The sequence below is a fragment of the Periplaneta americana genome, chromosome 14, assembly GCF_040183065.1.
Source record: "Periplaneta americana isolate PAMFEO1 chromosome 14, P.americana_PAMFEO1_priV1, whole genome shotgun sequence".
Lineage (NCBI taxonomy): Eukaryota > Metazoa > Arthropoda > Insecta > Blattodea > Blattidae > Periplaneta > Periplaneta americana.
In genome coordinates, this window is record NC_091130.1 from 76,349,660 (window position 1) to 76,405,931 (window position 56,272).

The 56,272-nt window shown below is 35.5% G+C and overlaps 1 protein-coding gene across 1 annotated transcript; it reads right to left on the bottom strand.

Annotated features, from left to right (window-relative positions):
* Positions 1-19,326: 19,326 nt before the first annotated feature.
* On the bottom strand, positions 19,327-53,047 carry LOC138713467 (chymotrypsin-2-like). The gene is made up of 7 exons (XM_069845592.1): positions 52,889-53,047; positions 46,779-46,858; positions 42,820-42,911; positions 27,326-27,467; positions 25,574-25,687; positions 23,491-23,634; positions 19,327-19,613 (listed from the first exon to the last, which is right to left on the bottom strand). Exons 1-7 carry the CDS (start codon positions 52,953-52,955, stop codon positions 19,461-19,463), a joined length of 792 nt encoding a protein of 263 aa, XP_069701693.1. The 5' UTR covers positions 52,956-53,047; the 3' UTR covers positions 19,327-19,460.
* Between the last annotated feature and the right edge of the window lie 3,225 nt (positions 53,048-56,272).

The window sequence follows — 56,272 nt, forward strand, 5'->3', positions numbered from 1 at the left end:
GAAGTATGTAGTGATATTTGAAAAATTGATGACGTCACGTGTATCTTGCCATAATATAGTTACATGCATCAAATCTCTACATTCATGTTAGTCCCTCGTTCTGACTAACTCTCAAAAACAAAAGTTCCAATACCTATCAAAACAAAAAGTTATAATATGTGCACAAGATAAAAGGGAGAGGAACTTGCAAATCTTTTAAACGTGACATAAACCCCTTCCTGCTATCAAATAGTAAACCGCTCATAAATTGAAGTCTTTTCTTCGTAAACTTCTGTTGCTCGTTTTTTAATCTCTCTCATAATAATTCACCATTAAAATGGGACCCACTCACGGACAGGAAAACGCTAATTCGATTAAGCGCAATGTTAAAAAAGTACAGAGGTGAGCCTGCCTGGAGAGAAAAAAAAATAGGTTGCAGCCGCCAAATTACTCTTCAAGGAACGACCATTCATATAAATTGAGAGAAAGAAGACAGAGGAGTCGATCTGGTTGGCGAGTTGGTATAGCGCTGGCCTTCTACACCAAGGGTTGCGGGTTCGATCCCGGGCCAAGTCGATGGCATTTAAGTGTGCTTAAATGCGACAGGCTTATGTCAGTAGATTTACTGACATGTAAAAGAACTCCTGCGGTACAAAATTCCGGCACATCCGGCGACGCTGATATAACGTCTGCAGTTGCGAGAGTCGTTAAATAAAACATAACATTTAAAGACAGAGGACGGACACTGAAAAGTTTTCTTTTCTCAGTCGTACTATCAGGGACTAGAATGCTTTACCTGCAGACTTACTAAAGTCTTTACCAATAACCAAAAATGTATTTAAAAATAGGCTTAAGGACTTCACTAATAGACGGTAGTATATTATACACACTATTCAAAGGTGTATAGCTCGACAAACTACAAAAAGATCTTCGACTTTTCCAATACTCATGTGGCCATGGAGGGGGAGACGTCATTACTATACGAGCAGCCCGCTAGGCGGGTTACACTAGTCGGACTCCAGCTGTGGTAGACATTGACACTGCCTCTTCCTTTAAAACGTTTTTTAACAAGCTGGCCGAAACTCCCGTAGCTTTCTTGTTGTTGTGACAACACTATATTTCAACTTAAATTCATTTTTTTTCTCTTTTAAGGGGTTAGGTACATCTTACAGCAGTAAAATTTTGGAAATATTCAACATTTTTTCCCCCCTTCATTACTGTATCTTCTTCAATAATGAAAATTGGTATGTGTAAAACACTGTCCTTCTGCTATATAAACAAATATTTTTACGATAAAAAAATTATTTATGTTTTCTTTTTCTTTTTTTTTTTTTTTTTCAAAATTCATTTCGCTGTGCAGTGATGAACCATTTCCCACATAACTAAAAAACTGTTCAACATTCTGTGATGATTTTTTTTGTATTTATGTATGTTATATCTACAATATGATGTAAGATCGCTTCTCTGCCTTTGATAGATTGTCTGATAAAAAATAAATTCATTTTAAAAAATGGTCAAGTATCAGCACTTTCTTTTAAAACAAAATAAAAAAAATATTATTTATTAAGGAATGTAGTTGAAAGAGCATGATATTGTAAACATCAGTTTCAGTAATAAAATAAAAGAGAGAGAACATGAAAAATTTAACAAGTGTATGAATTATGAGGGAAACGCTTTATCACTGCACAGCGAACTGCAACCATTTTGAATTTGTAAAAAAAATATAAATAATTTTTTAAATCGTAAAAATATATTTTTTAATAAAGCAGAAGGACAGTGTTTTACACAAACCAATTTTCATTATTGTACAAGATACAGTAATGGAGGAAAAAATGTTGAATATTTCCAAAAAATGTATTGCTGTAAGCTGTACCTAACTCCTTAAATACTTCGCAACGTTATAAATAATTTTACGCGCGTCACTTTTCAAAAGCCTGCCGCGCACAACTTCTACCGTCAAGGGATAATAAATCTCGATGAAAGGTGGCTCAAGACTGCAGAACTTAATGGGTTTTACTTTGAAGAATTGGATTCATTTCTTGACAAAACACATTCTAACTAAATTTTTGTTCCAAACCCGACATTACTTACGAGTAGGGAACGAAGTCTGGACACCATAATATTGCCTAGAGGCGACCATATGTTTAAGAAACACTGTATTTGTTTACTTTACTGATGTGCTTTGAGTATGCAAAATTAAAGACGTCGCGTGAAATGAGCTCTATTCACTGCATTTTAGCAGGCCATTTTAGGCACAACATTCTTATTAGCTGTTTCAAAAGTAGAATTTCTCGTCGAGAGTTCAGTTGTGATCTAATGCTGCGAATAAAATCTGCAACTTTGGCTGTGCTTGTAACAGAGTTCGGAGATGACTATTTCTGAGTCAAAAAACTTAATAATCGTCATGATTTACAAAAACATTGTGATTCTAAAAGACACATTGAACATTTGAAATTGTTTAGTGATTTGATTTCCGATCAGTTCGCTTTTTATTATGACTTGCGCCTTGCATTGATATGTGCGAATATTCCATTCCTTAAACGTGGGAATGCACATTTTAAACACTTCATTGAAAAGTAAAAGATAACGCATAGAAAATTGCCGACTCTAAGAGCCATGCGTACACAATACTTACCCTCATGTTATGAGTTAATTAGAGGGTTTAAAATGGCGCGTCAGCTACTGTGGCTATTTGCGCCCTTATCTAAAATCCTTCACAAAATCTTGTTATTAAATAATATTAAATTCTATCCAATCACCTCTTGGTAACAATAAAAAGTTTAAACTAAACTAACCAAAATCCTGCATATTCGAAACTCTGTGAAGTGTAATAGCCCATGAACTAAACGGTGAATAGTGTTCAAAGGAAATTTTCTTCTTTGAGTGAAAATCGAAATAGCTCTTTATATTTGACAATTTACGATTGCACACAGTTGCAAATTGCAACAAAATTAGTGACATTTAGACTACGCCATTCATTTTTATTTATAATTTATTACCATTTTTTACAAACAGGAGAATGAGATAAGTCGCTTTCGTAAATATGTGTTATAACCTATTTGTTTTAGTCACCTGACTATACCGAACATTGTTCTGATTCAAGCATAGCAGTGCTCTACAAGCGCCTGTACCACCCCGAGTTGATGTAAACAACACGACTTGTATAACACGTAACGTAGTTAATTTCATAAGTTCGGTGTCCTAATTTCCATCCCTAGTTATGAGACAATGTCTGCAATATGTTGTACGCCAACACTAAGTTTACATTTTGCTAACAGTATCATGACCACCTCGATCGCCAGACCTACTGTGGATTTCCTTATGTGGGGGATATGAAATATCTGGTTTACGAGATCCAGATTAATATGACTGAAGAGCTGGTTGATCGCTTTGTTGAGCTGCAGCGAATATTGAACAAACTCTCGACATTTTCTAGCGTAGCCTATCAGACTGTTCGTAATGAGTAGAAATCAATTGTGCATTCGGTTAAAAGGATTGCAGTTTCAACCTTTGAACAACCTTTTTTCAATAATTTCGAGGGAAAAATTGTTCCGGGGCCGGGCATCGAACCCGGGACCTTTCGTTTAACGTACCAACGCTCTACCAACTGAGCTACCCGGGAACTCTACCCGACACCGATCCAATTTTTTCCTCTCTGTATCCACAGACCTCAAAGTGGACTGACAATCGTCAAGCAACCAACTTTGAGTGCACACTAACTCCGTGTGACTTAAATTGTGGTTTTTCTGTTAACGAACAGTGACGTGTATTATGCAAATCGAGATTTCAGGTATAACTCCCTGTAAAGTTGATTTGAATAATTTCGAGGGAAAAATTGTACCGGGGCCGGTAGGGATCTGCATAATACACGTCACTGTTCGTTAACAGAAAACCACAATTTAAGTCACACGGAGTTAGTGTGCACTCAAAGTTGGTTGCTTGACGATTGTCAGCCCACTTTGAGGTCTGTGGATACAGAGAGGAAAAAATTGGATCGGTGTCGGGTAGACTTCCCGGGTAGCTCAGTTGGTAGAGCGTTGGTACGTTTAACCAAAGGTCCCGGGTTCGATGCCCGGCCCCGGAACAATTCTTCCCTCGAAATTATTCAAATCAACTTTACAAGGAGTTGTACCTGAAATCTTGATTTGAACATTTTTTCACATCACTGAATTCAGGTAACAGTGTGAACACAGTCTCTTCACACCACTTATTAACTGGTAGCTCCGAAAAGACAAGTAGAAAATGTTTTTGTCACATAAAAGAGATGTTTGTTTTTACATCTTCTGTCATTCCTGAAAAACGAGCTGGCCCGAGTTTAAATCCTGGTTGGCAAAAGTTACCTGGTTAAGGTTTATTTCGGGGTTTTCCCTCATCCTAATAACAGTAAATGTTGGGTAACTTTCGGCGTTGGTCTCTGGACTCATTTCGCCAGCATTATCACCTTCATTTCATTCAGACACTAGATAACCACAGCAGTTGTTAAAGCGTCGTAAAATAACCCATGTAAAAATCATCCCTGAAACGTTGTAAATGCACTTTTTTGACAATCTCTTTGACAAAACCTACTTATTTCCTAATTTTTATTGACATGTAGGCTACTATCATTGAACACAAGCAGCGAAAAAAATTAAGTTTCTCTATTTGAGTGTCATCCGGAAGTTGAGGGCATATCAGTTATTCTTATTTGACTTAATGTTGCCATTCTGCCTTGTTATTAATTGCCACTTTTTTTTCTGTTTTCGTTTTTCATTTTTGTTTTTCCTTTGTTTTACTTATACTAATACAAACACAACACCCATGCCCGAGGCGGGACTCGAACCCACAACCCTTCGGACCAAACGGTAGGGACATAAGACCACTTAATACTCACTGCAATATGGCTTGATGATACTTCACACAGACAACCAGGTATTCTTCCACACTGCCTTCAAAGTATTTCACGTCTCCATTGTTGCCGGTGTCTTCCACATTAGAAGCAACATTTCCGATAACTGATTCTGAAAAACCTTCAGATTTATCGTCTGGGAATATCACATCAATGTCCTGAATCGACGAAACTAATATCTTGAAGTGCGTAGTTGTGTGATATATCAGAGAAAATTTTATCAAGGTCGAAGCTGTGAAATGAATACTAACCCCAAATAAGATCAGAACTTGAAAAAGGTAGTATATTTCGTATATTGGAAACTGTATAGCATTTTCTGGCCGCCAAATAACGAAGCAGAAATATTTATTAGTGTCTGCGGTAGCATTGAACTCTCCACTCAATATCGATGTGTATTTTATAATCATAGGACTCATTCCCCATCCAAACATCACAAATAACCCCAAAGCTAGCATTGTATACGTGACTTGTTTAGCCCACTTCGTGGCATTTGCAACAATCTCTCGTTTATTGCCAAGTATAAGAACGTCATCCGCATTTTCCATTACTGTTTTTTCCAATACGTGCAATATATTTTTCAAACTATCCTGCTTCGCTGTAAAGTATGCTGAAGATACATTGCAGTAGATCACCACTGCCCACTGTAACATAATCTCTGATAAGATGCTCACATTTTCCAAGTTCTCGTAGAAAGAAACGGCAAATCCAATGTATAAAAGGATGTAGAAAAAGAAACGTACTATGTACACAAATATCTGCAACTTATATTGCCATGTATTGCTTTCTGGGTAGAGCAGACCAAGATATCGTATTACTTTTCGTTGGAGACTTAGCAGATCGTAAGTGAAATGGTTTCCCATTTGAGCACTCCGTGCTTTCTTGGTCTGCAGATTCTTGTCTGTGGTCTGCATCCCTAATACAAATATTGTCAGATAGAATAATGTATTTAGCAATTATTTATTGTCGTGTAGTTCTTCAAAAAATTAATCCCCACATGAAAGTCCGTAATGAATACTTTTAGCAGAATTTAAATAGAAATTGTTTTCTTCCTTGACTAAATATTTTGTTCCTTTTACTACCTGTGATAAAAAGAGCTGCTTACAGGTCTTGTAGTTAACTTTGTCTTCACGAAGTAAATAGGTAACTGTTGTCGAAATAATATGAATCATAAGTTTGGTCATATCGTTTGCGTGTAATACTCGTTCAACTTAGTAGTAAATAACTAACATGCTATAAATATTATATAGGTACGTGATTACAGACAATGCTACGTAGGGTCTTGTCCAAACATCGCAACGTGTCGGTTTCAATCATTCGTCAATGAATTTTTTTTGTCCTTATCCCATGTATGCTTCTAGGCCTTCATTTCAGTTAATTTCGGTTAAATTGTTGTTTATTATATGAATATTTTTGATTGGAATACGTCCATAAGTTCTGTCCAGTTTTAAAGGGCCATCTCAGAAAGTCGATCGACATATTTTCTGGTGAATGTCTTCGCGCCTGTAATTTCTAAACTACATGATATATTCCAATGAAGCAAATGGTGATCGACAGACGAAGCATCAATTTATCTATCGCCACCTTGAGTTCCAGCGAGCGAAGTCATCTAGCGATACCCACGCACGGGGGGAAAGCTGGTCGCGAGTCAGCGGAGGAAGTGTAACTCAATAATGCGACGCGATAGAACGTTCACAATATTGTCAAACGATTCGTAACGAACCAGGCTCTAATCTCAATTGGACAACAATCAGCAGCCGGTAAGAAAAATTGGAATAATTCGCGAGTGAATTTCATTGAAGAGAGAAAATTAACTATGCGGAAACATGGCAGGCTTATGTTAGGGCGGCAATGATCGTGCGGGTTCCTTAAAAGTCACTTGTAAATAAGTAAGTAAGCAAGTATATCAACTACTAGTTTATTTAGCGTCTATTGGCTTGGTGACAGCGAGATGGTATTTGGAAAGATGAGGCCCAGTATTTGTCATAGATTACCTGACATTCGTCGTACGATTGGGGAAAACCTCTAAAAAATCCAACTATGTAATCAGCCCAAGCGGTAATCGAGCACAATACTGGATCGGCATCCAATCGCCTCAGCCGACTGAGCTACGCCTGTGGTTCGTAGTGCTGTTTACGGACGGGATTTTTTGAAGACACTAGAGTATATATGCGTTTCTAAAATATTAATATCGTGTTTATAACATTTTGTCCCACTTTTTATGTTATGTTTTATCAATACAAAGATGTCACGCTATCACTGTTTTTCTTTTACATAAGGCTGCTATTGTCCTTGGCGTTTTAATAATAAACGTTCTTTTGCCGTCATATTTCCTCCATCTTACTATAATTAATTAATGTTTATTACAAAGCGTTATAAAATATGACAGTACAGTATTTTCTTATTGAGTTTTCAATTCAGTTTCTCTTCTTAAATTATTTTTCCAGTAAGTATTTCAAGAACAGTTTTAAAATTTTTTACTGTGACTAACTTAGTGTGTCCCAAAAGATCTTTCATCTGTAAGAGATTTGGTAAAATTTACTTAATTCATTGTTCTTCTAGAGTTGTGGTAAAAATCTGTGTTAAATTTACTGGATTGTCTCAGAAATATAGTGTATAATGATGATGAAGAAGATGATGATGATAGTAACAATAATAATAATAATAATAATAATAATAATAATAATAATAATAATGATGATGATGATGATGATGATGATGATGCACGAACATCCTCGAAAGTACATTATCTACCAAAAAGTAATTGGGCACTGTTTTTCCCCTTCAGAACCTCGTGGTACCACCTCTTGTTGCTATAACAGCAGCCACCCTGTCAGGCATGCTATCCACTAGTTTGTGTAGGATATCCACTGGAATGCGTCGCCATTCCTCTTGCAGCATGGCATTCAGTTGGAGAATGGAAGTTTTCCCCATGTTTCGGCGGCTACTATGCAGTGGTATGCAGACAATAATATTCACCGGTTGGACTGGCCTGCACAGAGTCCTGATCTCAATCCCATTGAGCACCTTTGGGCCGAATTGGATCGGCGATTGAGGTATCGGCAGATGCGGCCAACTTCCATTATTACATTTCGGAGTAACTCAGTCCTTTGCTGGTTTTCATGGTTGTGAGGTGGTTAATAGAGTTACATGTAGAGTGACAACGGTCTTCGGTTTTGGATAAGTTGCTTTTTCGTATTCCTTATCCCAAATGACTGTTACATGAAGAGATACAACTGTCTTCCCTTGTTAATGTCTATTCATCTCGTATTGAGTGTTTAAAAGCAGTGTTACATGTTGAGATGTAACGGTCTTCGAGTAATTAAATCTCACTTTGCCTTCATTGCAGTCTTCTTAAGTTTGGTTATATACAGGGTTATCATTTTATTTTTACTAACATTTTTAATATTAACCTGACTATACCTTTGGATCAACACCGTTCGCTAACCTCCTTCCACGACTAGAGTTCGATGATACTGGCGTAAAATACAAACAAATCACTTTACTAGGTATAGGAGGGAAGAAAAGTAGTTCATCCATTTACGTAAACTAGGAAATATCGCGCTTCTGAGTTTGATAATTTTCATTAGGTTTTTGTTTAATCAAAATACAGTACAGTATTAACAATAAGTGTTTTTACTCACGAATTGAGATATCCATGTGGACGTATTCATTATGCAGTGTATATTATACTGTCTTTAGCACATTAGCGTACAGTATAGAGAATGAAGTTAAATTGAAAAGTAATCATAATATGGATATTTAAACACTTTTTGAAAATGGTGGCCGTTCATTTCGATACAGCCTTCAGTTCTAATGTCCATATTTACGCACTATAGACTATTGTACCTAATCCCAATTACCAGTTTCGTCCTTCGTACTAGTAACTCATGTTGAAATAATTCTGTATCTACTCTATAAAAGAGTACCTTACGTACTATAAATTCAATCTTCACTTCTGCCCAATCCGAAAAGATAAAATTACTCCGTCCAAGTGGTTATGTCGTAGGGTCATAGAAAGGGGGGAAATCACATGACGTTAATTACTTAACGAGGCCCTTTTATTTAAGTTATTTTAAACATTTGTATAATATTAGGTAGACGTCCAATTCCTAACAGAAATTAATGTTCTCAGAAAAGAACTAAGACAGTCCACCCACTAGCTGGCGAATAAAAGCTGGTGGGGGAAACCGGGATACGACGTAGGCAAATGAACGACAGTACCTGTGCGAAAATGATTCAATATTGAAAGCTCTTTCGTCACTGGAAAACCCGAACATATTTTTGGAACGTACTGTTACTGTGGCCGTAAGGCTACTATGTAGTACTAGTAGTACTACTACTAGTAAAAGGGGTGGGAGTGAAGTACATTCAAAAACTCAGGTACAATAAAAATTGAAGTGAAACTAAAATGATGTCCCTGTATAAACTGTAACTGTCATCACTTATATAGTATGTATATTTTTGTAGTTGTAACAGCATAATCATATTTAATTATACATAAGCAATATTATAACCGTTTGCCTCTTCATTTTACTTTCTAAAGATAAATATTTCTTAGTCTTACTCCCATGTACGATACCGCTGATAGAAAGCTCCTGAAATTTCAATTTCATAATTTTGGAATGCTATATTCTTTTTATTTAAATACTTGTATTAATTAAATATATACTCTGAAATCATATTTCATACTAATTAATTACTTTAAACTCATGTTCAGAGAATGGAAAGAGGTAAGCGGTTAGTAAAATGGTCATCAATGGAACCATCAACAATCAGAATAGCGAAAACTTAAACTATAAGCTTATATGCAAAATGAATGATGAAAACAAAAATGAGGAACCTAAAGTTTGTCGCAGAAGAATATTGGAAACCACTGCATTCGATTATGACTCTTATCTCCCATTTGTTGATAACCGTATTTTGAAAGACATGTTGAATAATTTTTTCTTCTTTAGATTTCCTAGGTAAAAAGAGTTATTCGGAATCGCTTTCCAGCAAGGAAAATCACCCCTGTAGAATCTTTCCGAAAGCTATTCAAAATCAATCGTACGATTTCATTTCTGTTCGATAGAAGCAAGATTTTAGACTCTTTTGAGCTGTGAAAGCATTCAACAGGTTTATTAAAGTTTTTACGCCTCTTTGTAAAGTAGTATGATATAGAGTGAAATAATATTTATTTAACTGTTTGCTTCATTTTCTTAATTTATGTTAATATAGTCAATTGCTCATAGATAAGCATCAGTATTTATATAATTTGTATCAAATTGTATAAGAAAAAAGAATAAATTTACCATGGTATCTCAGGGACTATGAACATGAAGAATGGTATTAACTTGATGATAAATAATCTAATGAAATAATTATTACTGTAATGAATTACTTTTATTATAAAATAGCCGTACTCGTGCGCTCCGCTGCATTTGTTAGAAATAAATATAAAGTAATTACATAATTAAAATAGGACATCTGGTCCAGGGAACATTCGTGTTTGATAGAAGGATAAATCGTTTAATATGTTACTTAATTTAAATTGTATTTAAGTAATTAAAATACGATCATTTTGGTCCAGAGACCACTCATTTCGTGCAATAATAAATCCTTTAACATGTTTCTTAATTGTTATTACATGCAAATAATTAAAATATGATCATTTGATTCAAAGAACATCCGTTTTTGGTGCATGGATAATGTGGGTAGTCCGTTTTTACTCTTGTCGAGTTCCTGTTTCTATTGTGTGTTAGATGGCTTGTGTTCATGTAACTGATTATAGACTTTGAGTAATGCTTTTGGTATTGGTAATTGAGGCGGTGATGAATCATGGCATGTATCTTTCCAATCCGGCATTTGCTTTTTATGACCGAGGGAAATCATGAAAAACCCCAGTCAGATTGGTCGGCCACGGAGTTTGTACTCGGGACCTCCCGAATGGGTATCTGAAACTCTACCGTCTGAACTAACTCGCTCGGTTGTATATCATTGTTTATGCAAATAAAAAAATAAGTACCTACATAAATAGACTATTATTTTAAGAAACACAGGAAACGAATATGCGTAAATTATGAGCGCAGGATCGCCATTTCGTGACACCTTTTAAAATAACTCAGCTCCATGGTGAAATGCTTATTTATTGTGGGCTGTATGGTCCAATAAAAATGCTCATCTTTACGACAAAACTCATAACTATTATGTTCTGTGAACAAAAAGAAATTTAAGTGTATAAAATTAGAGTATTTTATGTGGATCAAATAAAGTTGTAATAATCAAGTTATATAATATTTCGACAGAATGTTACGTTTTCTGTGCGTAAAGACTTACTTTCATCTTACCTCAGTCCTCAAATGTAATATTACAACCATCTAGAGAAACTACAAATTTCAAATAGTGAAGGAACTATCCAAATTAGCTTCTGAGATTACTTCATACAAGCACACAAATATTGATAAACGTCAAGGCCGCCTTAAATAGACGGAGTCATTTGTGTTTATTTCATTGTAGGCATCGACGTCGTTCCTGCAATATCTGTGTGACATATCGATTTTCAGATTATTGCTCTATTAAATAACTTAAAATAGTTATACAGCAAATAATACAATCTCCTGCATGTAATTATATTTCTTTTTCTCGAAAATGTAAGAATTCACGATCTCCTATGCACCACTGCCATAGAATGAATACATCTGTTTTTTCTTCCTACTCAAAAATTTTATATTTTGCACATATGAGTTACGGAACAACGACGCTATAATCTGAGGTGGTGGTGAAAATGTATTGTATTGTTATTTTAAAACTCTTGTATATCCTTAAATATAAGTCCTATCAAAATTTATCCTGGAATAAACTTATCGGAAATCATTTTTTAAGAAACATTTGTTATGTGATATTTTTCACAAAAGTCAGTAATAAGCGAGGTATTTGGATTTATTTAATTCAGGCCCCCTTATAACCCTCCTTTTAAATAAAGTATTTTGAATGTCATATAGCCTAAAATCTAAGTTACAACGAACTTAATTTACATTCCAATTTCATCGAAATCCGTTCAGCCATTATCGCGTGAAAAGGTAACAAACATACAGACAGACAGACAGACAGACAGACAGACAGACAGACATATAAACAAAAATTTCAAAAAGGCGATTTTCGGTTTCAGGATGATTAATTGAACATGTTAACACCAATTATTTTTGGAAAAGCGAAAATTACCAGAAAAATTTCGGTTACAGATTTATTATTAGTAGAGATAATTGTAATGCATAACTGTGATAAATGCCATTTCGGATGATAAATAATTATAATAGATCTACCTATATAACTACACACACTTCAGTGCTTCCTTTTTCTGAGAAAATAACTCAAAGTTCATAGAAAAAGTTTGTTTTGCATTATTATTTCCTTCAGTAATTCCTTAAATCATTATAAAGAAATAAATATTTTCAATAATATAAATGGAAAATAATTATTTTAAAATACCATTAATGGTATTAACGTTACATCTCACTAAAATGCGAAGAAAGCCTTTCTCGCATATGGTTACATCGTCTGAAATTATATTTAAAAAAATGTTTAAAATCAGCATTCCTTCAAAAGAGTCAATTACTGTTAAGATTTAACTCCCTTGTTGTGAGGAAGTTACAAATCATTGTCCACAGTAGTCACCAGCGCGACTCCAATACTGACTAAATTTCAATCTCCATTTGTTGAAAGTAAGATATTTTGAGATGTAACACTCTGGTGGGGGTGCGATGTTATCATTAGTGAAATTCTTTGACTTTAATAATGATAAAATAAAAGGAAATGCATGCAATAATGATGCAGATACGGTAAGTTAACTTATTTACGTAAACAACGTTAACGAAAACGAATTCAACTATCGATTCATTAGATACTAGTAAATTGCAGTTAGCGATGTGGACTATATTCGATAGTGGCCATCGCTACTTTTGTTTGTTTCTTTGTTTTTTCTTTCGGTTATCACCAGAGCTCGGAACTTGGGGACTTGTGTGTCGTGCGCATGAGTAAGGTTACAGGTACAACGTATACAAAGCTCACCCTGCAAGTGCTCAGGGACAGTCGTGTGTACTAAGAAAGTGGTCACATCGTATGGCAAGAAGACGAACGAATAAACTATGTGATGTCGAAGCAAATGACATTCAGAGAATTACAGGTAAACGGTCTGTTAGAGGAATGAGAAAGTACGTGGTATTCGAATGGGTATTATTGAAGTTTGAAAATATATTTCTTAAATTTTAGGTACAGAATTTCTTGGAGGAATTCTGAGGAGATACATTATTTTCTTCGAATGAAGAGTTTATATTTTGTAAGTTGTGCCACACATAAACTAGAGACTGAAAACGGGCATTAATTGAAAGACATTGCAGTCTCTTAAATCGGTGGAACATTTGTCCATAGCCAGGGATCAAGTCGTAGTGGGACCTTCCCTAGTAGTGACATAGAAATTGAAAACTATTTTCGAGAAAAATTTAGAATACTTATCTTTCTCAGATACGAGATTAGCTAGCAACTGCTGAAAATCGAACAGGAAACAGTGACAGTGAAAACATTCAGTATTTTAAGTTTGCTCCCGCCACTTCATGTGACGTGGAAATAAGTTTCTTTCGTTTCAAATCTTGTTTAACTAACAGACGAAGAAGTTATGGATTCGAAAATCTTCGAATCCATGTAGTCATATACTGTAATAAAATGTACAGAGCAGAACTGTAAATTTGATATATTTTGCATGTTTATATATATATTCTTTAAAATTACGTGTTTCAAGCTACCATAATATTATCAATATGTTGTTCCGGTCAGGAACCACCTTTATAGCAGACCTGACAGTACCTATGTGCTGGAAGCGGGAGTTTGTTGACATTGAAGTTCGATCGCTTAGCCACGTTCAAAGACACAAGTCCCCAAGTTCCGAGCTTTGGTTATCACAGGAACGACACTTTGTCCCAGCGTGGACGGATTTTAGTTGGTTGTTGCTTGCCTATATTGACGTCACGGAGGCCATGGGTTCGAAGGTACTGCACTGTGACAGGAAAGGGCAACCTGTGTGTGCTGCACTGGAGAACGAACGTACGTACGTTTGATTTGTTTAGGATTCGAACCTATGCTGCTCTCTGCCGCTGCCTGCCTGTTTTTCAGTGTAGTGGCTTACCTACAGTTCCTAAGGCAGAGAGCCCACTAATATGATAGTGATACGACAAAAACACTGATCCAACACGAACTATGATAGCAACATGACAGCAAAGTGGCCTGGTACTTACTGGACTGATTCATTGATACAACATGTCGTCGGAGGATGAGGACGTTCTCAATCTAGTTAATTTAGCTAATATCAAATTACAGTGACAGAAAACACAGGAGACGATTCTGGGTGCATCCTTTTTGGCATGATAATTTAGAACAACGCGGTGCTTTTAATCTGTTCAAAGAATTAAATATATACCCAGAAAGATTTAAAATATTCTACTGAATGAGTAGAGAAACATTTAATCTGTTGGTACAGAAAGTTGGATCTGCAATTTCTAAAAATAACAATAACTTCAGGATTTCAGTCAATGCTGAAGACCGCATTCTGATAACTATGAAGTAAATAGGCCTATATGTTTATACATCAGATAAATAATAAATGTTCGTTTCTCGTCGACATCAAAGTAAACATGTATTTACAATATGTTTATAGGGTAGAGGGGCCAATTACCGGACAGGTCCTATTTACGAACACTCCTAACATTTTGCCATTTTGTGCTTATACAGAATTCTTTATATATTCCTTTAGCTAGTCAATGGAAAGCAGTAATATTCTAGAGCTGATTGCTACACATGGGAGTGAGCTAGTGTGTGAAATCCGAGCTCCAGATAGCGGAAAGTGAGCAAAGGTTATTACAATATCTTTATATTTCGCCCTGTTATAATATTGAGCGGTAAATTATTCTGTGTAAATAAGATAGAATGATTTTGCAATAGGTTTATTATGTTTTCAATCCGAAAAATATATTAGTATCAAAAAGACATGGCAAATCTTTAATAAGTTCAATAAGGGCTATATTGAAATTAGGATCGTCTCTCATCTCAACCCTTGTATTACCAACTCACAACTGATACAACAAAAAGTGGAGCATGCAGCACTGTGAGCGACACAACACAACACAGATAGTGTCGAGTTGTTGTCTGATCAGATCAGGGGCGTATTTTGCGGACTACCGGCGGTAGCCCAAGGAAATTAAAAAAGAAAAAGTTTATAATATAACATAATGTAATAATTTTGTATTACAGTATTAGTTTTACCACAGTAATTAAAATTAAAGTAATTGTTAGATTTATATGCGCTCTCTGCTCTCGAAAAGAAACAAGTTGTCAAGGCGGCATCACTGGAGAAACCGCTGCTACGAAGGGTAGCCTGTGACCGTTCCGCTCACGTCGCACAACTGCCCGTCCCCCACTCCCTTCAGTTTCTATCGTGCAATGTAGGCGGGTGAGTTGCCGCTCTCGTGATCGGTTTCTTGGAAGGCGCGAAGCAACAATATGCTTAGTACGCTAGCTCATTAATGTGATTGTGTTCTTGCAGTGCAGTATTTTAAATTTGTGATTTGTTCGAGTGTCTAAGAGTTATATTAATTGTGAATTATTAAGTTTTTAATTTCCCAATTAAGTGATATTGTGAAAAATATGGCAGAACACGTTTCTGGAGAGGTTTGTGTTGAAAATGAATGTGTAATAGAAGGTTTATTAAAAGTGCCTTTTAACCGTCGTACATACAACGAGAAAGTTGAAATTGTGAAAATGGAAAGACCAACTCCTGAGTTAAATTTGTCCATGGACGTAAAAGAAAAACAGCCTGAGTACATACTCCATTTCATTTCAACATCATATGGTAAGTGGAATTGGTTGTGTGGTAGTTCTAAACTGTCTAAACTATTTTGCTAGCTATGTTTGTTATTTAGCCGCGAAACTAATGTGTGGTCAAAAAAGGGGTTTTCTAATATGAACTCCCTTCGAACGGCAGTCCTAAAACACGACAAATCAAAAGCTCATATTTATAGTAGCATGAACTTTGCAAACTTTGGGAAGACAAGAATTGATTTACAGCTAGATAAGCAAAAAGTTCTACACATCAACCAACACAATGCTCTTGTGAAAAAAAATCGGGAGATTTTACTGCGTCTTATTAACGCAGTCTGCTTTCTAGGAAAACAAGAATTGGCTTTTCGGGGTCATAATGAGAGTGTGGAATCAGACAATAGAGGAAATTATATTGAATATTTAAGTTCCTTAAGTGAATTTGACCATTTACTTGCCAATCATCTTGAGAGTTCAACAGTATTCCGTGGTACTTCTCCCGCAATTCAGAATGACTTAATATTTGCTATAAGTGGGGTTATGATAAAGAACATAAAATCTGAAATAGAAGAAGCACCTTTTGCGGCCATTGTTGTTGATGAAACAAGTGACTGCTCTAATCAGAGTCAATTATCCACTGTTTTAAGATACGTCGACAGTACTGCCAATGTTCAAGAACGGTTTATAGGATTCTCAAATGTCAGTTCGGGCAAAACTGCTGCTGCTTTGTTTCAGCATGTGGAAGGTGTTATAGCAGAATACAATGTCGGCAATAAGTTAATTGCACAGACATACGATGGTGCTTCAGTTATGGCGGGAAATATTAATGGCTTAAAAACAAAAGTTCAAGAAAAGTATCCTCAAGCACTATTTGTCCATTGTTACAGCCATGTTCTCAATTTAGTTTTGCAACAAACTACTTTATCCATTCCAGAATGCCGCATTTTTTTCAAAACACTGTCGGGTTTAGCTGCATTTTTCTCATCATCTCCTAAAAGATCAGAAAAACTCAAGGAATTTATGAAAAAGAAACTCCCAAAAGTAGCACCAACTAGATGGAATTTTACATCTCGGCTTGTAAATATAGTAAAGGAATACAGAGAACAACTGACTGCATTCTTTGAAAATATCATTTGTAATGACTCTGAAGAAAACTGGGATGATGATGTAATTGTGCAGGCTCAAGGATATTTATATTTTTTCACGCAGTTTCAGAATATATTTCTTCTTGAAGTCCATGCTAGAGTGTTCGCACATACAGATGTGCTCTACAATATTCTTCAGACAAAAAGTCTAGACATAGCATACTGCTTGCAGGAGGTATCAAAGTTAAAACATACTATATCCGAGTTCAGGCGTATTGGGTTTCCTTCCATATGGAGTAATATGGAAAATGAAAATTCTTCAGACAATACAATGGAACCACCATTAAAGCGAAGAAAAGGAGATGATGAATTGAAATACAGGCAGCTGTACTACAGCATACTAGATCGTATGCACATGGAAATTACTGACAGATTTTCTGATTATGGAAAGCTTCAGTTCACACATCTTCTAGATTCTCAAAAATTTTCTGATTATAGAGAAAACTTCCCGAATGAGGCACTAAACAAATTATTTCAGTCCTATAACAGTCACTTTGATCAAGTACGTTTGAAAAATGAATTAAGTGTAATATATTCAGCAGAAGTCTTTGATTTTTCGAACAAACCTATCCATGAAATATTATCTGCCATATATGAAAACCAGCTGAACCAAGTTATTCCTGAAGTCCTTAAATTGGCAACATTAATTGTGACAGTACCAGCTACGTCAGCATCGGTAGAAAGAACATTTTCTGCGTTGAACAGAATAAAATCCTACTGTAGATCAACTCATACACAAGAACGTTTATCCGGCTTTGCACTGATGTCCATTGAAAAGTCATTTCTACAGAAACTTCGCAAGCGGCCCAACTGTAATTTCAATGACGAAGTCATCAGAGTATTTTCGTTCCAATCAAGACGTCTGGAATTCACATATAAATAGGTAAAGAATTTTATTATAGGGTTTTTATAATATATTCTGTGTAATAATAGGGTCAGTGGTAGCCCAGATCCTTAAACCAGTATACGCCACTGGATCAGATGAATGGGCTTCCGTTCATTTCATGTTATGGGTTATATAAGAACATACACGTTAGCAACAAGCAAAGCATCAAATCCGTGTCGGGTTGCTGTCGCTTGTCGAAGTGGGCGCTCTGCCTTAGTACTACTGGTGCCGTTGTCACTTAATGGCAAGTTGGTTGTGATCGTGACAAGAGCTCTAAACTGAATGCAATTGCAACTGCGTTTGGAAGTGAGTATTTTAGTGCGGAGGGCGACAACATACGCTATAAACTGTGCAACACTGAACTAAAGGAAATGTTCGTAAAGTTTTGCAAAAGCACTGTGAAACGAAAAAGCATAGTGAACGTTTGCCGTTATTTCTCTCATCTGCACGGTTTACAAACTTTGAGTTTTATAATGATTTGTGCGAGGTGACGGTATGGGCGAATAGTCCAATACACAAGCTCAGTAATCCACATTTCAACGGTTTATGGAAAAATACACGTTTAGAAAACTGTCTAGTATAACATCAATGCGTACAATCTATTTATCGTCTGTATACGGAAAAAAAAACTCTGAACCCATTCTAACAGCTATAGGCCTAGTAAAAAAATATTTGTATCTATAGATGAGACATCGAATGCTGTGGGACGACAAGTAGCTCACGTTGTTGTAGGAGTGATGTCCTCCAATGAACCAGGAAATAAATTTTTGTTGACATCGGAAATACTAGAAAAAGTAAACAGTGCAACTATTGTTAATCTTATTGAGATGCACCTATGTATAACATCGTGCAATGTTGAGCGAACTTTCTTCCACTACAAGCATAATTTTTAGTGAAAACAAAAGGAATTTCACTTTTTCACACTTAAAAATGCACATTATTATATATTGTAACGAACTACAATTTGTATTTAAATAATGTACGTAACTGTATTGCAAATACTTGTGTGTAATTTGACTAACTCATCGTTGTTGTAGGCTATATGGTGTTGTAAATATGTGTAAATTATATTGTAAAGATGTAACTAATTACGGCATATACTACGCGCATACATACTATATGGCAGTGGTAACCTGTAGAAACGTTGCATTTTTGTTCCGCCGATCTATACCAGCAGTCGCGTGCTGTCGCTGGACTGCTCCTATCAACTAGTAAACACAGGTACTCTATACACCAGTACCAGTGAACCTTGTGACGAACTAGGACAAAGTGTCGTTCCTAGTTATCACTCTTATGTTCGTTTGTTTCCCTTTATAAATACTTCTTTCTATGTTTCTTTTTTTTTTCTTTAACTCTTTGTCTTTATTGTTATTTCATGTCCCTCTTTCTTCCTCACTTCTACTTCATTTTATCTTTCCTTTACTTCTTCCCATTCCTGTCCATTCTTCTTAAATCGAAGAGCAGAGCCAGGTGCTATATCATAGATTAGACTCTATCGTCCACCAGACCAGTTAGATGCGAGACAACGAAGTTACTAGAACGTGCAACTACCTACTACTATGTATACAATCAATATTTGACATCAGACGTGTCTTTTTCAACTGGAGTTTATTATATTTGCAGTTGGACAGACTTGAGTTGCAGTTTGGACACATGTAAGGCACTCGCCCTCTTCCCTGAGCGATCGACTCCTATTATCTGCTTCGTTTTATTCTTTGATATTTTATTGAACGAAGGCATGTTGTGCTAACCAGTCGATATAATATGCTAACTCGGTGTACACCCCTGGATACGGCGCCACGGTGCAAGGTTTCTCAGACCAGGACACGATGCCGATCTGGTGTCCGTTAGCAATAAGGGGACCACCAGAATCACCCTGAAAATAAATAAAATATTTAACAAGCTTTCACGTGAGTATTACTCGACCAAGGCGAGTGGAGCCGCGGGCGTAATGTGAACTATCGCGATGCGGTATTACGAACGCAGGAGCAGTAGCGCCACGGCTCCGGGCTGCAGGACTCCACTGGCCTCGGTCGAGTAATACTTTACACACCTCCAAAATTTGTGAGAAAACGATGCTATTAATATAAGCTTCCAATGAGCATTTCTGTTTCTCATGTTATTTAATCATTCCTTTACCGCTATAATCAAGTACTGCACAGTTACAGGGACAAAACATTCTAATCACGCAAAAATATAATTTAAAGAGAGTTAGGGAAGTAGCCTACACGTTTACATAATTATACCATAAAGTGAAAACTTTTTCGTAAACTGAGTGTTTTGTGAAGAGTTTTGCCTTCCATGATTTTATTATTGTGATGTACCGAAGTCCTGTGATATTTCTGTGCAGGAATTCTGCATTATTATGTAATGAAGGATGGGTGGAGCGGAGAAACATTCTCTCCGGCAGCGGGACTCGAACCCATTTTTTCAGCTTTGTGTGCTGACTCTTTATCTAATAAACCACACCGGATTCCAGTTCCAATGCCGGATTGAATCCTCTCAGTTTAAGTTCCAACTTTTCTCCGCTCCACCCATCCTTCATTCCATGATTTTATGAAAACAATGCTATTACTACTACTACTACTACTACTACTACTACTACTACTACTACTACTACTACTACTACTACTACTACCTGTGCATTTCGAACTGGCGGATCAAGGTCATGTACAAATGTACAAACCACGCACTAGTCGCTTAACTGAAAACTGTGAATTAAAGCACTGGTAATTCCGGCTGTACCAGCTGACTTTAGTTAAGAGAATGGTCCAGGACTGAGGTAAGAACGCGTGTTAAATGCAGTCCATTGCTTCACCTTGAGCCGCCAGTTCGAAATGAACAGATAATAGTAATTATATTATAATTATCACTATCATATGAATTATTGATCATCATCATGATTATATTTGTTATATTTATCATTCTCGTCACTATAATTCTGTGGTGTTCGGGTAAAGGGGTATATTCATTTAATAACGTATACATAAAAACCGCTACACGAAAGTACCCCGAAAGAGCAAAGCTCGTGCTCAGGACAGTTCCGTTTTGATAGAAAGACTTGAAAATGACACACAATAATAGATATGATTATAATGGTATGATTATAATTGGTATGCTTGTAATTTTTATTATTATAATTGGTATGATTGTAATTGGTATGATTATAATTGGTATAACTGTAATTGATATGATTATAATTAGTATGCTTGTAATTGATATGATTATAATTGGTGTGTTGTAATCAATGTTAACAGTAACATTGCTAACATTGCAAGTCTAAAATGTATTCCATCCTCATAACTCGTACAGACCTGACCGATAATAAACTAATTGAATCCTGTATGAATTGGGATTAATGATTAAGGGCTTATCTTTCAAAGTCCAGAATCAGTTCATTGCACTGGTTATAGCGTCAGGACGCCAAGCCGAGTAAAGACTATCACGCAGACTTGAAAGATCACCTTAGCGTCGCTATGGGCAGGCCATAAAAAGGCGCAGTGATCATTGGATGCATTCATTCAGTCATTAAAATGTAGCCTTGCAATGAGCAGAAGCGCAGAGGAGGGCGAAGAGTGGCCCACGTGGCAACGAGTAATCATCATCATCATCCTCATTTCATCACTTGTAATACGCCTTGTATTTCAAGATTGATTAATAAACTTAAGTATTGGCAGCACTTAGTTTTTTAAAGGACTTAGGTCTTTTACTAACTCACCTACAATGCACTCCAATAGAAGTTACTCCAACAAACTTCATCACACTGTTATTTACATATATGAACCCAATTGGTTGATAAGTTAGGGGTAAAATAAAATCTGAATAAAACTAAATATTGTACTGCATTTTAGATTTCTACTTCTACCTGTCTGGGAGTGAAGTACATTAAAAACTCAGGTACAATAAAAATTGAAGTAAAAATAAATTGATGCCCCTGTACAACCATTTGAATGTTGAGTGTAAGGGAACAAATAATTATTGTTTTGAACTCAGTTTCACAATCACAATAAAATCTAGTGATCTTCTAAATCACCTTGATATTCTGCAGCGGAAGATTGGTCAATCTCAGTGGCAGAGTAATGAATGTTCTTAAGGTTGTACTGTGTCACACAGTTAAGTTTTTTTAGTAATCCATCCTAAAAAATACTTACGTTACAGAAGAAAACAATAGAATTTTGCATTTAACACAAGAAAAGCAAAATAAGAAATTATTCACTTCGAATCATCAAAAGTAATTAATATAATTATAATAGTAGTAGTAGTAGTAGTAGTAGTAGTAGTAGTAGTAGTAGTAGTAGTAGTAGTAGTAGTAGTAGTAGTAGTAGTAGTAGTAATAATAATAATAATAATAATAATAATAATAATAATAATATATCTAGTTTGACCAAACGTTCAGCAACCGTATCGGTGAAACACTAAACTAAAGAGCTTACGTCATTCTTAACCATCCTGCCAACCTACAAGAGATAAGATGCGGAGGACGGAAATTTAGTAGGGAATAACCCTTTAACAACAACAATAATAATAATAATAATAATAATAATAATAATAATAATAATAATAATAATATAATAATAACAATAACAATAATAGTTATTACTTACTTACATATGGCTTTTAAGGAACCCGCAGGTTCATTGCCGCCCTTACATAAGCTCGCCATCGGTCCCTATCCTGTGCAACATTAATCCAGTCTCTATCATCATATCCCACCTCCCTCAAATCCATTTTAATATTATCCTCCCATCTGTGTCTCGGCTCCCCAAAGGTCCTTTTCCCTCTGATCTCTCAACTAACACTCTACTGTATATGCATTTCTGGATTCACCCATACGTGCCACGTGCCCTGCCCATCTCAAACGTCTGGAGTTAATGTTCCTAATTATGTCAGGTGAGGAATACCATGCGTGCAGTTCTGCGTTGTGTAACTTTCTCTATTCTCCTGTAACTTCATCCCTCTTAGCCCCAAATATTTTCCTAAGAACCTTATTCTCAAACACCCTTAATCTCTGTTCCTCTCTCAAAGTGAGAGTCCAAGTTTCACAACCATACAAAACAACTGGTAATATAACTGTTTTATAAATTCTAACTTTCAGATTTTTTGACAGCAGAGTGGATGACAAAAGCTTCTCGGCCGAATAATAACAGGCATTTCCCCTATTTATTCTGCATTTAATTTCCTCCCGATTGTCATTTATATTTGTTACTGTTGCTCCAAGATATTTGAATTTTTCCACCTCTTCTAAGGATAAATCTCCAATTTTTATGTTTCCATTTCGTACAATATTCTCATCACGAGACATAATCATATACTTCCAAACCTTTTGCTTTACTTCAAGTGAAATTTCAATTTAATAATAATGATGATGACGATAATAATAACAATAATAATAATAATAATAATAATAATAATAATAATAATAATAATAATAACAATAATGGGGCAAAAATGTAACATTAAACACGAATGTTACGCGATCTCCTCTAAATCCCGCAGATTATCGTGAGTTAATGCGGATGACTAACGTACAATGCAAGAAATTTGGCAGGTCTCTATTTCAACCGCAAATTGATGATAACAAACAGACGTCAAGGGTCTTTTCCGATATCGCATTACTAGTGTAAGTAATTTTTAATTATTATTTTATGGTGCGTTATGACGAAGAGTATTTTTTACTCGAAATGTATTATTTGCCGGTACCGTTTAGTCAGGTATTCAGTGTCTCTGAATTAATAAACAGTGGTGATACGTACACTGCACTGTCCCTTGCCCCCCTCGGGTACGCCGGCGCAGATGTTGCTGTCGTGGGGCGCGTCGTTGTGGATAGCCTGGCACTCCTCATCGCTGTACACGATGATGTCCACTTGCTGAAGGTGTTGCATGACGTCTCCGTCACTCTGTAAGAAAGATTTGGATAATCACGTTAACTTATTCATGCAGCAACTGGGAATAAATTCCTTCGGAGTTCACAAAGATGTACAGTAATGCACAGAATGACAGGAGCAAACACACGCACGCACACACACACACACACACACACACACATTGCTTTGCTTGTTTAGTAACTGTCCGCATGACACCAAATAAGGCGTCACTTATGAGGCAACTAAGTCAGGAGATAATGGGGTAGGGTGGCTAGTTCCTTTCCTTCTCCATTGCATACATTGCTGATTAGTAACATATTGCACTAATCAGACTTCACATGTATACAAATAATAATTAAAATTATTCTTCCTCGGACACACATCGTCAAGTGAGACGTAATGCCTGATAATAGATGTAGGCCTACATATCAGCCAGAACCTAAATCAGAGGTAACACATACTGTGTGTGAGATTAATTTACTGTTTTTTTTTTTGTTCGTTTGTCCGTTTGTTATTGGCGAAGTTAGAGCAATAATGCAATGTCTTCTCTTCTATTCTGCCAGAAACAAAATAGTAATGTAATGTAAAAAAAAGTATATACATTACAAAATATAATATTAAAAGTAAAAACAAAAACAAAATCAATATTAAAACAATATATATCGGATTTATAAAATAAAATAAAAAATAACATCTGCCTTTCAATAAGGGTGATCACAAGGATGAAGAAGTAATGTAAATTCCATTTTTGTTTCGTATAATTTCAAATAGTAAAACACAGTGTGTAATGTAACTTCCGCTTTTGTGTTGTATAATTTGAAATAGTGAAACACAGTGTGTGATGTAACTTCCGCTTTTGTTTCGTATAATTTCAAATAGTGAAACACAGTGCCGTAATGTAACTTAAACACAGTGTGTAATGTAACTTTCGTTTTTGTGTTCTATAATTTCAAATAGTGAAACACAGTGTGTAATGGAACTTCTGCTTTTGTTTCTTATAATTTCAGATAAACACAGTGCCGTAATGTAATTTCTGCTTTTGTTTACTGTAACTTCAAATAGCAAAACACAGTGCCGTGGTGTGACATCCGCTTTTGTTTCGTATAATTTAAAATAGTAAAGCACAATGTGTAATATAACTTCCGCTTTGATTTCGTATAGTTTCAAATAGTAAAACACAGTGCCATTATGTAACTTTTGCTATTATTTACTATTATTTGAAATAGTAGAACACATTGTCGTAATGTAAATTCCGCGTTTGTTCTGTATAATTTCAAATAGTAGAACACATTGTCGTAATGTAACTTACGCTTTTGTTTCATAAAATTTAAAATAAAAAACACAGTGTTGTAATGTAACTTCCGGTTTGTTTCGTATAATTTCAAATTGGAAGCGCACACTGTCATAATGTTACTTACGCTTTTGTTCCATGTAATTTGAAACTGTGAAACAGGGTGTCTTAATATAACTTATGCTATTGCTTCGTATAATTTCATTAATAAAACACAGTTCCTTAATGTAGCTTTCGCATAATTTCAATTCGTAAAACACATTACGTGATGTAATTTCCACTGTTGTTTACTGTGATTTCAAAGAGTAAAACACAGTGCCGTAATGTAACTTCTGCTATTGTTTACCATGACTTCAAGTAGTAAATCAGTGTCGTAATGTAACTTCCGCTTTTGTGTTGTATAATTTCAAATACTAAAACACAGTGTCGTAATGTAACTTCAACTTTTGTTTCGCATAATTTGAAATAGTAAAACACAGAATAGTAACGTAACTTTTGCTATTGTTTCGTATAATTTTAAATGTTACCATTTGGAGATTTTATACCATAACATGCAAATTTTTAATCAACACACAAAGGCTTCCGTATCTGAAATTTCTTGACTAGGATCTCTCTATATCCAGTGAAAATATTCCGTATTACTGTATTTATTAACACTCTGTATATATGTACAATACTTACATAGGGATAGCCGAAGCCAATGACGGTCGCTGGCGTGCCATCAGGCGTTGGTTCCATTTGAGCGGGAAGCTTGACTGGCTGTACGTCTTCGTTGAAAGAAATTGCGGATTGGAGCTGGAAACAGAACACCAAAATATGATGGCGTAGCTTTCAATCTCAAATAAGATTTACTAGTAATTTTTGATTTCAAATAATGTTACGAAACATTTCCTTAAATTCCTAGATTTAATTCCTAGTGCAACATCTTTGAAATGTAGGTAACAGTTTACTGAAGGTACAGGATGTTTGAAAAGTGATGGTAAAAAATTTAGGGGTAAAAGTAAAATCGAAGAGAAACAAAAACGTTCCAATGAATACTGGTCCGGAAATTAACCGTGTACGAGATAATGCCATTTTGAACTGGCTGGGGTCCGTTGAATGTTAAGTACTAATTACAAATGATAATAATAATAATAATAATAATAATAATAATAATAATAATAATAATAATAATAAGCGGTAGGCCCTAACACTTTTATTTCATTTATCAATCACGATACAGTAAAATTCATGATTTTGACTGCAACACCACAGAAGCGTGATTGAACATACAAAAAAGAACCTTTCTTTGTTTGAAGAACAGTAAATTTCGTGAATAAACAAGACAAACAGTACAGTATGAATGCAATTCTTCAGGAGTGATCGTGTGGTGAAATCTTTTGTGTGAGCTGGACTTTTTACATAACCCCATACACAAAAATTAACATGTTCTTAGCTATCACGGAACTGCAGCAAAACAGAGACATTTTGCCTCTAAAATGAATCAATACAGTATAAGTCAATTTAAATAAGAAATGAAAACCGGATTAATGGTATCGAACCCATTACTTTGTAAAAATTACATTAGTCGAAGAGAAAAGTCGGTATACAGGATATTACTAGACTAAATTATCAATAATTGTCTCATTTTTTATACTTTGTATGCCTAATTTATTTGGACCTGCTGTTCACATTTTATTATACTTTTTTCTTTCTTTCTGTATGTTATATATTATGTCTGATTTCTTCTTACTTGTTGTTTAAATTTTATTATTATTATTATTATTATTATTATTATTATTATTATTATTATTATTATTATTATTCAGTTTTGTGTCTAAAATTGTAGTGTACTTTGTAAATTTGTAGTGTTTTTGTAACGCAGTTTTTACTCCTGGTTGAGTGTTAGAGAAGGCCGTATGGCCTTAACTCTGCCAGGTTAAATAAATCATCATTATTATTATAAATAACACAGTAATTACAAATCAATTGCTAAATTAACAAAGAAGAGATGGAGAAAAAACAGCAGGGTGACCTTTAAAAGGCTTTTAGGTAGTCACGTTGAGATAGAAGATGATCAATTCGTGGCCTATATTCTAACTGTATTAAGTTTGATGATGATGATGATGATGATGATGACGATGTCGATGAGGATGGATGGATGGATGGATGGATGGATGGATGGATGGATGGATGGATTTACTGATATTAGTTCACAAAAGTACAAACTTAATAATTTAACAATGATCTATATACAAAGAGTAGTTATACATAATAAATAATATACAGTTTCCTAAACTACTTAATCTATCGCAAATCTCAGTAATTTATTGCTTCAAATTTGCACTTACGTCTGGTTTTAGTGCATGTTTAAACCAAGATGATGATGATGATGATGATGATGATGATGATGATGATGATGATGATGATGTATTGCTGTAACAGAAGAAATACCTTTAGAACTGCGATGTCGTTGATGGCATTGTTGGTTACATTGTAGTCTTCGTGAACAGTTATGGCTTCAACGTTATATCTTTCACCTCCATCTCGAAGGTCCACAGTCCCGACCAGTATTGACAGTTTCGAGGCGTCTTCACTTTAACAATTTATTTAAAAAGAAACATTTTAAGTAACGTAAATATATTTACTAATAAAATATTACTTGAATATTACAATTCTGTATTTTTGCAAATAACACTAGGCAACAAAATTTTACCTTTTTTGTGTAACCGGAATGAAAACAGCTAATCTTTATGTTTTCGGGTGTGCTGATAACGAAAATGATAGTGAAAATCCAAGATTAGCTGTCGTTTTGAAGTTATGATAACTATAGGCTTACGTAATTGCCTATATAAGTTTATTGGATGTATTTAGCTTAGTGTTATCTTTCGAGGGAAGGTCACTGAAGGCGCAACCGCTTTGCCTGGCGTTTGTAGTTTTGTGCTGGTGATTCCCTGATTAGTGTCCAGCAATAATCGGCTAATATTGATGCATTCCACTTTCCCTGGTATCTCATTTCCACGTCTGAAATTTGCTGGTGGCAGCGTTCCCCGTGCTCGTCGCTTACAGCACCACAGTTGTCAGGGAAGTAGTCCAAGTGGGAATGTAAGAAACTGTCTTTAAGGACATGTTGCACCCCAGTCTATTGTAGTAGTACAGAAGATTTGCCAAAAGATCCTTATAGTTTTCTGCCCTCTTATTTCCTAGAAAGTTTGTTGACACTAGAACAAAGGCATCCCAAGCTAAGTTTTCATCACCTGTCAGGATGATGTTGAAATGCTCATCTTTGTACAGTTTGCGTATCTGGGGACCCACGAAAATCCCCTCTTTCATTTTTGCCTCACTAAGACGTGGAAATTTCTCGCGAAAATAGAGAAATGCTTCCCCAGTTTTGCCCATGGCCTTAACGAAGTTTTTCATTAGGCCCAATTTTATATGAAGAGCAGGGAGAATTGTGAGATTCTGGTTCCAGTGATTGATGCTTAGGTCAATCTCTCTTTTTATAATGAAGTGCTTTGGCGCGGCTATCTCAAAGGCACCGGAAGCAATAGAATTTTGTGTAGCCGTGTTATAGCCCAAATAATATGACTATGACTTTCAGATCCCCGTAAATCTGCCATTTAAACTTGGCATAGTTCAATCGTAATAACAATTGTTTCATGTTATCATATGTTTATTTTATGTAAGGTGCATACTCAATCAGAACTGATGGTAACACGTTGCCATTATGCAGCAGCACACACGTGAGACTTACTTTGGAGGAGTCGATGAACAAGCTCCACTCATCACTTTTATAGTCAATGGCCATAGCTGCCATTAGTCCCTGTACATCACTACAAAATACAAAGTGCTTTTCACGTTCGAAAAATTGAAGGAATGGCATATGGCGGTTACGGAACGCAGTCACATTTACCATCTTATCAAGACAATTCCACTGATGTAGTCTTGATGCCAACAGTTCAGCTTTACCTTTCGGCAATTCAAGATCTCGCACTAGGCCCTTAGTTGCCTGATATAAGAAAAAATTAAAATAAATCAGTTTTCTTTCCTGAATGTTGTTAGAATATGAATTCTGAACAACAATATTTTTTTCAGATTTTTTTTAAGAGAGGTGGTATTTCTAAGTACAGTACTGTCAGTATCCTTGATGGATTTTATTTATCAGGTTGCACGTAATTTATTCTTCCAGTAAGCAAAATAAATCCCGGCACTTCCAAGTACCATCAGGCAACTAAGGGTTAAGTTCACACTGTGTTATTTTGTGAATCTATACATTCGTCGTTACACACAAAATCAGCATCTTTCGAAGAACTGGGTTTTGAAGGTGATGGTGCAGCGCTAGTTTCACTGCCACCCTCAAATCTGTCACTGTCACAATCAGGTGGGACAGGAACAGGCAGTCCGTCTCCGTGAGGACCGGTCGCATGGCCGACGGAATGTCAGGATATGTCAAGGAAAACTTTTTCTTCTTGGAAATACCATGTGTTAATGGAGTTGTCATACAAAAGTAACAATCATTCACATTGTTTGATGGTTCACGCCAGATCATGGGTATAGCAAAGCCCATGGAAGATCATTCACGATTCAACCACGAACGAAGACTCGAGACAAAAATTGTGCAACATACATGAGGAGCACAGGGCTTGTCCTGGTCCCCGATTTCACAGCCAAAGTACAGTCTGTACGCCTTCCTAATATATGGATTTTGAGGAAAAAATGATAAACGGCAGAGATTAAGCCAAGCGGAATTGAGTGATTTCATTAGAGACCTTGACCTGTCAATGGAGGAGGCAGAAATTCTAGGGTCTAGACTACAGCAATGGAATCTTCTCGAACGTGATGTCAGAGTCTCACAGGACAGACAACGTCACAGGGATCTGCTTCCCTTTTTTGAGAATAAAAACAATCTTGTTGCTTGCTGCGACATTAATGGCTGATGAAATGTTTGAATTTGAAACATGATCCAACTGAATGGAGGCTATTCATAGACTCCTCCAAGCTTAGTTTGAAAGCTGTATTACTTTACAATGGCAACCGTCTTCCTTCTATTCCTGTTAGTCATGCAGTTCACATGAAGGACTCTAATGCAAATATGACAGCCCTCTTCGACTCAATCAAATATCATGAACACAAGTGGAAAATCTGTGGTGATCTAAACGTCATTGCTGTGCTCTTAGGAATGCAACTGGGGTACACAAAATATTGCTGCTTATTATGTATGTGGGACAGCAGGGATAGGAAATCACATTATATTCAAGCAGACTGACCTGGAAGAAATATTAATCCTAGCGAGAAATGTGTCGTTGCCGAGCCAAAAGATGTTCTTCTTCCACTCCTGCATATTAAGCTGGGTTTGATGAAAAATTTTGTCAAAAGTATGAACCAAGAAGGACAAGCCTTCAAGTACGTAAGAGAGAAATTTCCGAAATTAAGTGATACCAAAGTTAAGGAAGATATTTTTGTCGGACCACAAATTCGAGAACTTGTAAAGGATCCTGCATCTGTCCAAGTTTTGGAGGGGAAAGAAAAGGAAGCTTGGGAAGCATTGAAGGGAGTTATTCATGGATTTTTAGGCAACAAAATAAATGATAACTACACGCAGTTGGTTACAGTGCTTCTGAAAAAATACCATCAACTCGGATGCAACATGTTCCTTAAAATCCATTTTCTCCATTCCAACCTAGACTTTTTCCCCTCCTCGTTGTGGAGCTGTCAGTGATGAACACGGAGAAAGATTCCATCAGGTATTTCTGTTATGGAACAAAGATATCAGGGTCGTTGGAATGAAACAATGCTTGCAGATTACTGCTGATCTTTGTGTAGGGATGCTCCGGAATTCATTTACAAGAGGCAAGTTAAAAGACGACGATCTCACGAAGCCACCACATGATCCTCTTGAGACCGAACCATCTGCCAGATATTCTTCCATCAATTTAGAACTCTTAAAATGTAACTGCTATTTTAAAAAATTCAAATGCTCTTTCATTGTTGTTGGCATGTGTAATTAAAATGCATCGTTTTATTTTAATCCGTTAGACTGAAATACTTTCACCTATTGTGTATCACGGAAACTAGACCTAAGAAAATTTTTCATTTTCATATTCGTTTTTCTCAACCAAAAATTAGTAAGAGTTGACTCATGAAGTGCAGGAAACATTAAAAAATAAATTATTTTGTTGGCCAGTGTTATAATTAAATATAATTAAATTCACTCCTCTTTAACTTGGAAACGAGAACTAATTCGAATTTTTGATTGTCGTTTTCGTTATCAGCGTGGTCGATATAGTTCACAAACATTTATTTCATCGCAGTTACATTTTCACTTTTGGCTAGTGTAATTATTAATTGTAATATAATTGGCAGTGTACGAACTTTACTACGGAATCTGTCGACTTCACATATTTAAATCTATAGTATTGCGAATGTAGTCTGCCAACTTTCATGAAAGATTTTCTAACAGTAGCATATAATTAAAAAAATATATAGGCTTCTTTCTTTTAAGAAAATATCAGCGAAATACTCGTATCTTAATGTTGCCGGTAGGCTTTAGACGTTGTACTAAGTAGTATTTTTTAAATTTACTCATTGGAGAAGCAATTAAATTGCAAAAATATTTCGATATATGGGTGGGTCGGTGAGTGGGCTAACGGATCGGTAGATGGGTGGACGGATAGAAATGCTTAGGGGTCAAATGGGGAAATTAATGTTTAAAAATAGTATCGGTATTTAAACTACGCAATAGTTTACAAACTGACCATTTGCCAGCAGAGGTCTGCGTCGGTCGGGTTTAGTCAGGTTTGATTTCATGTGCTAGCAATAGAATGACGCAAACAGCATGAGAGAACAAACACGCTTTGACATCACGTATTGTTCATATTGTAGGGGGTCTGGAATCAGTAGGGATCTGTAGGGTCTACTGGATCTAGGTGCAGGACTCCACCAACGCTTCACTTACTTAGAACTAGGCAGTAATGTTTTGACAATATTATGAACATGTATAGCAACACTGGGATTCAGCATTCTGGTCTTCAAGAAAGAATTAAAACTGGCGAATTAATTGCCATACCCAAACCCTATACATGAATAAAAAGCAAAATTTGGGACGAATTTCATGTTTTGGCGGAAAAAGACAAAACTGCGTCCCAGGTTTCGCTCAGTTTGTTAAGTGTAAGCATGTACTGCGTTACAAATCCAAGTTAAGGAATATAAACTGCAGCTTAAAGTGAGCCCTATTCGAAATTTCTTCCCCGGTAAGATAGGTCTATAGAAAGACTGGAAAATAGTCTCAAATTCTATCATAAACTAGGGTGAAGTTAACTTCGCGGATTAAAGTTGGTCACAAAATAGAGAGTTATTTTACATTGTTATATTAGATCTCTATCACGTTTAAAATAATTCTTTTTACAATTGAGGCGTTCCCTGGAACAAGAACTTAATGTAAAAATCTAGAATTTCAGATACAAAACATCAAACATTTTATTTATAGATCTGAGGTCTGTTTCATAAAAGTATATTAAAAAGTCTAGTAGCTTAAAATAGTAAATTTACATCTCTACCTAAGTTCATTTTCATGTTTCATAAAATGTTTATCACCTTAGTAAAATTTTTACTCTAGTAGACCATAGCCTACTTCAGAATAGACCATCTAATAAATATAAATGTAATAGGAGGCAGTGGTTATTGTTCATGCTGAAATTATGTAACAATGGTTTGCAGTACGTACCTTTTGAAATTGCTGGAAAATTAACCTGAAGCATTCATTGAATTCGTGACTGTTTTCAAATATATGAGGTCATCATGCCAGAAAGATGTAACAACAAATTTTAGGTTATTGAGATATCTGAAATGGAACTCTTTTATGTTTGAATATAATATTTTGAGAATTACAGTGGACCTTGAAAGCTCATGATACGAGTATCAGCAGAAACATAGCATGTGAGATGATATTCATGAGGAGGACCGCGGAATATAGTATGAGAATATCATGGAGGACTCAAGACTGAACCAATGGTGGACTAGGTTACATTTGGCGACATCAAGAAAACCGAAAAAAAAAAGGAAAAAAAAACGATGTCAACAGAATGAGCAACAACAGATTTCGAAAGGCAATTTTAAATTATCGATCGAGAGGAAGAAGATCCATTGGCAGATCTCAAAAGAGATGAACAAAATACAAGACCGTAAGATATCACTCGACTTATACCTGGTAAGGTTTATCTTGCCTCAGTAGCCTCCCTTCAAATGAGGGTGGGGTTTATAGGAGGGTTGTAAATTATCAGGATTCCTTTCAAAACCTTGTTATTGTACAGGCTGCCGGAACTCAGTTTCTTGAAAGACAAGCTCAGTGACGGAACTACACAGTACGAAGAAAGATATTTTGTTATTTTATTTTGCGTGACAGTATGTATCAACTGGTCCCTTCCGCCACTGGATGTATGGACGGCATCGCTCCACTCCCCCATTGCCATAACAATACAGACGAAGTAAGACATATCTCCTTCCTCTCTCTTTTCACAGTGAGACAAGATACATCACACACACTTTAATACGTGTCATGATGATGATGATGATGATGATGATGATGGAAATGACAAAGAATCAAAGAATGCACCTTATAGGCCTATATATACAAGGAAAGAAAAAGTCACTCCTTCTTTTTATGGCTGTACAGTAAAATTTCAGTGTTGTTGATCCGCCCTTCTAGCATGACGCCCTCAATATCAAACTCTGACCTTGGCCTAAATCTTCTTTGTCTTCGATATTCCATAATAACTTCATCATTGTCACTTGATTCTGAAGATATTTTTTTGATAATCTTATTTCTTTTATTTAAATATTGTTCACTAGTAATTAATTTTTCCCAACTATGGAGTTGAGTAAAAAACCATAACATTGAACTAAAATAAAATTACCATAATGAAATACATGAAACACCTTTTTGTTTACCCTAGTAAAATAATAGTGTGGGAGGATATAAAAGCTTCAATTATATTGCTGGCATTGAATTCAATTACAATTTCTTTCAACGTCCTTTTTTTTTTAGATATGGAAGTAACTGAATCAGCCTTTTGTTTTATATCGTGTTATATTTTAACAGAAATGTATCTAACAGTTCGCCGTTTTCTTTTTCTAGAAATTTGTAAATCTTTGTTTCTTATATAGGCCTACATTCCCCTCAATAATTTACTCGTCCCTTGCAGTCGCTACACTATTACAGGCTGCTGTACCGCATTGTTCCGTATTATCCAACGGACAAACGATTTTCGTAATTCATTTGTTTTGCTGTGTTGCAACGTCAACTTTTCAGAACTCGGATTATATTTTAACTAGATTAATGTTCAGTTTTATAAAACGCCATCAAGTCGTAATCTCAGTTTGTTTTCAGAAATTGTTCTAAATTAATCTCCAGTCATCTGTATTTATACATCACCCTTTGTAGGGTCCTGACCCGTCGCTTTACACGACTGAATCAGGCCCATGCAGACTCTGTTCTCCGCCCGTAAGACATGGCATTATAACCCAAGATACAGCTCATGTATTTTGTCAAGACACTCGCGATGTGCAGTACGGGAACAGCGTTTCAGTGGAGGGGTGGAAGTAGAAGGGAAGGTCGGGCGTGTATCTACCGAGTTCAAGGCAAAGGCTAACCCATTCCCCTACAATTCGTAAGTAGACTCATCCGACCTCGTGCGCAGCTCTGTAGGAAAAGCTTTACAAGAGTTGGCAAGACTTTTTTTATTACATTAATAACTAGTTCAGAGCAGTTGCTGGAAGAGTCCTTCTCTTCCATCTGTATAGGTCTATACGTAGGCCTTCTTATAAAGATCTGATTTATATAAATGTGTTGTTGGAAGTTATGACAGAAATTTATCTGAAGGAATTAATGTGAGGCGGGATACGGCGAGATGGCATCCCGGTTCCTTTAGAGTGGCTTAAAACCATCCCATTACTTCTTTGCTTACTTAGTATCTAATGCATGTGTGACTCTATTTTAACACATGCTATTTAAAGTACTGTAATATGTTGTAGGTCTAGACTCTAGATGAAACACAGACTGTAGGGCAAAGTTGCCTAATTCCGTGATCCCCTAATTTTTTTAATTGAATGTCTGTCAAAGTTTTGCCGTTCGACGATAGCGCCAGACATCTTTCTCCAAATAGCGCATCTTTCGCCTACTTTTGAGACATCGGTGAACTTCCTAGCAAGATGCCCAATCCCGTGATATTCAGTGAAAGAAAAAAAAATCACGGAATTAGGCAACTTTACCCTACATCACGTGGTATATTTTCATATCTTAGCCTATAACAACTACCAGCGCCGGATATTTCAGCTCATGACATAATGGTTCTAGAATATTCCTTGTATTGTCCAAAATATAAACCTCACATCACATCATACCGTGACTTGAAGCATATTGAGCATGATGAATTAATCAATGACGCACTTAGCTTACCTTGAACTGAAGTGTGGAGTTTAACAGACATTGACGACAAAATCGAAAAATTTAACGACCTAGTATTTCAGCTACCATACGATAAACACGCACCCTTGAAAACCAGACGAGTTGGTAAACGCCCTGCACCTTGGATGTGCGATGCCATAAAATTACTCATGACAGACAGAGACATTGCTTATCGTAAATACAGACGGAGCAAGGACGAATTAGATTTTAATAATTACAAAGTTTTAAGAAATGTTATCAAGCAGTAAGAAATGCTAAATTACGCCATGCACATTCCTTTATTCTACCTTCGCTCAGTGCGAAAGAATTGTGGCGTAACCTTAATAACCTGAGTCTAACAAAAGCAAAGCCTCGGGTAGATAACATCAACTTGTCACTCAATAGTCTAAATGAACATTTCGTCACTACTCCACCCGAACCACTACATAAACAAGAGACTCTTGAATTTCTCAGATCTTACCCCCAACCTGCGTGGGATAAATTCTTCTTTAAATACATTAACCCGACTGACGTAATGAAGACATTGCGACGTATGAAATCTCAAGCCCAAGGTATAGACAATTTAAATATAATTCTCCTGTATAAAATAATAGATGTGGTCCTGCCGACCGTCACTCATATAGATAGGTAGATACATAGATAGACAGACAGACAGACAGACAGATAGATAGACAGATAGATAGAGAGATAGACAGACAGACAGACAGACAGACAGATAGATGAATTTAATGTCATCCAGCGATTTACAACCATAGACAACGCAGAATATATATATATATATATATATATATATATATATATATATATAATAATACATGGCTACTACAATGTGAATAAATGTAAGAATAAAAAAAATAAATGTACAATCACCAGATAATCACAAAAACGGGTTAAAAGTTTTAAAAGAAATAGTATAAAATCAGGTTAAAATGTACAGAATTGTCAATTACATGAGGTTAAAACAAATAGTATCTAAAATGTAATATTGCTAAAATCATTGACACTGTTGATTGGATTTGCCATCAAAGCCCTTCTCACCATCCTTCTGAAAGTAAAATATGTCGTGTTTCTTATATGCAATGGTAAAGAATTATAAAGTTTATAAGATATGGAAATAAAACTATTGCTTGTAGTACAATATTTGTACTTGGTGAAATATAGTCTATGTCAAGTCTGGAACGGGTAGAATATTTATGAATGGATGAACAAGTAGGAAAATTATGCACATTACGCTTAACATACAGAAGGCAATCGAGAATAAACATTGACGGCAACTTAAGTATTCCTAGTTTTACAAAAAGTGGTTTACAATGAGTTCTAGAAGAGACACCACAAATAATTCTCACTGCTCTCTTTTGAAGGATAAACAACTTAGAAACCGAAGTATGGTTGCCCCACAAAAGCTTCCCGTAACTTAAGTGACTGTAAATATGCGCATAATAAACTGTTAAGTAAAGAATTATAACATAATGTTTGAGGATTCGTAACATGAAAATTCCTTTATTAATTTTATTAACAAGATATTCTAAGTGTGTACTCCAGCCCAGACCGGCTTCGAGCGATGTGTTGTCAAGCTGTCTTTTCATCAAAACATCATTATCCTGAGAAATTCCAAGTGCCAAATCAGCAAACATGAAAGTGTCAAGGCAGTCGTCCTCAGTGCTGGCTGGGAGGTCATCATTATATATAATGAACAGCACAGGACCAAGAACGGAACCCTGTGGGACGCCAAACTTGACAGGTTTAAATTGAGACATTGCACCATTACAGTAAACAGATTGGTGTCTGCCTGTCAAATAAGAATTTAAAAGCATAGTACTAGAATTATTAAAACCATAAAATTTCAGTTTTTATATGAGTATATCGTGAGAAATGGTATCAAAACCTTTGGTAAAATCGTAAAAACGACCTAACATTAACCTGGAGTTTTCTAAAACACTAAAGCACTTCTCCACAAATTTAACTATGGCTTCAATTGTATTGTGGGAGGATCTAAAACCATACCGATTAATAAATAGACGGTTGTATTCAAAGTAATCCGTAATTTGATTGTGTAATAAGATTTCACATACCTTTGAAAGTGTAGGCATTATACTAATTGGCCTATAATTTGAACAATCTAGCTGATTACCTTTTTTATGGATCGGAATAACTTTGGAATATTTAAATATGTCTGGAATGGTGCATTTATCAATACAAGTGTTGAAAATATGAGTTAATGGTTCACAGATAAAATTAGCAACAGTTTTGACAACTTTTGGACTGATACCATAAACATCTGGACAAGAACTGTTTCTAAGTTTCAGAAAAGCAGTGTAAACCTGCAGAACAGTAACGTAATTAAGTTTAAAACTGTACCAGGTTTATGTGAATTATTTATGAAGGATGAATAATCGTTGTTCCCTTTAAGCATATTGACAATTTCATCTACTTGACAGATAAAATGGCTATTTATTTCTTCAGCATTTATGACGGGATGTTTGTTCTTGGGTTTAGAGTTGTTATTCAATAATTCAGAAACGATAGACCACGTAGTTTTAGATTTATTAGCAGAGAAATTAATTAAATTAGAGTAAAATAGCATTTTCGCCGTTTTAATAGCCTTCTTATATTTACGTTTGATTTGTTTATACTCGTATTTATCCCCAAGTTCAGACATTCCGTGATAAGTTACTAGGTTGTAATAAAATAAACTGGTTTCTTTAAGCTCTCGAAGCTCACTTGTGAACCACTTGGAACACGTACCAAGTCTACAGTGTCTTTGTTTAACAGGAATCAAAGGAAATGCAGTATCAATTATAAAAACATTTGTAAAATAGTTGGCTTTATCGTTAATATTATCAATATTGTAAAGCAAAATCCAATTTATATTGATATGTAAAGAAATATAATAATGGATAGTAGAGTTACTAATTACACGAGAGTATGTTGTGGAATTGTTACAATTATCAGATGTTGACGCATTTCTAGTTAAATTAGTTTTAAATAAAATTGCATCGTGGTCGGAGAAAATAGTAGGAAGGACTACCGCATTAGATCTATCATTATGAATAGTGGTAACAATATTGTCAATCCCTGTACCTCGAGAGTTGTTTAAGCCGGGTCGAGTTGGCTGACATAGTACTAGTCTAAGACCATAACTGTCAAACAGGGTCTTAAGGTCATCCACCTCATTGGTATTGGTACAGAAATCAACGTTAAAGTCGGCTGCTAAAACAATATTAGCGTTAGGTTTAAAATTGTATATCAAATTAATCATATCACTTCATTTGTCAAGAAAAAGAGTGAATTTAGCTTTGTTTCTGTCAGGCCTACGATATAAAGCAACACAAACAAGATTATAAGTTTGAATATAAGTGCAACAAATCTCAAAATCATAAATAGTTGCTAAATTTATAACGTTATTAACATTACGTGCTGAGATTTCATTTTTAACCTAAATTACAACACCTCCATGCTGATCGTGGCTCCTACAGTAGTAATTAGCAATATAATAGCCTGGAATTTTAATTAAGGATAATTCTTCCTTGCTAAGCCAATGTTCGACAAGACACAATATATCTACATCTAATTCATTGACTAGTGATATAATATAGTCCAGTTTGTTCATCATACTCTGAACATTCCAATGTAGTACCCTAATACCATTCGTCAAATTTGTACTTGTGCTGTCAGAGTTGATCCCTGTTGCTTGTTTACTAGAATTTTTTGCCGCAGGTGAAAAAACCGACGTACACAAACATTACTAGGCCATATGTTTGAATCCATGGCTAACTCCAAATTATCACTATAGATATCTACTTTGAATGAGGAATATATATAGGGATTTCTAGATGATAATGATTCACATTTTACTTCTGGAAAGTTAGACTTTAGAAAATTCAACACATCTTTGCATTTTGTTGAGGGTGGCAGTCTATAGGCATGCCATTACTTGGATTTGAGTCAGAGTTTTTCCCAATAACTGTCACTCGTTTACGATTTTTATTTACAACTGTCGTCCATTTTTCTTTAAGTGTGGAAGGATGGGGAGCACTAACAGAACTTTCTTGAATTGTAACCGTATTTTTTTTTGTTTAGTAACAGAACTATCGACTGCATTTAGAGATTTATTTCCAACAATTATACTGTTGTCACTGCACTTCACTATTTCACTGTTTTTGTCTTCGTTCGTTGTTGCCTCCATCTTGTTTTGACATACGTTGGTTTCCAACCCAGTGTGTTTCGTAAGAAGATCCACATGTTGACCAAGCTATTTTATTCTTTCTTGTAGTTCTCGTATGACTTCATTCTTCTGTTTTAGCACGTAGTTGAAAATACGAATGTCAATTTTATTATCACTATCACTGATAGAATACAGAGCTTCATTAAATGCTTCGTCAATGTCGATATGTAACGTAGGATCACCATCTTTCTTCTCGCAGCACTGCACCAAATTTTCGTCAATAATTTTCATATTTGGAAATACCTTTGCATAACTATTGTGAAATAAACTTTCACAGTTACTACATTTCAAACCTGACGACACTTTAGACTTGCATCTTCTGCAAAATGGTTGGAAGACGCCATATTGCTTGCAGCGGGACAAGACTGACGGAGCGGCACCACAATCACGTCCACACTCGACGAGTGCTCGACTACTCTGATATTCAATGCACCTATTATGATTGGGTCCTACCCCTCACTCTGGAAAATGGCATTAGTGAAACCCTTACCTAAATCTAACACACTTTCCACAGTAAACCAATAAAGACCGATATCAACTCTTCTCACTCTTGTAAAAGCATTAGAATATATTGTACACAGACAACTTACGAATTATCTCGACGAACACGAACTCCTTGATGACTATCAATCGGGTTTTAGGCCTGGACACAGCACTACTACAGCCCTAGTCAAAGTGACTGAGGATATCCGTGAAGCTATGGATAGGGGTGAAGTAACGGCACTAACTCTTCTCGATTTCAGCAATACCTTTAGTTCTGTTGATATCGATCTGCTTCTTGCAAAGATGAAGACTTTGCACCTCTCAGACAATACCTTGAGCTGGATGGACTCCTACCTACGTGACCGCCAACAGTGTGTTTCACTTGGTAATCAATTCTCCCAATGGCGATGCACAAAGGCGGGAGTGCCGCAGGGCTCCGTATTAGGACCACTGCTCTTCTCTATCTACATTAATGACGTACCAAAGAACTTACAGTATTGCCGATATCACCTCTATGTCGACGACCTACAACTTTACATACATTCCAGACCCAATACGACCAATGAATGAATTGACAAGTTGAATTGTGACCTAGCCACTGTCTCCACTTTGGCGGGCAATTTCGGACTCGCACTTAATCCAAGTAAGACTCAAGCTATAATTATTGGCCATAAGCTTTTAGTCAAGTCTCCTAATAACAGTAATATTTCAGTTGTTACACTTAACAACACGCTAATCCCTTATTCATCTGTCGTTAAAAATTTTTGGCTTCTTTTTCGATAATAATCTAAATTGGAATTTTCAAGTTAAAGAAACGATAAAAATAATCTGTTCCTCCATTCACTGTTTGAGTCGCTTAAGAAACTTCTTGCCCCAGCAACTAAAACTTACCCTAGTACAAACCCTAGTAATGCCGTACTTCGATTATTGTAACGTTTTGATAAGTGACCTAAGTTCTGAACTGTCAGTCAAGTTACAGCGAGTTGAGAATATGTGCGTCAGATACGTGTGCAACATCCGACGATATGATCACATATCACCGTCCTTCGCAAGTCTTTCGTGGCTCCGGCTTAAAGAACGTACAACTTTACACTCTTTGTCTTTACTCTTTCGAATTCTGCACACTTCAACACCAAATTACCTTTCGTCTCATTTCTCTTATCTATACACTAACCACGACGTAAATACCAGATCACTTATCTGTGGCGCGTTAAGTATACCTCTTCATAGAACATCTCGTTATTCATCATCTTTTACAGTATCCACCTCGCGACAATGGAATTCCCTGTCACAAAGTATTAGGGGCTGCAAGACAATAAACACTTTTAAAAACAGCTTAAAAGATAACCTTCTTAGCATTTCACTCCAATCATACTGACTTAAACTATCACTGTCTACATTGTTACTCCTTCCTTTAGACATGCATCCTGATAGTGCTGTATTTTCAAAATTGTCTCATAATAATCTCTTTCTATTATCTAACATTATTTGAAATATATTAACATTCTATGTATTTTAGCTTAATTCTGCTACATAGTTTGTATTTCAATGTTTAATTAATAGTTCATAGTATTTTGTTGTTTAATTCGTAAATAACTCTTATATACATGTAGCTTTTATCTAAATCAAATTGTTGAATACTTTGTAAGTTCATACATATGTATGTATACTTTTTGCTGGTTGAGAGGAAGAGAAGACCTTACGGCCTTAACTCTACCAGCTAAAATAAATCATTATTATTATTATTATTATTATTATTATTATTATTATTATTTCTATGAACTAAAAGGGGAAACCCCAGTTCTTTTTTCTTTCCACCCCGAGCACTACTCCTAGAGGTACTTATCACATAGTATTTCTATTCTGGATCCTAGTGGTCAGCTGTAGATGTCGGTCAGATATCCCAAATTGTGTAATTAGTATCAGATAGCTTCTCTTCTGTTAGCTCAATATCTTCCCGTTTCTGTGTTTTTGACTAAAGGATACATTTGCTGTTTTCTTTAATAACGGTTCTCTATGTCGAGATTCAGTTAGGAATGACGAATTTATAGTGAAATCTTCTTCTTCTTCTTCTTCTTCTTCGCAATTCTCACGAAAAAATATTTATATAAGTTTAGTAATCATTATTCTAACTCGTGCTGTACTTTCGGCATGTTCACAACAACTGATTTTCAGCAATTCACCAACTTGCTCTTCTTAGTATGCTGAATCAATTTCTAGGTTATTTAACGTAGATGTAATTGGCGATAACAAGATAGTGTTTTGTGATATGTGGCCGAGAATACGCTAAGAATTATTCGACTGTCACCTGAAATTTGGGAAAAAGCTAAAAAAAAACCCTATCAATAATCAGCTCAAGCGGGAATCGAAACCACGCCTCAGCGCAGCTCAAAATCATAAGGCAAATGTATCTACCGCCTGAGTTGCACTTGTGGCAAGTTATTTTTCGTACTGAAGAAAATTTATCTTACTTCGAAACACTCATGACTTTAGAGAATACGCAGGTTTCCTTACACTTTACCAAATAAGTTATCTCATGAATATAGTTACAATAACCACTTTAGTGTGTTCAAATAAAAACTAAGTTATAAATTACCTAGTTCACTAGTTTCGGCTTCCTGATAGCCATCTTCAAAACTAGCTGGATTAAAAGTATTTGTGTTACAAACTTAATTTTGAAAACGCGTTGTAAAAGAAATTGCTCACAACGAGCATGTGAAGCAGGAACTAAACAAGAATATCAGTTAAGAATACTTGACAGTATTACGTGTAACTTACTTGGAAACGCAGTGAGCTGCTGTGAGAATGTAGATCTCGTTCAAGATGGAGCCGCCACAGAAATGACCGAAGTTACTCTTCTGTAGAGACAACTGGAAATAGAAACTGTTTATATAAGAAAACCTTTAGGGCCTATGGAAGTGCTGATATTACATGTGAGGAGATAAGAACAACTAATAGTCGTGGGATTGTCTCAAATATTCGCGTTGAGTTGGGAAAACATTGGGGAAAAATAGCCAAGTAGACTACTTGTCCAGCTTAATTATCAGGATTTTCCTTAATTCTCAGTGACTTATTTTTCAACTTAGATCTGTGCATTCATTATTATTATTATTATTATTATTATTATTATTATTATTATTATTATTATTATTATTTTTCTTGATAATTTATAGCGTCAATGAAATGTGTTCTATAGTGTCAGTGAAATGTGTTACAGAGTGTCAGTGAACTGTGTGCTAAAGTGTCAGTGAAATGCGTCATAGTGCCACTACAGGGAATGAGATGAGAGTAAAGTGAAAGACTATTGAAACTTATGTAGGACCTATACATAATCATGTAGGTTGTGTTGTAAAATTAGGTGTTTTATTTTATGTTTTATTATTATTGTGTTAAATTTTATTGTGTATTCTTAATGTATTGTGTATAAAATTGTATATGTGTTGTAAATTGTATTATGTATTGTAAATTTTATTGTGTATTGCTTATCATTTTATTGTGTATTGTTAATATTGTATATACCACTGCCACCGGGTGCTTGCCCACTTGCAGTGTAAATAAATACATACATACATTATTATTATTATTATTATTATTATTATTATTATTATTATTATTATTATTAACTTCTCCAAAACTAATGTAATAAATTTTTCTGGGAAAGTTTCTTCTCTGAAATTTTATTAGCCTATCTAAATAATGTTTTAATAAACAGAACTGATTGTGTAAAAGATCTGGGATTATTCATAGACAATAATCTGCATCTTCATAGTCAAATTGATTACATTTACAATCACGCAATGAGAACGTCGGGAGTAATAAGGTCAATAACTTATTATTTTTCCACGCTTTATTCTCCTTTAATGCTGTAAGCATTTATGCATTGGTGCAATCGAAACTCGAATATGCGTTTGTAGTTTGCAACACGATTGCAACTACTGATTCGGGTAAGTTAGAAAATATACAAAGAAAATTTATATCTTTATGTCCATTCAGATTTCTGTTCATTAATTCCGAGCACAATTATGAGAGAAAATGCGAATACTTTATTTGTCGAAGCCTATATGCTAGAGGTCCAGACCTGCAGAACTGTAGCTCCTCAGAGCTTCTGCTTACTACCCCTTCTTACACCACCCACCTTTTCTACCAGTGCAGTCATGGCGTTCAAGTTACGCTCGGCTGCATCAACATTCATTCTCGCGGCGGTAGGTATACAATACGCTATGAAGAATTACAAATGTAAAGATAATAAAAATCCTTAGAAACATACATTTAGAAAGTAAGAGAAAAATGAATGAGGGAAATACATTTTAAAATGTGCATATAATGCAAGAAGATATACCTATGTATATATCGTCCTATAGTAAAGCCGATTAAGTCCACTTTTGTGTAAAATAAGGTAAGTACAGTCCCCGATTTATATTTCCGTGTTCTGTATTCTACTCAAATGAAATAAGTCCGAAATGTTGCATACAGGCTACAAACCAACTACTTTATTATGATTTTTCGTGCATTAATAAAGTTTAAATTCCTATTTTTACAAGACTTGCATTGCTGGTCTTAATTGGTTTTACTACTAATAGGACAATAAATAAATTGTACGTTGATAAGTGAGTGATAGTTTTATGACCGGATATCAATGCTGTCATTCAACATTGTAACGCCAATAAATATATAAATATATATATATATATATATATATATATATATATATATATATATACACACACACACACACACACACACACACACACATAATATGCGTACTGCAATTTAAAAAGAGAACTGGAACATGGCAAAATCTAAACCCGTGAAGAAATACTATCCCCAAAGGAAATGGCAATATGATTATTTTGTTGCCGAAAACGAAAGAATTGCTTGTTTTTTTTTTTGTGTTCCATCCAGTTTATTTCTACTCGTCATTTCAATATTAAACCACATTTCAACAAAGCCCATATTAAGAATTATGTAATGCACAAACTTTCGGGTAATTTCATTATTATGAGCTGTATATTGATTATTTATTTATGTACTTTTAAATTAAATATGTCACTCGTTGTGTTCATTTTGAATTAAAATTAATAGTGACTTTCAAGGTTCATTACTTATTATTTACATGCTATAAATTTATATTTCCGTAAGTGATGATAGGAGGAAAGTTTTCGAAAATCTAAAGCAGATTAGTTGCAAAGAAATCTCAAAGAAACTACAGACATGAAATATAGCATACTTGTAAATCTTGAAACGAGATAACGCATTACAAATAACTTACAATGAATTTATTACAATCGTTTTTGAAAATTACATGCCGCCACTGATGAACATTTGCATAGCAGAGAATGTGAACAACTCTACGCGGAAGTCGATCATCCCCAACAGAAGTGCAGTGAGGCTGATGTCATATTTCCCCTAATTACTGGTTCTGCAAAGCTGTGCTAGACGCTATGAGCTTGATTATTTGTTATTTTTTAACTTCTTCAGAGGTGATATATCATGTGACTCCTTAAACAATATTAGCTTACCTATTCCAACGAATGATATGAAAACTCACAAACATTTTTATAATAGAAATTCAAATTTCTTACATTAGTCTCCAGATGCATTAAAAATGCCATCATGTATGGCTGCCAATTCGAGCCTTTCAATGTATACACTTAGTTTTCTTGACAAGAACTTAATATCATTTATCTATTCTTTTAAAAATAATACTTAATTTTCATTGTGTCATCTCTAATATTCTCATAGTATAATACGTCATAAATTAGAGAAAAAATGTCGTTTAGGATGTTCGTTTATTCTTCTTGCGTCCATTAATTAACATTCCAAATTGAATTTACTTATTATTATTATTATTATTATTATTATTATTATTATTATTATTATTATTGTAAATTTTTAATTGTATTCAAATTTTAATTCTGTTTAGGTCCTATTCTGTATTATTATTGTATCACTAGTGTTGGGCTATTATTAGCCTATGGCTATTGACCAGCGCATTAATATTGTAATAAATAAAATAAATTATTATTATTATTATTATTATTATTATTATTATTATTATTATTATTATTATTATTATTATTATTATTATCCTGGAGCAACAGTAACTATAAAAGACACTCGGGAGGAAATTAAACTCAGAATAAATATAGGAACTGCGTGTTACTATTCGATTGAGAAGCTTTTGTCATCTAGTCTGCTGTCAAAAAATCTGAAAATTAGAATTTATAAAACAATTATATTACCGGTTGTTCTGTATGGTTGTGAAACTTGGACTCTCACTTTGAGAGAGGAACAGAGATTAGGACGTTTGAAAATAAGGTTCTTAGGAAAATATTTGGGGCTAAGAGGGATGAAGTTACAGGAGAATGGAGTTACACAACGCAGAACTGCAAGGATTGTATTCTTCACCCGACATAATTAGGAACATTAAATCCAGACATTTGAGATAGGCAGGGCATGTAGCACGTATGGTCGAATCAGAAATACATATAGAGTGTTAGTTGGGAGACCGAAGGGAAAAAGACTTTTGGGGAGGGAGATGGGAGGATAATATTAAAATGGATTTAAGGGAGGTGGGATATGATGATAGAGACTGGATCAATCTTGCACAGGATAGGGACCGATGCCAGGTTTATGTGATGCCAGCAATGAACCTGCGGGTTCCTTAAAAGTCATTTGTAATTAAATAAGTAAGTAAGCTGTAGTTATCATAAACTTTGATGAATGTATGAACTCACCATAAAAGGATATTTTCCTAGCGGGGCATCGGTGCCGTTTACGATCCTTCCTCCTAAATTATGCTTCAGCTGGGGGGCACCTAAAAGAAAATTGTGCAATTCTCAATTTTATTTTACTTTATATGTTATTCCTCTTATTTTCTATGCGTAAAATCTGAGTTTATGTTCTTGATCGATCACGTTAATTGTGAATAATTCTGTATAATTGAGTGGAAAACTAATAATAGGCTATAGGCTACATAGATGCTTCCCACATTTTAGAAATCCTATTACGTGTTTTGGTGTAGAATAAGTCTTTCTCCGCATCGAGATTGGAGGCAACATCCGGAATCGTGGAGAAACGAACAATTTCAGAATTTCAAATGCTTGCTCTGAAAACATTGTGAGCCACAGCCGAATTTTAATGCTATTAATAGTTAGTCCATGAACCAATGTAACTTGTGTGACCACGTCCAATTTGGCCACCTCCCCTCGTTACGGGCATGAGGGCGACGAAGTTGCGTATAAAATTAGTCATGCCGCTGTGTCTCTGTTAGTAATAGTTCGTCATAGAGAGCGGCTACAAACCTGTGCTACCATTCTTTTGATTTGTAATCATCAGTCTTAAGATCCGAGACAACATAAGAATGAAGTGAAGTTACAGTGCAACGGATTACAGATGGAGTGAGGTGGCGTGTTGAGTTTTGTTTACCTGTGCGTTAGTGTACAATCCGGTTCGTGATCAGAGGTACAGTATTCTTCCGTCTCTCCCTACGAAACGAATTCAGATCATCACAGCGCATTTTCAATTCATAGTGAACAGTTTTTTCGAACTAGTTGCAAGTATGTACATAGTTGTTCATTGTAACGCTAATGCCTCCAACGTCGCCGAGGGACATGAAAGCTTGTGAGGTATGTATCCTGCTTTATTTTCCACCGTCACTAGATTGTACTATTAACAATAGAATATAACGCATCACATTGACGTCTTTGTTTACATTCACAGTATGTCTACCTACTATGTTCAAGGAACTATAGTCAAGTGAGTACATAGGTTAGTAAAGTGTCCCGGATCCTAAGCCTAGTAATCAGTATTGAAGTGATAATTTTTATGTTCAACTTTGAGTAAACCATTAATCAAAAATGTATTGTGAGTTGGGACTGATTTCGGAATTTACTTCATGAAGAGGAAATAATAAATTGCATGCCATTCGTTAACTACTTATCTTTTTATATATCCATACTCTTCATTTCTAAGACGAAACAAAAACAAAACGTTCAAACCAACGGAATGGTAGCATCATTCTCGAAATTGGGTAACGTATACATGCCGGTTCATCTCTGATATAGCAAAGAATTTTTTTATAAAATGGCGCCAGTAAAACAGTAGTTGTTCAGTTCACTGTTGCGGTGATTACAGCAAGAAAATCAACTCCAGGTAAACTATCGTGGAATAACGACTTGAGTAGGCCCTACAGACTAGCAGATTATCAGTAGAGTCCTGCGTTTGGTCACTTAAAGCCACCAAGCAACCCACAACAGTGTAGGTACGAGTATGTATGGAGTATAGCTTGACGGCATCCGACGATACTTAGTTCACGTCTATTGATCAGTGAACATACGAAAATAAAACAAAGCGAGGCGGTTAGAAATGAGTACTCCAATATGTAGAAAAATTTGGTAGCGAACACTTCATTATTAGGAAAGAAGAATACATCTTTTATCAGAAGAAAAAGGATAAACATTTCATTTGAGACACTTATAATGTTTATATTCATTGATTGTAATGTATACAGGGTGTTAAAAATAACGTTTATAACGTTTCAGGTATAATAGAAAAGGTAAAAACAAATATCTTTTGTAAGTGACAAAACTTTGGCAGATGCGCCGTTTATTGTGTACGTAAGTGTTAGTATAATCCATAAAGAACAAGACCAATTGTTGTTTTAGAAGTGGTGTTCAAACTGCCGTCCATTGAAGGCATTGCACAACTGGTACCTTCGTACTATGGAGTGTCTGCAACGCTAAAAAAGGCCAACATTGTCTCTAATAACATGTGCAGCTTCAACAACGCGAGCAACTAAGTCTTCTGCCGTATCGATCGGTGTCTCATACACAAAACTTTTCACGTCTCCCCACAAAAAGAAATCCAGTGGGGATAGGTCCGGTGATCGAGGTGGCCACGGTACCGGCCCACCCCTGCCATTTCAACGATCAGGGAATGTAGCATTTAGGCGGTTCCTCACACGACGGTCAAAGTGTGGAGGGGCACTTTCATGCTGAAACCATATTCGTTCTCTGATGTTTAATGGGATATTTTATAAAAGTTCTGGTAGGACGTCGCGTAGAAAAACAAAATAATTACCACCACGGAGACTGTTAGACAACAGATAAGGCCCTACAATATGGTCGTGCACAAACAGAACTAACCAGTGTGTGTTGTGACGGAAGTCAAGTCATCTATTCTTCAGGCCATCTAGCGGCAAAACGGCGCATCTGCTAAAGTTTTCTCACTTAAAAGAGAGGTTTGCTTTTACCTCCTCTATCATCCCTGAAACGTTGTAAACGTTATTTTTAACACCCTATATAGAGAGACTCGTAAAGCATGGGTATACAATTTATTTTATTTTAAGTTTGTGCAGACAATTATATTTTTTCATTTGTTAATTTCGAACTTAGATCTAAAGTATCTTGATGCGTTTTACTTATTGTACAAATCAGGGGTAGACAAATTCCGGGCGCTACGTAGGTAGTTATGACAAATAAAAATTTCTTTTATGTCACTATGACTAGGCCCTAATACATAATATTAACAAAATCGGTTGTAAGAAGAAATTTGAACATACTTCTTAAATTAATATCATTACATTTGTGTGCATATATTGCCCTACATAGCTTCAGAGTATTTCTGAGAGAGTTTGTTTGCATTGCATAGATATTTAATATATATATATATATATAATTTCGTTCCTTAAGCAAAATTTTGAGAAAACTACAGCACCTATCACGATGGAAAATGTCTCATTCGATTCGTTATTAACTCGAGAAATGAGCAATCCACACCTGTGGAGTAATGGTTAGTCCGTCTGGTAGCGAAACCAGGTGACTCGGGTTCGATCCCCGGTCGGTGCAAGTTACATGGTTGAGGTTTTTTCCGGGGTTTTCCCTTAACCCAATATCAGCAAATTCTGGGTAACATTCGGTACTGGACCCCAGACTCATTTGATCGGCATTATCACCTTCATATCATTCAGACGCTAAATAACCTGACATGTTGATAAAGCGTCGTAAAATTATCTACTAAAAAAAAAAAGAAATGAACAATAATTGTGTGTTTCATCCAGCCTTGTCAAGAATCCACAAGATATACAAGTTCTCATTGGAAATACGAGTGAACAAGGCCCAGATGGTGATATATCATATACAAAATATATTGTTTATAAAGAAATATTGTTGTAATATAAGTCTCTTTCTAATTGTGTCAAGATACGTTTTCAGTCAGTTTTGTTTTTGACTCAATTGTTCGCATATCCAGTATGTAAAGTTAGATATTATACAAAGAATTGTGTTTGGATCGAATTGCTGTGTTCAATGACATTGTACAAAGGTAATGTGTTCCTTATTGCTTTATTTTTTTTAGTGTAATTGTGTATTTATTTGTTTTTTAAATAGTCGTACAAGCAGCTATTGTTGCTTCAGGCCACTAGTTTTGATATATTTCAGTAAATGTATCTTTATCTTAGATCGAATGGTTTTCTCATTGCTTGTGTGGAGAAAATGTGGCGACTCTGGAAAATACTCTCGGCTCCACAAGTAAAGAACTCTGGCCTCATACCACTTCTGCACAGATCACAGTGATTGACAGGCCAGTTAGAGGAAGTTGTTGCCACGTTTGCTCTTGGCTGGACTCTTTAAAAGAGGCTGCCTCCTGATGCTTTTGTCGTTCTCTATTAAAAATTATATTTTATTGAGTATAAACAGCCTTTAAATAAGTACTTTGTTACTGTTATTAAATGCAAATGGTATTTTGTACATGAGTACTATTCATATTGTTCACAGACTTAAGCCTATACACATAAGTACAGGGACATCATTTTATTTTTACTAACATTTTTAATATTAACCTAGCTATACCTGTAGAGAACCGGAAACACCGTTTGCTATCCCCTTCCACGACTTTAGTTCGATGATACTGGAGTAAAGCACAAACAAATCACTTTACTAGGTATAGGAGGGTAGAAAAGTAGTTCATCCATTTACGTAAAATAGGAAATATCACGATTTTGAGTTCGATAATTTTCATTAGTTTTTGTTTAATCATAATACAGTACTGTATTAAGAATAAGTGTGTTTACTCACGAACAGAGTTATCCATGCGAACGTATTCATTATACAGTGTATATTATACTGTCTACAGCACATTAGCATACAATTTAGAGATTGAAGTTAAATTAAAAAATAATCATAATATGGATATTTAAACACATTTTTGAAAATGGTGGCCGTTCATTTCGATACAGGCTTCAGTTCTTTTGTGCATATTATCCCACTATAGACTATTGTACCTAAATCCAATTACCAGTTTCGTCCTTCGTACTAGTAACTCATGTGAAATAATTCTGTACCTTCTCTATAAAAGAGTACCTTACGTAGTGTAAATCCAATCTTCACTTCTGCCCTACCCGCACAGATAAAATTACTCAGACATGCTATCTACTGTACGTCCATGTGGTTATGCCGCAGGATCGTGAAAGGGCGGAAATCACGTGACAGATAATAGTACGTAAACGTCCAGTTCCTAACAGAAATTAATGTTTTCAGAAAAGAGCTAAGACAGCCCAGCTCTTACGGAGGGGCGAGCAGAAGCAGGTGGGGGAATCGAGATGCGACGTAGGCAAACGGACAGTACCTGTGCGAAAATATGATTCAATATTGAAAGCTCTTTCGTCACTGGAAAACGCGAACATATTTCTGGAACGTACTATATTCACTAACTCAGTAGTGTTTACATGCGGCCTTGGTTCTGTATGGAGGAAGTTGGAACTTCATTAGTAGAAGGGGTGGGAGTGAAGTACATTCAAAAACTCAGGTACAATAAAAATTGAAGTAAAAATAAAATGATGTCCCTGTACAAGACTAAACAGATGTAATCATAGTACCAGAGCGTGTGGAGAGACTGTTGAACTGCGGTGTGAACAGTTGACTCACAATTTACTCTCTGATCCCAAGCAAAGATAGTATGTTCGATGTAGGTCTACACCTAACTTCTATTGAAAGTAACCAAACGCAGTAATCTAATTACTAGTCAAGTTAAGGGGCTACAGAAAAATTGTAGCCCATTGAGTAAATTGCTGTGTGAATATGAAAGGACATGCATCCGACCCTGTGTGTACGAACACAGTCTAAATAAAGTATTTTTGCTGATATATTTGTGTATTATTCTCATAAACATTTACCAATTTTGCGATTGTGGTTAGCATGGTGGTGAGACCCCGACATTCATGGTTAATAAATGAGGCGTTCAGAGCTAAAATGGATCAAGTCCATGAAACGTAGTTTTGAGATAATAGGACTTAAAGTTAACTTGCTCTAGTGGATTATCTAATTTCACTACCAATAATTTTATTGCTCCATTCTCAAATTCTAGATTTATAAAATATAAACAATTGTGATGTTAATTGATGCAACGCTTTAGTGACCTGATCCACTATGGCTCAGAACATAGTGAACAAATAATCTGAGCCAAAAGTGACTGGTGTCACCTAACGGCGAATGCTTGGAATTAAGACTTGATCCATTACTGCTCGGAAAAGATTCAAATTCAGATACTCAGTAAATGAATTAAACTCAATTTATGAAAATTTGTGACTTGATCCACTTTAGCTCTGAAAGCCTCATAAATGGTCCCGTACAAGAAAATTCATGGCCACCAGATGCAAAAGAAAGATACCTTATGTTTAAGTATAGAGTACAGTATATAGAAAGTATTAAATTGCATTTAGAAAGTCTTAAAAAGCTTCAAACGGAAGTCCCTTGATCAAATGATGTATAATTTCTGATCTTTAAATAATGATAATAAATATTCCACAAGCTAATATTAAGTTCCACATAAAAATTTAATGATTACGTACCAAATGTGCAAAGTAGCACAGCAAAGATTACAAGATTGCAGCGTAACATGTCGTAAAATGCTGGCATTTCTGAAGAATGGAATGCGTATGTATTCCAACAGCAATAAATCAGTACTGACTGTACTGACCGTTCAAGCTATGTTGCGTGTGATTTATAAGATTATTATCTTTCAGCGTGGCGACTTATTGGAATTCCCGCTAGTTAAGTTCGCACATTATTAAATAAATGCAACATTACACTTGAGAGTCCTTGAAATTTATCGTATTTCATTAACCTTTGTAATCGTTTTATTTTGGTATTATCATCCTATTGATGCAAGATAAAGATAGTAGTGGCTCACCAGTGAAGTGAGCTAGAGAGTTTATCAACTTACAACAGAACTACGTTTGTCAACGAGGAAGGTTCGCGTTTGCCTTTTTTGGATTCACCCATACGTGCTACATGCCCTACGTCTGGATTTATTATTCCTAATTATTTTAGGTGAAGACTACAATGCGTGCAGTTCTGCGTTGTGTAACCAGCGAATAGGGATTACAAAGAATGGACACTGAGCGAATTTTCCTGTGTTTTGTTTCTCTGTGCGCCGGCGTTTAGTTCCACTTTTGCCCTTCAAATTAAAAATATCTGAGTTTTACTTTAAATATTCCTATCCCTAGCGTGTTGAAAAGGAATAACAATGGCGGCCGACTCGGTATATCCACGGACTCTGACATACACTAAGATAATAACTGAGTATAGAGTTGAGACATAGGATCCAAACATCGCCTATCTTATTGCATAATCCAGTAACGCTTTGCTTCAAATAAATTCAAGTAAGGAGCTTTTTCTTATTTCTCAGTGACAATTTGGTTGTAACAATATTTTTTTTTATATTTTATATGTAATAAGTTATATTATAAAATAATATAGGCCTAATACATTATAAAATTATGTATCAAATTCGTTTAATATTTGTAAACAATATAATATAGATAGGTATATGGTTTTACTTCTCATAGGAGTTTTGTTTTTTCCATTTTCAGCGCTATCAAATCATTACACATTTTAATATTGTTTCTGGGAATATTAAAGGTACTTTTTTATTAATTTGTCCTACAGAATAATATCTGTAATATTGACAATTAATATTTGAGGAGAAAAATTCGCTCTGGCGCCGGGGATCGAACCCGTGTCCTTGGTTCTACGTACCAAGCGCTCTGACCACTGAGCTACGTCGAATTCAATCCACAGCACCGGGGGTCAACTTCTCAACTCTCATTATAATCGATCTCTAGAGTCTAGACCAGCCGCGGCGAAAATGCGACTCACGAGCACATTGTGGCTCGCAGTGCATTTCCCTTGCTTCCTACCTACAACCCCCACCCTCTCACTCACTGGAGTCAAACTCCGTTCCATGTATATTTGTCTCTGACCTGCGAGTGGCGTATCGTCGCAATGTCTCTTTCGAAACCATGTACCTCTATAAAAACGAAAGTTTCAAGTAGGATGGGAGGATGCATTTTTTGCTGACAATATGATGAGAATATTAAATGTATGATTTGTTCACAAGTATTACTAGGAAAACGGATCATCATCATCATCATCATCATCATCATCATCATCATCATCATCATCGCTGTACGTCGATCCTTTTTCAGCAGATGTACGAATAATGCGGTTAAATTCACATATTTACAATGTGATGTTAAATGAAAGCTAGATGTAAGGACTTGACAAACGTTGAATTTTTCAAATCTTTGGCAAAAATAAATATTTGAAGCTTCGTTCTTTCGCTTGCTCTGTTGAAGCCATGTTCGCTACAACTTACGTTTGTGAAAAATTATTTTCAACAATGAAAATAGTAAAAACCAAATTTAGATCACGACTGACAGACAAATACCTTCGTGATCAACTACGACTGGCAGTAAGCGACATAATTCCCGATTTTGAAACTCTGCCGCAGAGACATTCTGAAGACAATTAATTTTAGGTTGTGATAATGTGTCCTATGTTTTTTTGTTCACTTCTTTCTTCGTTACACGTACTAAACATTAGTTTGTAGCCTTGTACTGTATATAATTTTATTTAAGTGCTTGACGTAAGGAAAATGAAAAACCGTTAATGTCAGACAGTTGCTTCAATTCCCCTTCAGTTGTTCGCCTCCCTCCATAGGTGCTATGCACGTTGCAGCTTACACAGTAGCTCGGCGCACGATAGCATTTTCGCCACCGCTGGTCTAGACATTACAGTTAATGACGGATTTATTATTTCGTCGGTTCAATTTATTTTATGTGAGTGCATAATGTACCTAGATGTATTAATTGTATGTGTTATATTTCCGCTGTGTCGACTGCTAGCTGGTGTAATGTCAGTGCCAACTCCAGGGAGTTTGAAGGTCATTGAAATCAGTCCTGCTACATCAAAAGTACCGACGCGAAGTGTCCATACTGTATAATTATCTATACGCTGGGTTAACGTTCTCAATTCTCCTGCAACTTCATCCCTCTTAGCTCCAAATATTTTCCTCACGCAGTTATGCGCATAAAATGACCTCTGGAACGTTGTCTTAGAGACGTGGAACTTACTGTACGACATCTTCCTTTCCTCCATTGTCACTGTATGTTATGAGGATGTTCAACTATTTATTTTTTCGGTATCCACTAGGGGGTGCTCCGCATGAAAACTACACAGACGACGCGATGTGCGGTAAATTATATCACTGTACCATAGCATGAAAATAATTAATTAATATACTAATACATAATTTTTCATATCTGTACGTATTGTGATTATTTCTCTATATTTAAGTATTTTTTTCCTCCCTTCTTGTTGCAATTAAACTTTTTGCATTTGTATTTGTAATTTAATTTATTTTTCTTATTTAATTCTTCTCTCTGCATCTATTGTCTCTGTATTTCTGATGGTGTGGTAGAGAAGGTCTGATGACCCTAACTCCACCATATTAAATAAATAAATAAATAAATAAGTTAATTAATGAGTGGTTGAATGAATGAGGGATTTAATGAATGAATTAATGGATTAATGAATTAATGACATTTTAAAGTAATTTTGAGACTTCATTTTTAAGATTAAAAGATTATACTCGAGCATCATATTATGAATTAAATGTAACGAAAATTGTAACTCTGACATCAGTTGCTTAGCAATGGCAAGGGATTTCGTCATACTATTAATACAGTCTAGTAGCCTATATACAGTCACGAAGCTATAATTGTGAGGGTATTAGGAACAATAGACTGTGCCGGTACTATTTCGCATTGTCTGTGATGAGGCGATAGTAGCGATCCTAGTGGTTAGCAACTATCTATGGATGCATATTCCCTACGTATTGAGCTTCATGACTGTATATACTAGACTGTGCTATTATGATATCCCTTGCTTAG

Excerpts from the sequence above, each read along its gene's own strand:
- LOC138713467 (XM_069845592.1), bottom strand. The coding sequence starts at position 52,955 with ATGCCAGCATTTTACGACATGTTACGCTGCAATCTTGTAATCTTTGCT. Across the intron at positions 27,468-42,819 it reads GCAGCTCACTGCGTTTCCAA|TGAAGACGCCTCGAAACTGT; the intron begins GTAAGTTACACG and ends AAATTGTTAAAG. Across the intron at positions 19,614-23,490 it reads GGGGCAAGGGACAGTGCAGT|GGTGATTCTGGTGGTCCCCT; the intron begins GTACGTATCACC and ends ATTTATTTTCAG.